At 45.2% G+C, this 60948-nt stretch overlaps 1 protein-coding gene across 2 annotated transcripts; it reads right to left on the bottom strand.

Annotated features, from left to right (window-relative positions):
• Window positions 1–786: 786 nt before the first annotated feature.
• VSNL1 (visinin like 1) lies at window positions 787–56507 on the bottom strand. 2 transcript variants are annotated; one of them, XM_063078658.1, is made up of 3 exons: window positions 56346–56507; window positions 9258–9473; window positions 787–1641 (listed from the first exon to the last, which is right to left on the bottom strand). In XM_063078658.1, exons 1-3 carry the CDS (start codon window positions 56505–56507, stop codon window positions 1444–1446), a joined length of 576 nt encoding a protein of 191 aa, XP_062934728.1. In that variant the 3' UTR covers window positions 787–1443. The 2 variants fall into 2 exon arrangements, with proteins under 2 accessions (XP_062934728.1, XP_062934730.1); XM_063078660.1 differs by lacking the exon at window positions 9258–9473.
• Between the last annotated feature and the right edge of the window lie 4441 nt (window positions 56508–60948).

Here is a 60948-nt window from a genome sequence, read left to right as displayed (position 1 = left end):
AACATACTTGAAATGCTCAGCAGCAACATGTAGCTAACATATAGGGCAGATATAGATGCTTCCATCATCAGAGAAAGTTCTATCGAACAGCACTGTATGAGTTTAAAGAAACTGAACTTGTCTAGGCAGATTCGGAAAATGCAAACCTGCTTTTAGGGCTATTGATGGAATCTTTTCTGCCTTCCGTCTTCAAAATCGAAAGGGTCAGAGTTTTGATCTATCATTAAAAATAACAGCTTTTGTTACTTTTGTATGCTCTTGATTTGGGAAGAGTTTAGTCTTCTTTCCTGCTGGCTTACTTTGGAGGGCACCTCTCAGCCTTCTGAATAAATGTGTCCTCTACATATTTGTATAGAGCGTATGCTGTCGGCACCAAAGTCACACTGGGATAAAATCTATTGACATATAATGAGCATTTTTTCAGTGAACAAGTCTTCTGTTTTACTTAAACTTTACATGCCATATTAATTGTCCCTTTTTGGGGGGGCCTGGATAAAAAGCTGGAAAGTTGCTTTGTCCCTCTTTTGTTGTCATTAACTCCTCAAACTCCAGTAAATTGTTGCTAGCTGACCCTTTACTATTATGAACATTTTTAAATTATAAAATAAGAATTAAGGGAAAAATCAAATGTTATAAATTTATTTGGGACATGTATTGCCACCACTTTGGAAGCCTTTGAAAATTCAAGCAGAAATCAACACACTTCCATCTTTTTTTTTTTTTTTTACTTTCAATAAATAATATCTTTGTGTATATGTATATATAGATAGATTTAATTAATGAGTCATTTAGCAGGGGTTTTAAGTTTTATACTGCATTCGTCCAACACAGCTCTTTCCAGATTGATAGTATGCAAATGAGGTAAGAATTAAGGCAAACCCAAAAGGCATGCAAATGTAGTACATCTATATTCACTGATAATACAAGCTCTTATATGTGGACAAACACAGGAGGCAAGGGCCCCTCTGAGTGTCTGTCCAGTACTATTTTACAGGAGAGTGATGACAAAGCTTACAATTAAATTACATTACTGTGGGGGTCTCAAGTGCTACTACCATTATGTAATCAAGGAGACATGAACATTAGCAAAACAAACAAGAAATCATATAACTCTTTGCAGCACATTTCTGCCCAGGCTTTGGAGGAGGATGGGTTTTTTTTTAATGAAATGATATTACATATATCACATTGTGGCAGGTTGTTCATTTTGTTTTATGACATATGCTGTTAAAATTCATTAGCAAATGACATTCTCATGCACACAAGTGTTTCAAACACAAGAAGCAAGTCCATTTAAAGGTAGTCCAAGCAATATTTGTGTGTGTGTGTGTGTGTGTGTGTGTGTGTGTGTGCGTGTGTGTGTGCATGCGTGTGTGTGTGTGAATAGCTGCAGACTGAATGGAACATTGAGACGTTTTTGCAGTCCATAGCATTGACATCAGCTCATTTCTGAATGTCGCACTGCAGAAGTAATACAATGGAAGGGTCGCTCTTTGCAGCTTCTTTGAATTCATCCAGTGTAATCTGGTCATCTTTGTTCTTATCCATCTTGCTGAAAATCTTGTCTACTCGCTGCTCGGGTGTGAGGCCATCCTCGTTCATTTTCATCATGATCACAGTGCCCACCATTTTGTAGATAGCCTTTGGGAAAAGAATATTACAGATGGTGTTACCAGAGACCCAGGAGAACAGAGAGCTCTTCCTGCCTGCATTTCACCTGACTGGACCCTGCCCACCCCCCATGCCTCAGCTTCCTTTTCCCCAGAGGCGTCTCATGCCTTGTGCTGCAAGTTCCCATGGCAACCCATACCCCCACCCCCATCAGAATACACCTAACACTTCACTTGAATAACTGTTTTGTCTTCCCCACCAGAGAGTACATTCTTTGAAGCTAAGAACCACGTGTTTTGCTCACTCTAGGGCTTGGTACAATGCCTGGCACATAGTAGGTTTTCAATAAATAGTGAGTGAATGAAAAAAAAACCCATTTAGTTTGCTGGAGCATAGGACGTGGGGTGGGGAGCAGTAGGAGGGAGGGACAAGTGAGGTGCTGGTGAAAGATGAAGCTGGAAACAGAGAAGCAAGAAGCAGACTATAAAGTTCTCTCAAGATATGATAATTTAAATTTATTTCAAATGACTCCTTAAATGGTATTCAGTAAGAGTGCTATAATCAAATACGTGTGAGTCTTGCGACCAATTGGATATAGAAGAATTTTGGATGACCCCCGGGTTTCTGGCTGGGGGAAGTGGGTAGAAAGGGTTGCTCGGTGGTGAGACCAGAAATCATGGATTAGGAACAGGTTCAGGGAGGAAAGTGATGGTGTTACCGTTTTAAGCGTTCTGAGCCTGAGGTGTGGCTGACAGTCAGCAGGCACTAGCCTCGGAGACTCAGGAGAAGATGAAATGTGGTCCCAGCTGATGAGGAGCCTAGAATCTATTGATGGCCAAGCAAGGCGTATTATTAAAACCAAGCTCTGAAAGAAGGTAGTTTAGGAAGAACTGTTGGTCAGGGACTCTGTTCTAAAGTTAAAAAATGGAGTGAGAAGATTCCAATTATCCAGGTCAATTAATTGTCAGCAATTAATTCTCAATATGGGAATTTCCTAGGTGGAAATAATTTCGTTTCTTAGAAACGTATCTTAGAAAATAAATGCCCATCTATAAAAACACTTGAATGGGAATGTTCATAGCAGCATTATTAATAATAGCCCCAACGTGGAAACAACACAAGTGCTCATCAACTGGTAAACACCAAGGTCAAGGGTTCCCTACACCAGCCAGCCTCCAAAAACAACACGAAACAACAAAACTGGTAAACAGATAAACAAAATATGGTATATCTGGAATACTATTTTAGCAACAAAAAGTAATGAAATACAAATAAATGCTACAACATGGATAAATCTCAAAAAAAAAAAAAAAAAAAAAAGAAAGAAGTCTGACACAAAAGGCCATATATTGTATGATTTCCTTTATGTGAAATGTCCAGAATGGAAGCCAAATCCATACAAACAAAGCAGAGTGCTGGTTGCCTAAGTCTTGGGGGAACAGGCAGGTGAGCATGAGTGATTTTATTGGGGGAATGAAAATGTTTTAAAATTAGATTATGGTGATGGCTTCACATCTCTGTAAGTTTACTAAAAATCACTAAATTGTACACTTAAAGTCAGTGAATTTATGATCTGTATATTATAACTCAACAAAGTTGTTTTTTAAAAAAAGGCCAATTAGAGTAAACCACTAGCAAGTGCTTCATTTTACAAGTTAAAATGTCCATTGAGATGAACTAATTTTTGTGTGTTCACTTTTGTAGCTAGATCGTGTGGATTTATGGTGGAAAATCTAAGAAATTTGCCTTTAAAAGAGGCAGACTATTGAAATTTCATTTTGTGGACAATTGGTAGACAGGCCCAGATGAGCCAGAAGCCTGAGTGGTGATGAGGGAAAAGAAGAGACTGTGCATTAGACCTGGGATTTAAAGAGACAAATGGGCCATCTATAGTGTAAGCCATTCTGACCCTGTCCTTTAAAAGGTGAAATCAAAAGACCTCACATGAGGCAATACATTGGAAGACAGTGAGCAAGACAAATGCTCTATTAATAAAGTCAAGGTAATTAAAAATGTTATCACGAGAGATCCCTCTGGGACCTCAGCTAGCGCCTGTGAAAATGGCAGGTTCTCATTAACCGCAAGCAGCTCTGCAATGTGGACCGTGACCACGACAACGAAGAAAGATCATTCCAGATGCAGATGCTTAAACAACCTCAACACAACTGAGGGCGTGCCAGACTCGGAACTAAATATGAACCTGGCCCTGATGAATCTATGGAATCCCTTTAGGCACATACACTTCAAGGGGCACTTCCCAGCATGTATGAAAAATGTTTAGCATGATCTCTGCCAACAGGATATGTTATCGCACGTGCTTTCCCAAGAAGAAATAATATCCTCTCATTCAAGCAGAACTTGTGGACCTGTTAGGCCTGTGCCCAACACGTCAAGTCAGACACGCTGTCTCTTGGGGGGGTTCCCTGGCCCTTTGCTGTTCTTTCTTCCTACTGACCCCTCCCCTGTTATCAGTACCTGCCTCACTGTATTGTCAGTGCCTGTTTACCTCTCTGGGCACCCACACATGGGTCAGTGGGCTCCTGTGTCCTTTCATGTCCATCTGTCAGCCACCTTGCAGGGAGGCCAGTGCCTAGAGAATGGCCGACACAGACTATGGCAGTTTAGAGGGGCTGGAGAACTCTGAGGTTAAGTGGGCCGGGAAGGCTCCTTGCATGGGGTGAGATAACCTAGACTCTGAAAGGGGAGAGGATTTGGATGAAGGACATTTCAGGTGAAAGGGGTGGTCTGAGCAAATGTGCCCAGTCAGGTGTGCAAGGGCGAGGAGCCAGAGATGGGCAGAGAGGCTGGAGCTGGTGAGAAACGGCACAAAGAGATCTGTGTGCCTGTGCCTGGGGGCATGTGGCACCGAGATGGAGAGAGTTTTGGTTGAATGAAGGAGAAGCTGCTGAAGCTCAGGAATGCCACAAGGAGACGAGGAACGAACATGGTGGCTGAGCAAAGGGGAACCTGGAGGCAGGGAAATATGCAATGGCACAGGTGATAAGGGCCAGAACCCTGGGAAATAGTAGTGATGGTGATGGGAAGCACACCAGGAGGGAGTGACACGGGGAAGGGCAAGGGTGGCAGCCGGGACACAGCTGACTGGCTGGAGCTGGGAGCGTGGTATTTCTGAGGGAGCAAGTCTAGGGAGAAAACAAAGCAGAAGCTTAAAGACAGTCTGCGGAAATAGCTTCCTCTTGTTGAGTGTTTGCCATGTGAGGGCACGTATGCCAGGTGCTCTGCAGGCAGTCTCACGTAACCATTCCCACATTCCCACGGACTTGCGGGAGGTTTTGCTTATCTTTATTTTCTCGTGAGAACGCTGGGACATTGCTGCTCAAAGTCCCACAGCCAGAAAGTGGCAGTGCCAGCATCTGACTCTTCAAGCTTCCTTCTTTGGTCTGAATATTTGTGTCCCCCCAAAATTCATATGTTGAAATCATTGCCCCCAATGTGAGGGCTTTAGGAGGTGGGGCCTTTGGGAGGTGAAGAGGTCATGAAAATGGAGCCCTCATGGGTGGGATCAGTGCCCTTGTAAAAGAGACACTCTACTCCCTTCTCACTGGGTCCTTGTGGGAAAAATAGAATAGTTTAGTCAGGCCCCCTCGCCTCAGGTCTGGTTGGGGGTGGTGCAGCACATTCTTGGTAAACAAGTTGTGTGTGGGTGGAGTTAGTGCGAATGCATGCCAGTGTATCTTTTTAGTTTGTTGCAATTTGTGTGTGTTCTTCAGAGTTTGTGAAGCAACAGCTGGATGGCAGAGCTCAAGTCTAAAAATAGAGCATGTTTACTTTGCTGGCAGCTGCTCAGTTTTTCTTTGGACTTTGCCAGTAGCAGTTGAGTTTCTGAGTTTCTCTTTGGACTGCCTACCTCTTAATGTGTGTGCTGAATGAAGACTATTCTTCCTTCAACCAAGACTCCAAGGACCTTTTTCCGGTTACCTAGCTCATAGACCTGCGTGTGAAGGGTGTGTGACCCAGTCTGGACAATGGGCTTGAGAGGTCTGTGAGCTCCAGACCCAGCCCTAGCTCTATAGTCATCATATGGTGGGGATGCGTGGCCCCTCCACCATGTGAAGACATTGCAAGAAGGCACCTCTGAGCACCAGAAAGCGGTCCTTCAACAGACACCAAAATTGCAGCACCTTGATTTTGGGCTTCCAGCCTTTAAAACTGTGAGAAGTGAATTTGTGCTGTATACACAGAACCAGCCTGTGGTGTCCTGTTAGAGCAGCCCGAATGAATTAAGACACCTCCCTGATTGCTGTCCTGAGCCAGGACAGACTAGGTGTACTGACTCGCCCTCCACTGTAAACAAGAAATCTGGACAAAAATAAAAGAACCATATGTTTCCAGACTTTACAGCTGGAAGTGCAGGACTGAGATTCCTAAGGGAAGGGAACAAAGTAGATGGGCCCTGTGATCTCCTTGGCTGCCTGCCCAGAGGCCTTTCTGGACCCAGGCCATGCAGGGTGGCCTCCCCCAACTGCAGAGACAAGAGGGCTGGAGGGGAAGGCCGAGTGAGCCACACCTGGGGGGCAGGGGACCTGAGAGGAGGGGGCTATACAGAGAGAGAGAGTGTGCACTCCAGAAACCTGCTTGGGGGTTTCCTTAATCTCCGTGCAGAGGGTGAAACTCCAGGGAGAAGTTTCTGAACAGTAAGCTGAACAACTCTTGGTGCTCACGCAAATCTACAGAACATTCTAGTTCTGACCAGCCAGAGTAAAGAGAGCTCACTGAATACCTGGGGCATTCAATAGGAGGGCTATTGCTCATTTCTCTTCTTTTTAAAGCAAAGCTCTCTGCAAGAGTTTTCTATACTCACTGTCTCTATTTCCTCTGCTGCCACTCTCTTGGGCTGCTGCATCCAGGATTTTGCTCCCAACTCCACTGAAACTATTCTCGACTAGTTCACCAGGGGCCTCCAGGTTTCCAACTCCGACTGTCAGTTATGACCACTGTTTCTACTCTCCTGTGAATAGCATTTGGCACAGTTGCACGTTGCTTTCCCCTTGAAACATTTTCTGTATTTCCCTTTCTGGACTCCCCACTTTATCTTTTTTACTTTGGCCTCACTGACGATTCATTCTCCACCTTCTTTACTGATGCTCCTCGTGCTCTTCACCTCTTAACATTAGAAGCCCCAGGGCTCAGTCCTCTGGGAATCTCTTTTCTACTTATACTCTCTGCCTGGGTGATCTTATACGCCTTCGTTCATTTAAATATCTGAGTAAATCCCATCATACACAGGGCTCATTCCCATCAGACGGGGTAGAGGGACCTCACTGAATACACAAGACAATCAGTAAGGACCCCAGAATGGTAATAGGGCTAAAGAATTCTAAAGAAAACCTGCTCCCAATCTGCCCTAACAAAGCTTAAAAATAAGTCTTAAAAAGGTCATATGAATCTACATGCTGCTTACCTGCCTGTCATAACAAATCTCAACACTCTTTTAAAGGAAGACAACAAAATACAGATCCTATAATGTAACATTCACAACATCTAGACACCAATCCAAGTTATTAGATGTGCCAAGAAGCAGGAAAATGTGACCCTTAACCAGGTGAGAAATCAGCCCATAAAAGCTTCCCATGAGAATGCCACATTTAAGAACTAGAAGTGATGGGAGAGATGGAGAAAAACTAGGATTTCCCTGGAGACTGAGAAAGCAAAGCAGCCACTGACAGCCAGGAGCTGGTCTGGTACTGTCCACTGGCTTTGGTGCTGCTGTGAGCTGACTTGGCCTTTGAACATGACCAGAACACCTGGGACCGTGATGGAGCAAGACAAAAACAGGACAGCTCCCTCATGTCTGAACACAGGCAAGACATTGTCTGAGCCACGAAAATACCCACTCCCTGCTGCAATACGAGTGACCACTGCTTCTTCACCAATTAGAGCTTCGCCTCAGTCCCGTCTGTCTTCCTTCTAGATGAGATTTGTTGAGTTACCCAATCATGGACGTGTCCCCACTCTCTGGCAGTACCCAACCCAGAGTGAAACCCTGCTTCCTTGGGCCCTTCCCAAATCACCCTACCAAAGTCCAGGTCCTAAAGTCCTTTCTAACACCTGCTTACTGAGCGGCCCCACGTTTCCCTCATTGCAAGGAGTAATAAACTCAGTGTGTGCAGCTGCAGGTGTGCTCCTGGTGGATTTGGCTAAGGGCATTGACAAGGATTAGGGAGGAGAGTTCTGGTGAGAAAGGGATTGGTCAACATTGGGGAAAAAATGGCAAGAAGTCAAAGAGGAGAACAAACTTGGAAAAAACTATTTTGTAGGAAGGTCATAAAGACCTTGGACAGAGCCAAGTGGAGCATAGACGATAAACACGAGATCAAAGAGGTAGAAAGACTAGAGCACGAAGCCACATGTTTAGAATGTGCGTGCTGTGTCTTTTCTGAGAACCTATTCAGAAGGATCTGCTTAATTGAATGAAGTGAGTACAGAGAACTAAGATTTAGGTTGCTTGGTATGTTTGAAGGGGAGTGGGCACTGAAGACAGAGGGGAAGGGGCAGGGAGGGTGTGCAAGCGACAGGGCTGGGGAGCCTGCTACACCGGGGAGGGCAGTGAGGGCAGCGTGGTGGACAGCAGGGCTTTTGGCTACTGTTTCTTGCAAATCATCCCCAGTTTTCATTTGGGGATCCAGCCCTCCGTGCAGCTCAGCCCTTGGGGTCTGGTTGGGGCTTCACCCCAGCTCTGGGATGGAGCACCTGGCTCTGGCCAGAGCAAGTAGGTCATACATTTCACTCCTTAGGTCATGGTGGTTGGTGCTGGGGTGGGTACACACGCCAAGACATTCAGTCAAAGAGAGTCATTTACCCCTCCATCAACCGCTGAGTGCCTGCCAGCTCTTGCAGGCACGGTTCTGGGTTCCAGGGAGAGGGCAGTGAGCGAGCAAGCAGAGCTGGCACTCTATTATAAATTCTATTACATAAGGTAACGTGGGGCAGTGGTTTCATGGTTTGGGGTGTGGGGGTGAGACGGGCACATTTAGATAGGGAGTGCGGGAAGGAAGACCTGGCTGAGAGGCGAGGTTCAAGAGAGGAGGCCCAGGAAGCCAGGGGAGGGCATTCAGGGCAGGGGGAGAGGAGTGGGAGGCCCCGAAGTGGGACCGAGCATTGGAGGGAAACCTAGAAGGCCGCACAGCCAGAGTGCAGCTGTGGGGAGGAGCGGGGAAGATCGAGGCCAGAGCCAGCGCAGAGGAACCTGGGATCACTGCGACCACGACTGAAAAAGGCGCCTGGTCTCTGTGGCATAAGGGAAGCTGGAGGCATGCCCCCCATGCCCACTGCGGAAGTCGGCGGGGACAGGAGGGCCACTCCCCAGCAGAGCTGAGCTCAGCCAAGGGCCCGAGAAACTGGCCCTGACAACTCCCTTTGCACAGAGTGAGGCTTATTTGTGTGGCAATCTCATTGTGAATGGGTGGCTGCTTAAAATGCCACCTGTCAGTGGGGGACAGAGACTGGAGAAGTCAAGGCTCGGTACAGGTGGCCTCTGTACAGATGGCCTTCTGTGCACCGCTCTGGAAAGTCTTCCTTTAGCAGCCATTGGGCCACCTTCCTCTCCTCGCAGGAGCCACCCAGGCAGTGCGGGAGGAGGCTGACTTGGGGTCTGCCCTCTGTGCCCGCTCCTTCCCCAAGCTCACCTCGATGATCTCCAGCATCTCCACCCGGGTGATCTTGCCGTCGCCGTCCAGGTCGTACATGTTGAAGGCCCAGTTCAGCTTCTGCTCGAAGCTGCCCCTGGAGGTGATGGACAGGGCGCAGATGAACTCTCGGAAGTCGATGGTGCCGTCCCCGTTCTTGTCGAAGGTTCGGAAGGCGTGCTGGGCGAACTTGGAGGCATCTCCATAGGGGAAGAACTGCAAAGCAGACACACAGAGCCGGGTGTCAGGAGGCGAAGGCATTGCAGTGCTAGGCTGCAAAGTGTAAGGCAGAGCGCCACAGGTTCCCACTGCAACAGCCCTCCTGTGCTGCTGGGGGAGGGGGTGACAGCCAGGGCAAGCGCGGGCACTGGGGGAGGCTTTCTCTCCATGTGTCCTCACAACCCAGGCACCCACTGTTTTCCTGCGGGTGAGGCTGGTGACCCGTGACCTTTGGGTTGAGGGTGCCTAGAATCAGTCAACAAGCATAACCCATGCTAGAGACCCTGGTCTGCATGGTCCCTCTCCCCTGAGCTCAGAAGGACCCAGAACAGGATGCACAGGAGATAGACTGATGGCTGCTAAATAGAGGACAAAGACTGAGGCAGGTAGCAAGCTTTTTCCCCACCTGGGGTGGTGCTACATGAACTTCCATGTTCCTAGCTCCACGGCCCCCTGGGGCCAGAGGGAGTTTGCCTGGCCCAGGCTTCTCCCATCCCCAGTTCACACTCACCTCCTCCCTGGCTGAGTTCCGCTTTCTGACTTCTTTTTACAGGGACTTTTCTTTTGCAGAACAGACATTTAAAACCCACTAAAAATAGAACATGACTGGGCTTATTTTCCAGAGACATAAAGAGGTTTTTTTTCACAGAGCCAACCAAGGGTGCGTGGGAGATAGAGAAGGGACACAAAGAGGACCCGGAAGCCGAGGAGGTAAGACCGTGAAGAGTCTGTTGACAGTGGCCTCAGTGCCCCTTGGACACAAGCCTAGGCCAGTCACACACAGCAGGTAGTTCTGATAATTAACAAGCAAACAAACCTCAAAACCCAAACAAAAGCAAACCATGTACTGTTTTAAAAGCAGAGAAGGTATGTATGTGTTTCTGGATGAATAAATCCGGTCACTACAAGGCCTACAGCAGATTTCTGAGGATGCTCACTGGTGGTCCTGTTCTTTCGTACGTTTGCCACTTGCTGGGCGAGACGGGCTGGCCAGCCTCCGTACAGATGGCCTCCTATGTGCCCACTCTTGGCAGCCTCCCTTTAGCAGCCCTGGGTCCATCTCCTGGGCATCCTGTTCTGGGTCCTTCTGACCTCTGCTGCCCACTCTTCCTACCCTAGATTGGAAAGTAGAAAATTTCCCCCCAGAAATAAAATATGCATTTCCACAGAAGGACTCAATATGTGGGGCCCAGAGAAAGGCCAAGCGTTCCAGGAAGAGAAGAGGCTGGCTTAGGCTTGTATGTTAGGAGAACCCGCTTCTAGACACCAAGATCTTCTCCAACAAATCACCCCAAGATTTTGTGGCTTAAAACAATAATCATCATTTTATTATCTCAGAAATAAAAATCTGAGGACAATGTCTTTTTCCACCAAACAACATACATTTTTGTGGCCGAGAAGGACAGTGTTCTCCTTTGTTCCCTCATTCCCTAAGTACATTTCATTGCTGCTATTCCTCGTTTTTCATTTTTAACAAAATCCACTGAGGCCTTTTTCATGCCAGGCTTGTCTTAGGAGCTGGGAATACAGAGATCAATACTTCGAAGTCCCTGCACTTTGGAACAGCACAGTTCATGGAACTCAGCTGGAAATTTACAATGGTCAAGTTACCCCACAAGAACTAGAACAGGGGAGTGGGCGAAGTATTCTGAAAGCTCAAAATGAGACGTTGGTTTCAAGGAGGGTTGCTGTGGAGAGAAAAGGCTTCCTTCCTCTTTGACCAGCTCAGCACGATTCTGTCCACCTCCCAACGCTACTTAGGGCTTGGTAGCTGAGGACAGGCTGCCAGGTGCTGAGTTTTGAACTGAGCAATTTTGAACTTGAAAATGTCTAAATAGGCAAGTTTGATCCTCATGTGCCTTGTGCGTGACTGATCTTCGTCCTTTTCTCAGTGGGTGCTATTTGCTGATGTGTTTATCTCCCTCGTGGTGGGGGATCTGGGTAGAGCTGGTACCTGCAAACCAGCCTCTGAGCAGAGTGGAGCAAGCGCCTGGGAGATTCCAAGTCCCTTAGCGTTGTTTGTTTGCCAGCCTCTCTATACCCAGGGACATGAGACCACTGGGTACTTTTTTCTTCAGTCATGTAGGTTTCTGGCAGTGTAAGGCTTTCACTAACTCATCTCTCACAGCATACTTTAAAATTAAGGTATATTTGACAGTCATCTAAAAATAGATGAGCACCTTAGGTCAGTATATTAAAAATTAATTCAGGTCTAAGAATCCTTGAGAGAAAAATCAACTGTAAAGTTTCAATTATGAAAAGTTACATTTGCCTTGCAGAAGGTCTATCCACTGACGATCACAGCCAGCATGTTTACTTCAGAACTGAGTGTGTACTCAAGAGCCCTCAAACATCTGGAGGGGTGTTTCCTTTAGAAAATTCATCCTATCATGTTATGAGTGTTTTGAGTTTTTCCAGTCAGGGAAATGATCCCTCTTTTGACGAAATGATTCAACTCTGGATGGATCATTGCAGAATGAACACTCCCCTCACTTCCTTTAGGAACAAATCAGGCTCTTGAATTCATTCACTTCTCTCAGAAGACAACAGGGCCTGAGAAACACAAGTTTTTTTTTTTTTTTTTTTTGCATACTATTCCTCAAAACTTGTTTTCTTTTGTTTTTAAAATTCAATGTATTTTGTTTCAACTCCTGTATTAAATATTGATATCAAGTAATTTTGGGTGGCAATGATAATCTAAAACTCTTTTAATATAATAGTGTAGATAAAAAAAGAACTTTTAGGTTGACTGTGTGTGTGTGTGTGTGTGTGTGTGTGTGTTCTTATTTAATCCTTATAACAAAAGCTGACATTGTAAATTCCATTTAGTAGACAAGGAAACTGAAATCTGAAAGATCAAGGCATCTGCCCAAGGTTCATGGCTGTCTGTGGCAGAGGCAGGATTTGAATGCAGATACTTTCTGCTACACCTTGAGATTTCCCATAATCGTGTATAAACTGAGTGAATAAACCTAAATCCGCATTTGATGAAGCAAACTCATGGCATTACATAATCCTTAGCTCTAAATTTGAAATTCTCTGCGGTGCTTTTCGCCACCTTCTGGCAGCCCGTGTGTACTGCAGGGAAATTGCTAAAATGCTGAGAGATTTTTTGACTCATTCATTCTTGAACTCAAGCATTTGCTGAGCAGCTACTATGTGTCAAGCAGTTTGTTTGGTGCTGGTAATAAAATAGAAAAAAAGACACAGGGAACAAAAAAATAGTGGGAGAAGTATATATTAGTCAACCACCACATAAATAAGTGTAAAATTACACTGTGGTAAATTACAAGTGTATAGAGCCACAAACAAAAGTAATGGGATGTATGGCGTTTCTGTTGCTTATAACAAAATACCTGAAACTGGATGATTTATTTAAAAAGTGAAATTTATTGCTTACAGTTTCTGAGGCTGTGAAGTCCAAAGTCCATCTGGTGGTGGTGACAGTGACCCAAGGGTCTCACATTGCAAGATGGTGGAAGCAGAGAGAGCGGAGAGAGACACTCTCTCCTCTCTCTCTCCTTTTAAAGCCCTCAAAACAACACCCCTGACCACCACCTTTAATCCATTCACCACAACACTGTCCTACAATCTAATCACCTCTTCAAAGCCCCACCTTTCAATTACCATAATAGGACTTTCCACCCTCGATAGTTACAGTGGGCAATAACCTTCTAAGATATGAAATTTGGGGGACAAAATTCAAGCTTCAATGAGTTTTGGGGGGACATAATTCAATCCAATACATGGGGATAATATCATGAACTTGAAATGTTAAAAAAAATTTGTGTGCAGCGCCTGCTCTCACCTTAACATACAAGCTGCTGACAATGCTTTATTGTTGATCATAGCTTAGAGTTTCAGAGTCTGAAACTTTCTGGAATCACACAAGTCTTGACCGCTCCCGACTGTACTCCACACCCTCACCCTGAGCAGAACAATGTGCAGAGATGAAAACCCCAGGAAATGCTTGAGATCTTTGTCTCTTCCCAGGCAGATGACAGGAGGGGTCCTGGCACGGATCTACCAGCTCCTTCTGAGGCCATGGCAGAAGCTTTTCCTACAGAGAGGGCCCACGCCCTGCATTTCTTTCTTTCCAGTAAACCATCCAGCTCTGCATATTAAAGGTTCCTTTCCTCTAAGAGGTGGTGAACGAGTGCAAAACACACCGTGCTGAACACGTGTTCTGTCGTTAGCCTCTGTACCTCCAGGACCCACCCTAGTGTGGGCAGGAAGGCTGTGTGATGGCTGAATGAAGAAACGGCCTCAAAACACTGTGTTTCTGTCCCCTGACGCAATCTCTCCTTAGCACTCCCCACCCCCACCCCAGCCCTCCTCTGCACCATCTTGCTGCTCAAAAAGCTCATCCTTCCAGAAGTTGTACTAAACGCAGGGGAAACATTGCAACATTTCCCACGAGAATGTCTCCCTCTCCGCAGATCACTAGTGCCTTGCCTCGATGTTCCCCAGAACATTCCCCAGCCCAGCCTTGTGGTGGGGGTGAGATTTGCATGAGCACGGCCTCGGCCCCAGTCCACTGTTGCAATGATGTGCTGTGTCAGGAGGGGGTGGCAACAAGGCCACTGCAGAGGATGGTCTCTCTCCAGGGCTCTACCAGGCAGCGCTTTGACCTCAGAACAGATTTCTGCCCATTAGTCTACCCGAAACAGAGCTCACGATGGGATCACAGAACAGAAGAGTATTCTTGGACTCAGTCTTGAACAGGTCAGCTATCCAATTCCTCCTAGGACACAGTCGCTATTAAAATGTCTTCACTCAAGTCAATTCTGTTTTCTTTTGTTCTCAAATGTCAAAGCCTACATTGTGTGGCCTATGACACATAAATACAATCGCCTCCCCACGGGTGGAGTCTTTATTGCACTCCTGGAATACGGTTGCTCTCCTTCTGAGGTCATCTTCCCTCTGCCTGCTGGAATTAGCCAGCAGCTTCTAGCCTCTACAGGTGACCTGGGCTCGTACCTGCCTCTTCAGGCCCCACTACTGATACAGAAGTTGTCATCTCACGAGTGACTCGCAAGGAGCAAGGCCCTGGGCAGGTCCTTTTTGTATGCTACCTCGGCTGATTCTTTCAACAAGTTTAGGACTTGGAGGAGGTTCATGATTCTGGGGTAACTGGCCTCAGGTCATATCACCAGTGGGGAGGGGTGAGATCAAACCCAGCTCTGTCTGCTGCACTGCCCACCACCCGAGGTCTCCCTCTCTTCCCACCAGCCCTGCAGACAGGTCCCCGGATGGACTCTCTCTTCTGGGGGCTCACGGTCATGTGGCCTCTGCTGTGCTGTTGCCTGCGTCTGAAATGCTCCTTTTCTGCCCCTGACCCAAGTAAGCCCTGTTCACTCTTCAGACCTTGGTTCAGTCTTCATTTTCTCAGGAAAGCCTTCTCCGAGCTGAGGTCAGGCCCCTGCCTCCCACATTACACACATGCAAGCCACCGGGTCTCCTCTTTGGTGACACTTATCACAATTGTGAAGAAATGTTCTCAGGATTGCTGATTTCTGCTTTTCTTCCTGGGTAGGCTGTCAACTGAATGGGGGTTGGGAATGGCCTGGTTCTGCCACCAATGTAACCCCTGGTGCCTGGTACAGGGCTGGGCATACAGTAGGTGCACAGTAAATATCTGTTGTATGAACAAGTGGCTCAGTGCAGTAGGTCTTTTTCAGGCTGCTGGGGACAGTGGCCCAGGTGCCCAATGACCAGTGAAAGGGTGGAAATGTGTTCTGAAGGTTGCCTGCCACCATTTGGCCTTAAGGCTCACTCCCATGCCACTTCAGCTGACGATTCGGAAGGGGATGGATCATACCCACAGCAATACACGCGTTGGGTCACGTGGCTGGGAAGAGGCGAGAGACATTTGCCTTAATTAGAAATGGAGAGTTTGGAAACTGTTTCCTGCCAGAGCATTCATTCAACAGATACTCTCAGAAGCCCTGTGGTGCCAGGCTCTCTGCTGAGCCCTGTGTGGGCAGAAGGAGAGTGGGAAGACATGACAAGAAGAAGACTACGGAGGAGCTGGCCCCTGCCCTCCAGCAGATGTCACACACCAGAGGCAAATACAGCCCAAAGCATGGCTGCCTTCCACATGAGGACTCTCTGGGAGTGGGCTGAGGACACACTCGCCCACAGAGGTCACTTCTCAGAGCTGCCCCTTCACCTGGCCTCTGGGGAACAACGTGCATTTTCTATAATCACCGCTCCTTTAGCATTCTAGTCTTTATTACAAGGCAACCACGATGAGCTCATGGTTCTTGTATAATTACACCTTTTTGAGAAGATTAGTCTTAAACTGAATTTCTAGGGAAGGGGCTTTTGCCTCTTGGGGTAGGATAAACAGTTTTCATCTGTGTCCTGGACCAGGTCTCTTGACATCCTTTCACTGCCCCAAGAAGGAAATGAATGCCCAGGGAAGTTCTTTTGCCTTTTTATAGAAAACAAGACACAAGTAGTAGAAATCTGGACTTCTCACTAATTTCCAGACCTCCTTCACTTTAGAATTCTCACCATGGGAAAAGCCAAAATCACCTGTTCATTAAGGGGAGTATTACGCTTTGTTCTTTACTGTATCCTCACTGCTCTCAGATTAGGATCTGGTATACTGTAGATGCTTTATAAATGATTATTGTATTCAGACGGATAAAGAAAGCAACTTGTTGCACAGGAAGATGTGCTTGATTGAGTGATGGCATGTGGGTGTGACCAAGTTCAAGCCGTCTAGTCCCTCAGGACTTCCATTTCCCTGGATGTTAAATGAAGAATACATCAAAATTAATCTTAATTAATAAGCTTCAAAATTTCTTTTAGTTATAATGTTTTATTTAGTTTTTCTGATTTTGGAAGTAAAATCTAAAAAAAAAGAAAAGAAAAAATAAAATAATGGATTGGACAAATGGATGGGACTTTCTTGATTTTGGATTTGTCATTGACCAAAGTAACTACTGCTCCCTTATGTCTAACGCCCTAATTATAGGTTCAAACTCTGAAGGGTGAAGATCTGTATTAGTCCGTTTTGTCTTGCTCTAACAGAATACCTGGAACTGGGTTATTTATAAAGAACAGTGGTTTATTTGGCTTACAATTCTGGGACAGCTGCATCTGGCATGGGCCTCAGGCTGCTTCTATTCATGGCGGAAAGCAGCAGGCAGCTGGTGGGCACAAGCAGATCACATGGCGAGAGGAAACGAGAGAGAGAGAGAGAGAGAGAGAGAGAGAGAGAGAGAGGAGGTGCCAGGGTCTTTTAAACAACCAGCTCTTGTGGGAACTAATAGAGCGAGAACCCACTCACTATCCCCCTCCCCCAGGGAGAGCATTAATCCATTCATGAGGGATCTGCTCCCATGACTCAAACAGCTCCCAACACTGCCACATTGGGGATCAGATTTCCACATGAGTTCTGGGAGGACAATACATCCGAACTCCATCAACATCCAGCTATCTATCTACCTCATCTCTCTCTCTCTCTCTCCTTTCTTTCTCTCTCTCTCTCTCTCCTTTCTTTCTCTCTCTCTCCTTTCTTTCTCTCTCTCTCTCTCTCTCTTGTCTTTCTCTCTCTATCTCTATCTCTATTGGAAGTGTCTCAGATCCTAAAGGATATTGTTTTGATTACTTAGATCTTAAAATCAAATTAACTCTCTTCTTCTGTATAATACACAATGTGCACTACAAATTGGGTCAACACCATCTTGACTTTGGGCAGGGGATTCCCCCATGTTGGGAAAATACAGGAAAATGGTCAGGGCCCCTCAGATGTTCAGAATCTTGCTGAGCATTTGACATAAATATGCACATGAGCCCAGGTGTTCCTTCGCTATTGACTAATGTAATTGCGTATATGCACCCAGGTGTCCTGGGTTATGGACTTAAGTATAAAGGATGAGTGGCTCTGATCCACAGGGCTCCCCCGCCCCCGGGATGCCCCTAGAGGGGTCACAGGGGGGCTGCTATGGCTGCTGGAGGTTGTTGCTGCCAGGGCCCCCAAGAGGCCAATGCCGCTGCTGCTGAGGGGGCTGCAGACTGAGCTCATGTCATCTGCCAACAGCTCCCGGGACCTTTCCCAATTACCTAGTGTGGACCTGTGTGTGAGGGGTCTATGACCCAGCCTGGCCTGTGAGGGTTTGTGAACCCTAAGCCCTAGCCATACAATTGGTGTAGCTATTGCTGTAAGCCATGCAAGTAGCATAGTTGTGTAGCCTTACAATGTAGGACTTTAGGAAAAAGTTTAAAATCTTTCTCAAAGCCTTAGTTTTTCATAGAAAAAATGGGTCAGGGTGAGGGAGAATTAGCTGTTGGACTGGGCTATCCCAGGTTTAATGGGGAGGACACTGGAATGGAGTCAGACTGCCTGGGATTGGGTACCAGCTTGTCCACTAGAGAAGAGGTGGGTAACTAGAGGCAGTGGGCGCTCTTTCTGTGGATGGACCTGGTAACGACGCGTGAGGATTAAGATGACATGTGCAATGACTACTGCACAGTGCTTGGCTCATCATAGGTGCTCAGCAAATGAAAGATGCTACTTGTATTATCGTTATTATTGTCTTATGTTTCAGCAAGGCTATACTCTATACGTGCCAAGAACATTAAAACTGAGGAAAATTACAAATAGAGAAAATAATTTTCTTTCATTCTTTTTTAGAAAAAAATATATTTAGTGATCAGTAATCATCCCCAGTGAGGACCATGTGTGCCAAGTACTGTGCTGGGAGATTTGCAGAAAGACATGCACTGTGGCCCAGGATCTCGGGGTGTCAGGCAGGCTCAGAGGCAGGCCCAAAGCTAACGAGCAACACCAGGCCAGCCAAGGGGGTGCACAACCAGTGAAGGGAGAGCCGGATTTCGCACACCCTGGAGGATGTGTAGCATGCTTTCTCATATATCTATACCTCCTTTTCATTATCTTCACGTCCATGTAGAACCCAGGTTAACCAGCATACAAATTTGCTCAGAACTAGTAATCCAGTTGAGGCAATGAATTTTGCAACATGAGAAATTCTGAGGGGTTAAAGGCCTCCCTCTCTCCTGCAGGGCAGCCAGGGCAATAAACACCCCCATCCCCACTGACCCCTTAGTAAAAGAATGGAAAGACCAGAGACAACCCCAGCAGCTCCCTGTGGAAAACTCCCGGCTCTCTATTTTCAGATCTTGCTAGGACGCAGAGGCCTGATTCCAGGAGGAAGTCCTGTTTGCCACAGCCTAGAATCTAGGGCCTGCTGAGGAAGGACAAGGGCTTACTTGGGAAAAGCCTAGAGAGGCGACAAGTCAGAACTCATGGGCACAAAGGGCAGGAACATAAACCCCACACAAAAGGGCGTCCGAGCTAGGCCATCAGAGACCTCACCGTGTCCTATGCTCTCCGCGGCGCCTCTGACAGGGAACTGAGTGAGCTGTCCAGATGCTTCCCTGGGAAGCAGCCCTCCTGTGCTCCTCTCCCCTCCCAAACCCCAACTCCTGGATTTTCCCTTTCCCTGGGGAGTGAACCCAGAAAATGGAATCTGACTCTTGACTCAGTGGCCTAGAAGGACCATTTTAGAGGTTAGATTTCAGGGTGAGGGGAAGTCTCTGCAGAGCTTGTAGTAGGGTCCATGGCCAGGCTCTCCCCACCCTAATGAGGAGCAAGGGCAAGTGCTCACACCTGGGTGGGCAACCTGGACTGCAGCATCGGAACTGCAGCTTCCTCTACCTTCTTTCTAATCGTGTCCTGCAGGGCGTGGTGGTGAGGAACACGCGGAGTGGACGGGTGCCAACTGTGCCACTTGTTGGCTATAGATGCTGGAAGAGGGACCTAGCAATCTGGGCCTGTTTCTTGTGTACAATGAGAGAGCTGGCTGTTTATGAGCCTTAGGGGTTCCACTAACTCCTATAATTCTAAATCTTCACAATTCTCAACATTACACTTGTCAAAGACACTGATTCAGTTAAACTTTGTAACACTATGTGCCAGGACTATTTAAGCACATTACCAGTATTTCAACACGTGATCCTCCAGCAACCCTGTGAGGTAAGTACCACTGCCATCCCCATGACAGCAGTGAGTGAACAGAAGCACAAGGATATTCTGTAACTTGCCCAAAGTCACATGCCTAGGTAGTGGCAGAATTTGAACTCAGGCAGTTTGGCCCTGGGCTATCCTCTACATGCCTCTCATCTAACTAAATAGGAGTGCAGACACCAAAAACTGCAAAATCTCAGTTCTGCCTCTAGCAGACCATCTGCTCCATTCTAGTGAGTCAGAGGCAGCAGAGAAACTGAGTGGGTGGGGTCAGCAGTTTTTCAAAAGCTCCCATTGGCCAAGTCACTCAGAGATTGCCTAGGGGTGATGGGCTTTGGCCAGAGCCAAGGGTTCTTGGCTTAACTGCTTGGTATTATCCAGGGCAGTTGGGGATGGGGGTGGGGGTGGTGAGGGAAAGTGCTGGGAAGGTCCTTAAAGCCTCAATAAAGATCTGTGGTTAGTGTACCTGTGGTTAGCGTACCTACCATGAGCCCAGCACTGTGCCAGGCACTGCAGTGGGTACAGAAGCCTGGACACAGAGCCCTGCCCTCACAGCTGTGAGCCAGAGCTGGGCTTCTCAAACTTCCATGTGTAAGTGAGTCTCCTGGGAATCAATGAAGATGCTGATTCTCTTTCAGCAGGTTTGGGATGGGGGCCTGGGTTTTGCGTATCTAACACACTCTCTCAAGACGCAGAAGCTGCCGTCTGCAGACCACACTTCAAGGAGCAAGAGTGTGGCCAGCAGCCATTTGGTATTTGAAGGTGGGAGTCCAGGCAGGCTGGAGAGGTCAGCAGCAGCATCCTGGGGCAGGGGGTGGGAGGTGGGGTAGGGTAAGCAGGTACCTGTGTGGTGTGGGGATTGGGGACAGCACACAGGAGGTGCTGTGGGAAACAGAACCAAAGCCTAGCCCCAGAGAGGCCAGGTGGATCAGCTGAGCCTCCCTGTGGGGAGCAAGGGATGGGGGCTACAGATGGGGGCTGGGGAGAACCAGCTGGCTGCAACCCCATGGAGCCGCCTCCCCCTCCGTGTTGTTTATGCATGAGATGCACAGGCAGCCCTGACTCCTGACAGGGAAGCTGTCCTCTCACATTTCCATATTTATCTCAGTCTGCAGGGAAAGCAGAGAGCAGCCTCCTGACAGGATCCCAGGGCTCCCCTTGCCAGGCTCATAAATAAAGATGCCTCCCCTTGGAGAGTCCTCCTGGCCTTCCCGAGGGAAGGGGAGGGGAGAGTGCAGACAAGGGCAGGGCAAGAGGTGCTGGAAGGGACAGGCCGCCAGCTGGGGGCGGGGAGGGCTTCGGTGGGGCGGGGCGGGCTATGCATGACACCTGGAGTGGCAGATCACTTCTCAATGCCTCAGTTTCTCTGCCTGTAAATCAGGAGACTGAACAAAATAGCTTAAAGGTCCTCATTCTAGGTCTGACTTTCTGTGATTCTACCAGACAAAAAGGCAAATACATTATGATTGCTGAAGCACTCCCCGAATGCAAGGCCTGCTGCTACAGACACCTTTGAGAGCATCCCGTCCAATAAAAGGACATTGTGAGCCACTAACATGAGACACTAACAGTGCAGTTAGAACTTTTCTAATAGCCACGTCTAAAAGGTGAAAAACAGATACAAACGAAATAAATCTTAATAAAAGTTAATCTTAATAATATATTTCATTTAACCCACTATATTCAAAACACATTGAAATCACATCATTCAACTTGCAGTCAATATTAACATTATTAATGAGGTTTTTATGGTTTTTTGGACTAAGTCTTTGAAGCAGGTGTGCATGTCATCCTCATAGTACATCTTAGTCTCAGTTGATACCAGCCACGTCCTAGTGCTCCATAGCCATGTGTGGACAAGCTACCCTGTATTCTTCACCTGGCAGCTCTTGACAGTACAATGTAAAACAATGTGTTTGAATTACTCCAATTCTAGAAATATAGGCTATTCCTATAAAACAACTCCTGCAATAGGAACATGTCAAGTACAAGCACCCACTGGTCAGGAAAGAAAGAATTTCCGCGTTCACCAAGAAAGCGGTGAGCCTCTGAGACAGGTGCAGCCTCTCAGGCCGACAGCAGTTTCTCCTCCTGCCCTTGGACCCACCAGTCTTCGAGGCCAGTGAGTGGCCAGACAGGGTGGCCTCCTGCTTATGTTTGGAGCTTGATGGAATCCATGGTTCCACTCCAAATCCAGGTGTCTAATGCTTTCGTACCTTGGTAACATTTCCATTTCCTTCAAACCCTGGCTAATAACTCCCCATCTCAGGTACCATGCACTGGGGAGTGCTATAGTCATTACTCTGGCTTTATATCACATTCCTAAAATGTTCCCCTGGGAGGAACTCTCTCCAGCAAATACTGACCACCTCCTCTCCCTGCTTAAATAAATCAGTATTTTTTTCCCTTCTCTGAGAAACAGTTTGGTTTAAGGAATGAGTGTGGGCTACAGAGCCACAGTGATCAGGTCAAACCCTGGCTCCTCTCCTGAATTGTGGCCTTGAGCAGGGCACATTTTGTTTCCAAGCCTCAGTTTCCATGGGTGTGAAAAGACTAACCCCATGGGTGGTTGGCAGAGTTGATGCAATAGCTTATGTAAAGCATTTTGTACAGAGCCAGACACATGGAAGACACTCAAAAAAAAAAAAAAAAATAAAGAGAAAGAAAGAAAAAAAGGTGGCTTGCTTCTCTTCCTCCTCATCCAGCATCATGCATGTCTGCTTTGGATTCTCCATTGCAATACGTGCCATCTCTGACAACAAAGTACCTTTATCCCACAGAAGTGAAGTGGATCACCCATTGGTTGACACCGCTGTGCTAGACATTGTTTTAAGTCCTTTTACCTATTTTAACTTAATTTGCACAACAGCCCTCTGAGGTAGGGCTAATAGATGAGGAAACTATGATATGAGAGGTCAAGTAACTTTCTCAAGGTCACGCAGAAAATGGCAGAGCTGAGATGTGAACCTAGGAAAGCCAGCTGCAGAGCCTGCGGGCGACGCTCTCCACCTCCATGCTGTACTAGAGGTAGGACTCCTAGAGGAGGGGGCTTTTGACCTTAAGCTCCAAAAGCAAGAACCAAAAACCAGGAGGGAAGATTTAGGGTGGCCATAATGATGACCTGAACCTAAATCTTGCTAAGGCAAATCTCATCAGCAGATATTTACCAATTTTTACATTCTGCCTGCCACCTCTTACCAGCTCTCCCTGCGGCTTCCTCGATGCCCACGGCTTTCTGTAGGGTTTCTATTTTCTGGAGCATCACTCCCAGCAGGCCTCTGAGATTCCTGGCACAGCACCAGAGCTTGACTGTACTGTCTCCAAGTGTCCTTGAGGTCGCACACTCCTGCCCTTCAGCCCAAGTCACTTCCCAGGACCCTTCCCCTCCCATGGGGCACCTGTGGTTGCAGCAACCAGAGAGATATTTAATTCCCAATCCTCCCAAAAGCTTGTTGCTAAGCAGCTGGTGCAAGCTGAGATGTGTGGAAGGAAACCCTGATGGTGACAAAAACAAACCCTCATGTGCCCAGAGCTGAGAGGGAGGGAGAGAGAGAGAGAGAGAGAGAGAGAGAGAGAGAGAGAGAGAGTGTGTGTGTGTGTGTTTAAAGGAGCTGGAGGCTGAGCTTTCACTCTGGCCCATCTTCGAGCCAGAGCCCTACCACAGGGCAGAGCTAAGCAGCAGCAGCGCCCCCCTGCAGCAGGACCTGTGGGGAGGTGGGGCAAGGCATGGGGCCAGGGTTTGAGGGTTTGAGGACAATGTTGAAGCAGCACTGGAGCACACAGGAGGTGGGACGAAGCTATATGACTACAGTAGCGAGGTAACCATTTTCTCCCAGCAAAACAAAAACACCTGTCTTCCTCCTCTCCTCGGTCCTACCTGAGAACCTCATTCTTGCTTGGGCTGCTCCCAGAGGAGAGATGAGGGTGTCAGGGGATGGGGAGGGACACAGGGAGTCTTTGCCTTGGCTTCACCTGCACCATTTAGCATTGCAGGGCATCCTCTCTGCCCTGGACAATGTCACATGTTGCCATTTGATTTATCACTTCTTCCCTGGAATGGGGAGAGGGAGAAGCCCCTACAGCCCACCCTCCTGGTCAACTGCAACACGAGGTCTGTCTCTAGTCTTGCCAGGACAACTTACATAATTTGCAGGGCTCAGGGCAAAATGAAAATGTGGAGCCCCTTGCTCAAAAATTAAGAATTTCAAGAAGGCAACAGCAGAGCATTAAACAAAGTGTGGGGTCCTTCTGAGCAGGGGCCCTGAGCATGGCTGCGTGCCCACGAAGCCAGCCCTGCGTCTCGCTTGCACGCTGCAGTCAGAATGAGCAAGTGCATCTGCAAATCTAATCCTTTCACGTCCCCACTGCAAGCTCCCTGGTGCCCTCCCCACACTCCTCTCCCACTTTCCAGGATGACAGCCACTGTGCTTAGTCCAGTCACACAGGCCCTTCTGGACTTGGCTCCCACAAGCCTCTCCCGCTTCACTTCTCCACGCCCCCTTGGGCAGTCCAAGCGGTAAGGATCTACAGGAGACTCCTTCCAAAGTGCTCTTCCTGCTTTGCCCACACTGTCCTCTCAGCTGGCATTCCCTTCCCCTCACTCTCAGACTGCTCTTTCCTTTTAACCCCATAGCCCCAACTCTGCCACACGATGACAGCACCCTGCGTCACTTGCCACCAGTCATGGCAATGATCTCTTTATGCCCATGCAACTCGGCTACAACATGCTTCAGGGAAGGGTCATGTCTGACTTATTTATGTTTCCCTAGTGCCTGGAATATGGTGGGTACTCAATAAATTTATGTCCTAACTTGACAGGTGAAGGTGGTCTCTAGCAGATCCATCACACACAGTTCTTTTTTTTTTAGTACTGAATGAACCAAGAAGTATTTTTAATGCTGATTTCTGCATTTCATAATTCTTCTCCAAAGGGTGATCTAGTCAATGTATAACTAAAGGAGAATCATTGTTTATACATTTTTTAAAAAAACACTTCTATTTTCATTTAATAAAAATAACAATTTTTTTCTGACTATAAAGATAAAACACATTTATGAAAAAAAAATTTTAAACACAGCAATTAAGGAACAATTAGCCAAAAGTCTACCACTCAGAGAGAGCTATTATTAACAGTGAACATTGTTCTAAGAGTTCATTCATTGATTCAATGAGTATTTATGGAACATTGACAAAGTTTCATTCATTGGGGACCATCAGTGAATCATACTAGCAAAAAGCCTTACCTTTACTCTAGTCACTTTTTATAGATGTGCCCATGTATGGTTCTGCATGTTCACACACACACACACGTATAATTATAACTTCTAATCAGATTTATTCATTTAGTAATATGTCATGAAAACCTTTTTATGTCACTAGCTTTAAATGTATAACCCTCTTTTTAATGACTGATTAATATTCCACTGTATGCCTATTCCATCATTTATTTAGCCAAAGTTTAATTCTCCAGGAATGGTTTAAAACATCTACACTGTTATCAAAACCTTAATAATTTTTTTTACTTCTAAAATCGATCTGGTTATCTCCTAAACATGAATTGCTGATGAAGGAATACACAAATTTTACTTTTGACCCATATTGCCGAAGGACTGTCTGATAGTTAATCAGAGTGCTGACTTGTCCTGCATCCTCAACTGCATTGATCAGAGTGCTGACTTGGCCTGCATCCTTGACTGCATCGATGAGTGCTGACTTGTCCTGCATCCTCAACTGCACTGATCAGAGTGCTGACTTGTCCTGCATCTTCTACTGCATTGATCAGAGTGCTGACTTGTCCTGCATCCTCAACTGCACTGATCAGAGTGCTGACTTGTCCTGCATCTTTTACTGCATTGATCAGAGTGCCGACTTGTCCTGCATCTTCTACTACATTGATCAGAGTGCTGACTTGTCCTGCATCCTCAACTGCATTGATCAGAGTGCTGACTTGGCCTGCATCCTTGACTATGTTGGTTGTTGGCATTCTCTCTAATCTCTCCTCCTCTGATACAAGAAAAATGATCCCACATTATTATCCAAGCATTTTTGCATTTCTCTGAGTTCTAGAGAGATTGAATATCTTTTGTATTTTGTTTTGGAAAACCATAAGCAAACTTGCTTATTTTCCTGTTTGTTTTTTTCTGTACAAATTTTAGATTTTTACATAGTCAGACACATCAGTATTTTCCTAAATGGCTTCTGGTTTTGGTGCTGTGCTTTGAGAGGCCTTCCTCACACCGAGATTCACAATATTCCCTGATATTTTCATCTTATACCTCTCTCTCTCTTTCTTTCTCTCATTTACCTTTGAATATTCGTATTTATTTTGTGAGTATAATGGCTAGACATCTGTTATATGATTTGATGAAGAGTCCATTTTTTTCCTTACTGGTTTGAAATGCCACTTTACCCAGTACACTCAGGCCTATGTTTGAACTAGTTATTATCTTTCTTTCACTGTCAGTCTATTCCTCTGTCAACAGTATGGTATCTTAATTATTGCAAGCTTATAATATATTTTAATACATGGAAGGTGTCCCGTTCCCTCTTCTTTTTGTTTTAATTATTACTAAAAATATATTCTTCCAGAGGAACTTCAAAATAATTAGGTCAACTGGCAAAGCTACCAAACAAAGCAAAACCCAATGAGATTTTGATTAAGATTTCTTTGAGCTGCTACATTCACTTAGGGAGAGCTGGCATCTTTGCTGTGATGAGTCTTTCTATCCAAGAACAAGAACATCTTTCATTTAGGAAGAACTGGAATCTATGAAACACTGAGTCTTCCTGTCCAAGGATGAGGAGCATGCATTTGCATATGTATGTCTGCCCAATTGGTCAGGCTCCTGGAGAGTGAACAGGCATCTCCCTTTCTCACAGAGCTGCAAGCCTTGGAACTTTGGAGCAGAGCCATTGAGCCCTCAGAGTGACCCAAGAGGGCACTCTGGGTTAGAATCCAGTGGTAGTTGTAGCCCACTGCCAGGTAAGTCAACTCTACTATACTCAGAAGGGGCATACACAGAGAAGGGATTTAGGAAAATTCTACCACAGGAATAAACATATCTTTCTCTAGAGAAATTGCTAGAGCCTAGATCTCAGTAGGAGTGGCCAAAAAAGACCTTTCCTGAGCAAAGTGAATGGTTGCTGATTTGGGTGCACCTCTCAAGGCTGGTGTTTTATGGAAGCATCTCACCTGCCTCTTCTCACCAACCCTGAGAGGTGGCTAGTGTTGCCCCATGTAACAGGGAAAGGGCCAAGGTTTGGTGGCCTGCCCAAGGTCTTGCAGCCAATGCTGTGGGATTCAACCCTAGATCCATCTGCATTCACGACTTTGGACTTAACCACCTTGAGTATTAAGGGACCTACTAACAGCCCTGAAAACTCAGTCTGGGGGTGGTTGGAGACTGAGGCTGGGGCTGCCTCACTGAAGGGAAGAGGCAGCTTTGGAGCCCCAGGCTGGGTTCCCAGAAGAGGGGCCAGGTGGGGCGCCCATGGAAGATACAGAGAAAGGTGATTTGAGCTTTGGCTGGTCTTCAGAAGCTCACCTGGCTCTGAGCCCTGCCTTGGAGGAAGACATTCTCTTTGTCCAGCTGGTGTGAGGAGTTTTAAAGTGCAGACAAGTCAGTGTGAGGCTCAGTGACTGCTGGGTAGGCAGAGATCAGAGCAGGGAGAATGAAGACACCAAAAGAAGAGCGGTGTTCTCAGCATGTGAAAGCAGACAGCACAGAGAGCCAGCTCCCGAGCCCTGGCTCCCCAGTGATCTCAGCAGGGGCTGCAGCGCAGGCAGGAGGCTGAGTTCCAAGTCCAGGTTGGGATCCAGCCTGCCTAAATGCAGTGCCTTCCCAGGCTGACCCTTATAAATTCAAGAACACTACATGTGCAGAGTACGACCTCCGTTGCACCCCAGAAATGGGCAGCCCCTGCCCAAGGGGCTGCAGGACTCCGAATTTCTCTAACCCCATTTTGAAAGGAGGTTTTTGAATAACTGAAACCCACATCTGAACACTCTGATGACCTCAGTCCTCCCAAATTTCTTCTCTCCCTGGGACAAAACCACTCACCCACAATTTCTGCCTTCGACAACCATCCAGGGCTCTGATGGGGACTTTTCTAAAACACAAATTTCACAACGTCACTCATTGCTTTAACATCTTTCCTGCTCCTCTTCACATAAAGGAAACAGTGTAGACTCCTTGGCTTGGCATCTAAGGACCCTCAAAATCGGGTACTAATCTCTTATCACACACTCCCTCCTCCCTATGCTATACACCAGGCATACCGAATTATTGATTTTACTCAAATTTCCCCATACTCCATGCCTCCAGTGCTAGGTTAACTGAACGACTGTTAGATGTCCAACGTGTGCTCGACCCGGATGAACACCAAGAGAGAGAAGACGCGGCCACCACCCTCAGTAACTCACACTCTATTATGCCTTCCCTCACTCAGACTAGAATCTCTGCTCCAGATTTATGCTTTCTTCACCTTCTATTTCTGCTTCTCATAGGATGCTCATCCTATTCTGTTTTATTTTATGGCTGTCTGTGTCTGCCTTGCCAGATAGGGTAAAATACCAAGGTGAAAAAGCCCTCTCTTATCTATTTCTATATACCTCAAAGCATGGAGCAGGGCATAAGATTGGGCTTCACTGAAAGGATGAATAAGTGGGTCCCTAGAAGTAATGACACATTTGTCTGCATGTGAATATGCCCTGAGCGTTCGAGGTGTCCACTGAGGCACCACACATCAACAATGTGGAGGAAGGGGAGCATTTGGGGTCTGGTCGGCCTGGGTTTGTGGTCTGGCCCTAAGATGGTTTAGATGCAGTGTTGAAATGAGCATAGAGCTGATGGGATGGCCCAGGAACAGTAGGCCTTGGGCAAAATAGTCCTTTATTGCTTTTATTACTGCTAAAGTACCTTCTCGGGGCTTACCCCATCCAGAATCTCTGCAGCAGGCGTGTTGGACCCAGCAGGCCCTGGCAATGGCCAGACCAAGTTGGAAGCTGGGCTGGCATCTGAGTGTTGTAATTCTTCATCGTGTGAATGAATACACGGATCTCCCCAGTGCCTCTTCTGAGAATCCTAGTAAGGTCTCTAGCCAGTGACAGAGAGATTTTTCCTTTGTCCTAAAATTGTGGCCAATGCAAAAAACTGAAACTAAAGGTGCTAAGAATGTCTCATTCTAACTCCAGCTGGGGTCAGCCATATGCTGATGGGGTCCATTAGAAGGTGCTAATTCAAGAATCAGTCTTGCATCAGGTTGCTCACAGGTCAGCTTTGAAAGCCTGTTCTCTTTGCTCCATCAGGCAAGGGGGTGGGACAGGTGGGTGAGTGTTTCCCCTGGTGGTTCTGAGAGAGCTACTAGAAAAAACTGGCCTTTTGTTCCCTGGTTGGATGTTGCTTAGGCAGTCATATGGTGGCCCCTGTGCTTCTGAATGTGGAAAAGAGAATCGGAGAGACACGATGTGGTGGAGGACGACTAGACTGGATGCTCTCTGTTCCAGTCACCGTTCCCAGGCCCCAGTTCCTGAGAGGCTGGGACAATGGATTCTGCATGTTCCCACTGGCCTGAGCAGTGACCCAGGCAGTCGCTGAGGGGAGCACGTGAGTCGTCACAGCAACGCAGCGTGAAATCCGCTAGCTGAGGCCAGACTCCCACATTGTGGCCAATGTTCGGGGGTGCTGCCTTGGCAGTCTCCCCACGCTTGCTGGTGTAGCATATTGGAGTTGTAGCCAGCCCCCTCCAGGAGTCCAGAGACAATGATCTAGATTAGGAGATCAGCCAAGGAGAGGCCTATAACCCTGCCTAGTTCAGGGAGGAACTTACTGAACTCCTCTTTTCTCTGTTTCCTCCCTGCCCCAATACACGGAGAAAGGAGGAGCAGGTGCCAAGAGCCAACACTGACAAGTCTCACCCCATCCCCTGCCTCCGAACTGCAGCCACAGGCAAGTCAGCCTCTGCTGGAAAGGGAAGGTGAGCTCCGAACTGAGTTGGAGATGAAATGTTTTTAATGAATAGGACTGAGTCTTCAACTCCTTAAATGAGTCTGTTCTGATAACCAATAACTGAAAGTGACTGCAAAAACTTAGGGAATCTTGCCAAGATGCTGTCACGGCAACTATCACCCAGGACAGATTAATAGTTCACTGTAGCATGATTGCTATGTGAGTTGAAAGGAAAAAGAAGTATTTCATGTTTATATGTCAAGGAGTCAAGACTCTTCAGGAAACCTGGTTACCAGTATTGAGTCCGTTTCAGCTGCTGCTGTTCCGGTAACAGGGTACTTTTAATGAGCACCACAGTGGCATTCACACAGGTGCTCTCATTTCATAAGTTTCATTATACATTTGAGTGTTATTTGTTGTATTAGTTTCCTATTGATGCTCAAACTTGTTGGCTTAAAGCAACACAATTTTTTTATCTTACAGTTCTGGAGGTCAGAAACCTGACAGGGATCTCACCAGGCTAAAATCAGTGTGTTGGCTGGGCTGCATTCTCTTCTGCAGGCTCTGGGGGAGAACCCATTTCCTTGCCTTCTCTTGCTTCTAGAGGCTGCCCTGCTCACATTCCTTGGCTTGTAGTCCCTTCCTCGATCTTCAAAGCAGTAATGGCAGGTGGAGTCTTCCTTACATTGACACCCTCGACCTTCTGTTCTGCCTCCCTCGACCTTCTGTTCTGCCTCCCTCGACCTTCTGTTCTGCCTCCCTTGACCTTCTATTCTGCCTCCCTCTTCTACTTTTCAGTACTTGTGATTAAATTGGACCCAACCTAATAATCCAGAATTATCTTCTTATTTTAAGGTCAGCTAATTAGTAACATTCATTCCTTTATACCTTAAATCCCCTTTGCCAGGTAACGTAACATATTCATAAACTCTAGGGAGCAGGATGTGGATAGCTTTGGGGGAGATTATTCTGCCTACCACATTTGTTATTTTCCACAATTTACTCACGAGGCAAAAAGCACAGAGAGGTGAAGTGACTCATCCAAGGTCACCCGGCGCCGAAGCTGCAGACCTGGAGATAATCACACATTGGCCCGTCTGTCCACAAACAGCTTTTGTTCCCTGAAAGCCCTGAGTCTGACATTTATCAGCCAACATTGACCCCAGTATTAACCCAGTAACAAGTGTGGGAGACTTCTCCTCTTCCTTCAGACATCGGTGTTCCTATGAACTCGTTTAATCTCTGTGATAATTCATTCACTGCAACGTGTTTCTACAGCAGAATTCTAGCTGGTTTGGGGCATTTCTGGACCGACGCTATCTTTAATTTGTACGCACTTACACTATGAATCTAACAGAAGTTTCTCATTACTATTACTTTTAGAAATCACCTCATCCATGGAATCAGTTAGCAGTCGCTTTTATTTCCTTAGAGTTTCCTTATTATTTAATTTAAACAATCAATTCTTTCATCTATCTAAGCTTTATTTGGTGTCTTGTGGAAGGAGAGGATCTGCATTTGTTTTCTACTCTCTCTCCACAAAAATTCAACCAGATGTCCCACAGTCATTAGTCTAGGACAGCAATTGATCACATAGTACATTCTTATATATGCTCGGGGTTGCTTCTGACCTAACTGTTCATGCCATTTTTCTGTTGCGGCACCTCCACTGTACTAATTACCAAAGTTATAAACCATGTTTTCATATATGACAGAACAAGTATTCCACTTACTTAAAAGTCAGCTGGTCTCAGCTATTTATTCTTCCAAGTGGACCTTAGAATAACTTTAGATTGATATTTAATTACATCTAAAACTAACTAGAGAATAATTGACATCTTTCTAATATTTGATTTTGTTGTCTATGAACATTATTATTTCTCTCCATTTACTTAAGTCTTCTTTATGTCCCTCAATAAGGTTATCTTCATATAAGTCCCATACTTGATTACTGAAGATTGCTTCTAGGTATTTTATTTTATTGCTACTATAAGTGTTATCTTTTTCTATTGTTTTCTGATTAATCATTGATGGCATATAAGAAAGGGAATGACCTTTATATTTTTAACTTCAGTCATTTAAGATTAATAATTATTACTTTATTTTTTTCTTTTGAATCTCATGATATTTTGATTTTAAAATATAACCGTACATATTTTGGGGGTACAGTGTGTTGTTTCAATACATGCATATATTGTACAATGATTCACTTAGGGAAGGTAACATTTACCTTTTCTTTGTGGTGATCATGCTCGACAATTCTCATAAATTTTTGAGGGGTACATGTTCTCTCAATAATGACAAATGTAGCTCTTAATTTCTTATATTAATGCTAATTTCTTATCTTACTTGATGGGGAGAATTTCCATAAGCAAATCAAATAACAGTGGTCAAGGATGAAGACTGTCCCTTCCTCAGTCTGTTGTTAAGAACAAAGATGCCGATGTAGGTTTAAGATAGCAAACCTTCCTCAAATTAAAGAGTTTCTCTCAATTATTAGATATTCCAATTTTTTTTCTCTTTGAGATGCTGTTTTTAAAGGCATTTATTCAAATGACTGCTTTTTCTTAATATATTGATATAATTATAAAGTATTTATAGCTTTTCTAATGCTAAACCATCCTTAAACTCCTGACAAAGAAAAAAAAAAGCTGACTTGATTGTGGTGAATGATTGTTTTAATATGCATTAAATATGGATTATATTCATTCATCGAAGATTGGTGAGATGAGCTGGAGGAACTCAGACTGCTTTGGGACGCCTCTGGGTTTGACATCTGTGACGGATGGGAAAAAGGGGAGTCGGACAAAGTCACCCAGAAGGACTGAGGAGAATGAATGAGGATGTGGGGCAAACTTCACTATTCAGATTAGCCTCTCTCATTATGACTCAACAGGGTCTTGCCAGCTACCCAGAAGAATCCAATCTAAAAATCAGTCGCCTCCCAGAAACTGCAGATTTTAATAAGACTGCCTGGTAAGTGAGATTCCTGTTAAGTGAGATGCTGGGTATTGTTTTAAGATAGCTGCCTTTCATCAGGTTCATTCCTGTATATAAAAATGACCAGACTGCTCATGACTCACCATTATGTAACATAAACCTGTTAGAATTTTCCTATTAACTTGCCTTATTCCCCTCATTAGCATTTGATTACACAGATATTCTCTTAAGGTTTTATTATGCTTTGATGTGAGAGGATTAAACTTGCATGCCTTAGAAACAATGTAAAATTCAAATTAGCCTTCCCCAGTGAGTTTAAATTGAGAGATTTCACTCTGCTTTTTTTCTGAATTTATAAGGGGTTACTCGCTGTACTTTTTCACACACACAAATGCCAATGGTATGATCTTTGCTATTATTTTATTATAGACCATCTTTGATTTCTAAGGCTTAGACTCTTCTCGCAATGCCACTAGATAAAAGACAATAGTGGGTGTGAAATTTTTTTTTTTTTCTCAAAAGATAATATCATGAATAGCACATTGCTCACCTACCCACCCACTTTCCCAGGGGAGGAGAAATGATTGCATTCTTCTGTGGCCCTCGGCTTTTAATGTGAGGCTTGATCTGTGGGTGAGGGATGCTTGGCTGGAGCCAGGGAGAGTTCTTCATGCTGAAAACCTGCAGCTGATCTTCTCTGAGGGAGAGGTGTCTGCGTATCCCCCCCCCCCCCCCCCCCAGTTTCCTACGTCCTACTGTTCTTCCTGCTTCTAACCTGCCCCTCTCATTTTGCCCATCCACCATCCACATTGCTGCCAGGATAAACTACTTACAAAGGAAAATTCCAGAGAGCTGTCTTACTTAAAACCCTTCACTGGTTTTTTTTATCACTTTCTGGAGTGTTGAACCTTTATGAGAGGGGCCCTGCTCACCTCTCCAGGGTCCATCCCATTCATACAGGGGCATCTTCCTGCCTGATGGACACTTTCTGCTCGAGCAAGATGAACTTCTGTGCTTTCCAGTGTAACCTCCGGAGTATGGCAGTAGTTTCCCACCTCCATGCTTCCCCATTGCATGGAAAGCTGCCCTCTAACTCCTTCCTATCTGTAGGAAATGTGGGCGTTTTCCTACACGCCCTCTAGGACTCAGCTCATATAGCAAGTTTGAATTCAAAACTAAGTTGAATGCCCTCTGCCTATGTCCTCTTAACAGCCTGAACAGGACTCCAGCTTGGCCTCGCACATGCTATTGTAATGACTTAGAATAGTCCTGTAACGTCCCTGTTTCCTTGAGAGTAGGGACTGCATCCAATTTTTTTTAAGACAAACTAATTCATCATTGAATTATTTCTGGTGTCTCATTCAGTTCCTGATCATAGTAGGCGCCCACTGAATCTTTATTCAGTGAATGAATATTATTTTGCAGGTGGAGAAATACACAACCAGGGAGGCAGTGATGACTGAAAGGAGCCCTGGATGGGGGCTCAGGACGGGGTGTTCTAATATCGGGGTTATGCTATTTCCCTATCTAGAAGCTGCCTTTCCTAAAAAGGCAAATATGAAAAGTCTACTTGACTGAGCATGCTGAGGTTTAATACCTAAACTTTTTCACTAACATACCCTTAAGAGTAGAAAATACCTGAGGCCTTGGCAAGCTGTATCTGAGGCCTTGGCAAGCTAGGGGGCTGCTGAGTTTGAAGTTTCACATTTTAGTTAATGTTGGTGTGAAATTTGTGTTATACTCCCTGAAATGTCCCCTTTTAAAAATTGAAACATGTTTACAATACCTTCTAGTTAGTTAACTTGTTCAGCCACCCCTCAATCTCCAAGCAAAATTAGCATTCCAAGAAGATGGACCACGGCTCCCTTCTGCCTGTGCCTGGCTCACTACATGTAGGTAACTCGGTTAGAGATGGATAAAAGAAGAGGAAAGAACGCTGATTCTGGATTCACAGAGGACTGGATCCAATTCCAGTTCTATTTATTAGCTGTGTGGCTTCAAGCAAGTTGCTTAACTGCTTTGGGAATCGGTGGTCTCCTCTATAAAACTAGGGTGATGGCGACCCCCGGGTTCTCGTGAGGAGTCACTGAAGCTGCCTGGGAGAGTCCCCCACATGGTGCACACAGAGGGTGTCAGTATTAGTTTTCTTCCTTCACACTGACTATCAGGTTCTCTTTACAAACGTCTCCCATCCAACATGGATCCCCAACTCATTTAGTCACGAGAGGATTACAAGCAGTAGTTGGGCTGAAGTGCTGGAAGAATTTTGGGGTGACATAATGAAGAAAACATTTGCATATACCTGAAGCCATTGCTGCCTCTGCCTCCCTAACCTAAACCCATGGGGCCAATTCATTTACTGTCTCCTGCCCAATTTCCTCTTATATGTAAATTAGGGTTACTATACCATCCTTGTATTGCTTTGATGAGGATTAAATCAGCTAATGTGTCAAAATCTAGCAGTGTTTATCACATACTAGGTACTCAATATGTGGGAAATATTATTATTACCTATACAGTAATGCATTATGAGGGCCCACAGCCACAGACACTGGGTATAGTAGGTAGAATAATGCTCCCCCCAAAGATGTCAACATTCTAATCCCTGAAATCTGTGAATAGGTTGCTTTACATGGAAAAAGGGACTTTTTGTAAATGTGATTAAGTTAAGGATCTGGAAATGGGGAAATTATTTCTGGATTATCCAGATGGATCCAATGTAATCACGAGGGTTCTTAAAACAGTGTGAGAAGGGGCCGTGACAGCGTAAGCAAAAACAGGCAGTCTTGAAGATGCTGCGCTGCTGGATTTGAATGTGGAGGAGGGCCCTGAGCCTGGGAATGAGGTCAGCCTCTCAAAAGTGGAAAAGGCAAGAGGATGGGTTTTCCCCCTAGAACCTCCAGAAGAAACACAACCCTGCCAGCACCCTGATTTTAGCCCAGTGAAACCCATTGTGGCCTTCTGACCTTCAGAGCTGTAAGAGAATAAATTTGTGTTGATTTAAGCCACTAAGTTTGAAGTCATTTGTTACAGCAGCAACAGAAAACTGATACACCAGGTGACAACATCCCTGAGCACAGACAGCAAAAATGACCACCAAACCCTTCCTCTCATTGCCAGGCACCATGACAACAGCGGGCCCCCCTCACATCCCCACACCTCCTGTCCCCATATTTCTTCTCCAGATTCCTGCTGCTTTCTAGAACTGGGAAGGTGCTGCCATGCCTGAAATGTGCCACTGGGGACCACACTTATTCTTCCTGGGGCAAAGGTAGAGGAAAAAGGTATAGGGAAATGTGTGTGTGTGTGTGTGTCTAGATGAAAGCACCTCAAAATTTAAAAAAATACCACATGATGGGGCAATAATTCAGCCCTGCTCAATTCCAGAATGCCCAACCTGGCAAGCTGAGGATAAACGGCAGTTGCTATGGAAACAGCATCCCTTGTTTCTGTTGCGGCCTCCTTAGCAGCACCACTCAGCACTTGGCAGCACTGCACCATGAGGAGGTCCTGCATACCAGAGCCCGGAGCACTTCTTCTGTTTTACCTCTTTCCAAACTAACTGCATGGACTCCAGAAACCAGGAAATAGTTTTGAGAACAAAGGGTGAGAAGAGGCAAGGTGCAGTGGACTCCAGATCTCTGTTTAAAGTCCTCCCCCTCCTCTGAGCTCCAGTTTCCTCTTTTGCATGATGAACAGGGGATTGGCTAGAATGACCCCAGAGAGCCCCTCTAACAGCCGTGAGATTAAGTTCACAGGGTGATCATGAACTTAGACTAAGGAGTACAGTAGAGTCAAAGAACGGTCAGGCCGATGGCTATTTCTCAGTGTTCCTGAAGAGCAAGCTGCAAGGGACAGTGGGTGTCAAAGGAGGCTGTTCTCTCTTATTCACAGTCCGCATCTTTATTAGAAGAGTGTCCCATCCTGAAGTGAATGAATTAGGAGAATGGGTGGGGAGCCCACCTCAAGGCCTGTCCATCAGAGGACTCACTGCTGTTGAGTTCTGAGGGCCTTGCTTCCTTTACTATTCCTCAGGGACCCTATTATAGCTCTTAAGCTCTGCTACTGGGTGGCATAGACTCTGGGGCCCAGACAGCACAAAGCAGAAGAAAATCTGCAAACCAATTTATTAACCTGTTAACTTTTCTAAGAATGCTCAACTAATACTTGACCTCCAGGAAGTCGAGACATGCACATAAGTAACTGCAATCTGGATTCTACATTGAGCTCACCTTGGTCAAGCTTGACTGTTTAGAAAAATAAACCCACTTCCTCCATCAGCTCACACTACCTGCCGCCGCACCACCAGTCTGCAAATACACTCTGTCCTTCCCCTTTTTTGTAGGACTCATCACACTTCCGCAGAGAGGGGCTAGGGAGCTAGTAGTGTTGATGGTGTAGGCTACACTGTGCCATTTCGTAACACTTCATGATAAATAAAGTCACCGATCGGAGTTCATCAATTAAATATGAGAGCCCAACAGGAGACACAGAGCTGACTGCAGGGCCACCCAGATTCAAGAAGCAGTGCAGAGCTTGCTGGGCTTCTCTCTTGTGATGATGTTCACAGTGTGTGAAGGCCTTGTTCCCTCTGCCACAACATCCTAAGGGAGAATGTCATAGGCCAAGAGCACAGCTTGAGTACTGGGCTGGAGGTGGAATGCTGAAGAGGGTCTGGAGACTGTCAGCGGCCCATGGTAGCTAGTGCAGTGAGGAAGAAAGGTCCTGGGTCCTTTGGCAGATGGTTGAAATCATCTTGCTACTCTACCTTCCCAGTTTTCCTTACTGTGTTTTGTCTCTCCCCAGGAAATAGATGATTGCACTAAAAGTAATCATGACAATCCTGTTTCTTGCTTTTTAATATATTTTCTGTCCCTGTGATACAGTTTAGGCCAGACAGACAAAAGAGGAAATCTGCTGAAGGTAGGTAGGTAGGAGGCACTTCTTTTGATTTCGTGTTAAAAAGGAATGATGCAGTTGAATCTTTCCCTTTCTCTGGCAAATGTGAAAGGTGATGTGATGTCTGGAACTGCAGCAATCACCTTGTATCCCTGAGGGGAAGGCCAAGAGACTCTCAGAGACGTTCAGAAGTCATGAGCCAATGCTAAACAGGTGTCCATCTCCCAACTTCTTTTTATGTGAGAAAAATAAACTCCTGTCTATTGAAGCCACTGTTTGTTGGGTTTTCAATTACTCATGGCCAAGTAACTCAGACAGGCCCAGTGTAAGGAACTGGAATTTATACTTTTTCCAGTAGGCAAAGGGAGCCATAAAAGGGTTTTGTCATTATTGTTTAGGATTCTTTGAAAGTAAAAAGTGATACAACATGTGTGTTTGAGAACTTTAAGTGATAAAGAGGTATATAAGTAAGAGGCGAAGGCCCCTCACGCTCACCAATCCCACTTCTTGGAAATAGACAGTATAAAGGAGGAGGGGGGTGGGGAGAGAAGTGTGCATATTTTGCAAAAATAGGATCATGCTCTGCATGTCTCTTCATAGTGTTCTGCAATTGGCTTTTTTCATTTAATGATATATCATAGACATAGGAGGTTTTTGAGCAGAAGTAGGATATCACGGGAGCTGTACGTAAGGAAGACAAAGTTGACCTTTGTCCAGTTATCTATAAACTGGGCATAATCTACGTTAGACAAAGGCTCCTCTTCCATTGGGGGAAAAAAAAGGGAAACAGAGGTATTCATAACTTTCTAAGTGCAAGCACTATGCTAGGCATTTTTGTTTAATTCCAACTCTGCTGTGAGGTTATTCTCATTTTACAATGAGGAAACAGGCTCACTCAAAACTGGAACCCAGTTCACTCTCTCCCCCGTCTGTCCAGCTGTTTCACCAGCAAGCAGGTTTGCATTCTTCTGTGGGTGGCCCATCATAAAGGCCTGCATTCTCATGCTGTTGAATGCAAATGTTTGAATTCCCCTAGGCAACCACAGTGCAAAGTGAATGCTCAGAGAGGCCCTTCCTGGTGGGCCCTGTGGAGAAGACAAAACAAGACAAAACGCTCTGGGCCTGACCCTGAGGGATAAAAAGCCACCTGTGGGGCCTGCCAGAGCTGAGTGAGCAAGGCAGGGACAAACTGGCACGGGCTTGGAAGAAAAGGGGGACAGGACAGGAAAGCCAACTGCTGTGGAAGCCCAGCGGCTGTTAGGCAAAGGCAGAGGCATCTTCAAAGCTCTTGGGAAAATGACAACTGGCAAAACTCATGCCGAGGGTAATGATGCTGTCAGAGACACTCCCTGGTGCTAAGGGCTAGGAAGATCTGCCAGCAAGATTCATTGTGAACATGTAATTTGCTGAATGTTCTTAAGCCAATGTTTTCCCCAACTGGGAAGTCTCACAACAGGGAAGTAGATTTCAATGCCCCCTCCTAAGGGCCCCAAGAATCTGTTGCCACAAAAGCTATGGTGGTGAGAGAGGCCACCAAGTCTTCTCATGGCCTCAGCTCTACCCCGGAGGGCTTTGTCCACATAGAAGGACCTCTTGGTTGTCTAATTCCCTCCCCCTCCCAAATCTTTCTACTGGAATTCTACCCGAGTTCAGAGCCCAGCTCTACTAAGGTTGCTTCCAGAAAGCCTTTTCAGACTAGCCACCTCCATTCACATGCATATTTCCAGCTCTTACTCCTCTTCCCCAACCTTCCGAGACTTCACTTCAAAGAGAACTGAGTACAGTTTGCCTAATAAACTGTTTATCTCTCTTCTCCTGGACTTGGGAGCTCTTTTGGGGCAAGATCATGTCTGGTTGATTTCTAATTCTTGTTTGCCCTACATGCAACCATTTAAATGGCAGGAACTCCACATGTTTCTGTTGGGTGAATGAATGAGTTACTGGTAGGGGAGAGATGTGTGCTTTGCTTATGAGCAACCAGCTGAAAAGTGACAACATGAAGGAAACATTGGATTGATTGTCCCAAGAAGAGTCCTTACAGCTTATTTAGTCCTGACATCATTTGTGATAAGGAAACAGGCCCAGGAAAGAGAAATGTCTGGTCTGAAGTCTCATGGGGGCCAGTTGAGGGGCTGGAACTAGAACCTCATTTGCTGGTATCCAACCCGGAGCTCACTCACTCGGCTGCCAGGGAGCAAGGTTTACCATCTCATGGCCTTCGCCAACGACCTCAGGGATGTAGACACATGTATAATTCATCAAATGTTTCCCAAGAACTTCACTGCACGTTTCAACTGATTTCTTTAATTGTTTTCTACAATTCCTGTTTTCTACCTCAGTTAATATTTTCTGTGTACTCTAAATAACTCCTGCTGAAGATTCAGGAAGTCACTCCTGCAGCTGGTAGCTGCACACAGTCACACCGTCTCTTTCCACTTAAATTAGCCTTCCTGGCTCCCTGGAGGACTGATGGATCATAGGGGAAAGGTACTTAGTGTGAAGTCTGAGCTCCTGAGAGAGAGAGGAGAGGGGGAGAAGGGAACAGTGAGGTGGTGGGCTTGGGCATGGGGACAAAGAAGGAGGGGTGGCCTAGGAGGTAAAGGGAATGAAGTGGGGAGATGGATGAGGAGGGGTAGGAAAGAAAAGTCGGCCTCACGGGACTGAGAGCACCTTGGGGCAGGGTTGGGAGTGTTAGTCATTTGTGTGTCCCCTAAACTGAGGACTGACCCCCAGGCCTGGCTCAGAGAAGGGCAATGGGAACTCTTTATTGAGTGAATGAATGAATCATAGAATGAGCGAATTCACCTTCTGGGAAATGAAACAATTGCTGTCACCCAGAGCTGCCTGGCCCCCTTCAGCAACATATTAAAGCCCAGTGACAGCTTGGGATGCATTTCAGAGTCATCATGGAGCATTTTCAAAGTGCAGATGTATGTCTCACCTTCATACTAAATCAGAAGGAGGAGGGGTGGGCCCCATCAGGCATTTGTGAATCAAAAACTCAAATTTCTGCAATTAGGAACTAATCTTGTAGGCTCTTCCTGCTTCCCTGGCATCTTCTAGAGATGACTTGCATTAGCTGTAGGATTATCTCTTTGTCATTTGTGGGGTGATCCATTCAGGAAGGTTTGGTGGGGCTGAATGTCTACGTGGATTTTTCCAACCACAGAAACCATTACCCTGTGTCTCACCCACACCCTACCTCCCTCTGATGAAAGACTGACTGACCAGATGCTCCTGGGGGGGCTGGGGACTGTGGAGCACTGTGAAGGGGAGCTCCTTGCCCAGCAGCTTGGCTAGTCAGTCCATCTCTCTCCCCACTTCAACACCACGTGCACACGCGCGCACACACACACACACACACACTCATACACACACACACATACAGAGTGAAGAACATGGCTTGTCAAATCCCCACCCCTGATGACTGACAAAGTCTTGCCTTGTGTTGCCCACCTGTGTGATGTGAATTTCAGAACATAAAGTTCCCCTCACAGGCCCTAAAATCTCCCATTATTACTTTGGCTTTCCTGATAAACTGCAAATCCCTTAGAAGGATGTACACATTAAATCTAACCAGTCATTGCTATTAGCATAAAGAAATGGTTAGAAACATTTGGGGGGCAGGTTTGGTAAGGGCAGGGCAAGTGTGGAGTGGGCAGGCCTGGGGTGGGGAGTTAGGCAGCAGAGAACACGCACAGAAAAGTGGAAGTGGGGCTGCTGGAGGCAGAGCTGGCTCATGTCACACTCTGAGCCACCACTTGTCCTCTTTGGAGAGCTCTGCAGTCGACCCCACTCCAGAAGGGTTTGGGATAATTCTCCAAACCTGTTGCTAGCCTGGAAGAAATCCACCTTCTGGCCAAGTTCAAGCCCCATTTCTTGGACGAAGCCTGCCACCAGCCATACGTGAGCACGTTACCCCATATTTAGTGGTATGGCATGATCAAATGACCCACCATTTGATCCCATGCAAGCTTGGTCTCTCAGCATAATAACTGAGAACCTCACAACAGAGCTGTATGTGAGGCATTCCCATCTCCATCATTTAGATGAAGAATCTGAGGCTCAAAGATCTTATGTAATTTACCCAAGGTCCCACAGTAAGAATCAGAGCTGGGAAATCAAAGCAAGAGCCTGTGAGCTGCTCAGCTCTTCACTAGTTGTGTGACCTTAGAAACGTTACTTTCTCTCTGTGTGCTTCCATGCCTCAACTGTAAAATGGAGATAGTAATGTCACCTGGTGCAGAAGGCTGTTGTATGAGATGAATAATGACCACACAGATGTACCTAGAATAGTGCCTGGCGCACAGAACACGCTACATGAGTGGTTGCTAGTATTACTGTTCTTGTCTTGTATTGTTCAATACTGCTTCTAGGGGATCCTACCTTCTTCTTTGTTTCTCTCATAGCATCTACTGACACATAGTAGGAGCTCAGTGAACATTAAATCCCTTCCCTATCTCTCTCCTTTGTCTTTCTAAAAACTTCCATCAGGACCAGAACAAAGTCTTAACTGCTTGCTTTATTGAGCAAAGATTTTCATCTTCTTTGGGAAAAGGAGCCAACCCTGGCACTACTGGATCAAAGCAAGCAGAGTTCAGGGCCTCAAGCTATGGCTCCTGCTTGGCTGGAGTTCAGAGGAAGGTTCCTTGGAAACATGTAGTGGAAATGGAGAGCCAAGCCCCTGTCATCTGGATGCTTCCAGCCCCATATCACTGACACGTTGAGATCCAACGTCATGTTCTCCGTCCTCGATAGGGCTGTGCTGATAAAGGCTGACTAATGGGCAGGAAGCAGAATGTCTTGCCAACGTGCTTGTTTCCATTAGATGTGGTTATATTTTTAGAGTGGCTGAGAAATTTTTAGGATCTTGCCTTGCAAGATGATTTTGTGGACTAGCACTAGGAAGAAATAACTCTTAGCAAGGAAAAAAAAAAAAAAAAAAAAAGATTGCAAATGCTTCCTGCTGCCCAAGTCCCTTCTTTTTATCGCCACCTGGTTCACTGTGTTAAGATGTGGCTTGAGTATTACTTCCTCTCGAAAGCCTTTCTAGAGCCTCTTCCCAGCACTACCCATTTTTTCACAGCATCTCGGGCAATATTTATATCACTGTATTATCATTGCCAGTTTACTCAATGGTCTCCCTCATTGATTGAGCTCCTTGAGTGCAGGGACCAGGGCTGTTGGTTCATTTCAGTATCCCCACCTCTTAAGTTGGGGCTTTTATAGAGTAGATGCTCAATAGTGTTCAACGAATACGTGAAAGGATAAATGAAATACAAGGATCAGTCATTACGTATCAGTAGGTCTTACTGTGACTGCATATCCAAGCCCCTCCATCTCAGCATCTCTCACCCATTGCTGATTGTTTGTCACTTATCCCCAGGTGCCTTTGTCTAATGCCACCATGGGTCTGCTCTTTATGTGACATTCCAGTCATGCTGGTAAGTAAATGCCTCTGCCGCCAAACTGACACAGGACAGAAACAAAAGCACTAATCACAGCGTACCAGTCGAGTGCACCCCCTGCAGAGCTCCCTTGTGGGGATGAAGGCCAGGGAGTGGGTTCAGAAAGAGGGCAGAGGTGACAGGGGGGTCTTACGCTATCAAGTTATGGATAACAGTTTCTTGTGTTTAAAATAAACCGCATTGCCTGCAGCATATGAAGCGTCCAATAGATGGGACCTCGATGGTCACAGTAGAACTCTATTTGGATGAAGTTTCCATCAGTCCTCAGTGCCTCCGACAGAGCAAAGCCCTAGGGAGGTTGTCAGGTCTGGTCCAGACAGCAGAACAAGGTATTTTAGCACCAACCACTCTTGGTAAAGCAGAAGCACACACAGAGTGAGCCCATTCCTGCTTGTCAGGGCCTCAGTACCACCCATGGGGAAGCTCAGATAGGGGTATGTCTTGTACTTGACCTTCAGAAGAAAGGCTGAGGACAGACAGGAGCCCTTCAAAAATGTACCCACTGGGCAGGGACTGCCAGCTACTCCCCATCATCTAGTCTTCAGTCCTTCCATAGTAACTGACTTTTTAACTAGGCATATGGCCACCCAATTAAGGCTGCTTTCCCAGCATCTTTGCAGTTAGGTGTTGCCATGAGATCAGTTCTGGATATAGGCTGAGGTGGGGTATGACTTTTCTGGGTCTTGACCCTAAAGGGAAGGACATACCTGCTTTGCCTTCTCCTTTCCACTAGCTGGACTGTGACATGGTGGTGAGCCATTGAGGCCATATGAATCAGAGCAACACCCTAGAAGGGGCACTAAGAGAGGACTTGATGACTTGTGAGCAGAGCTGGAAGACCAGCTTGGACTTTCTGTGAGAGAATAATCTTCAGTCATGTCAAAACCATGTGAATCTCTGTCACACTTAGTTGAGCTTTGATCCTAACTAAGGCACCCAAATAAAAGAACTGAATATATATGTGTGTGTGCACGTGTGCATGTGTATATACCTATGTATAAAACCACACACGCATACACCCCCACCACACAGTCAGCAAGTTCTTCATATCTCCTCCACTGAAAGTTATACATTCAGTTGAATCTTGGTCCTTCAACGGAGTCATTCATCCATTTGAATGATGAAAACACATTAACATGTGTCCTTCACACAAAATAACAGGAAATGTACAACATCTTTGAAATCTTAAAACTAAATGGTGAGACTGATTTTTAGGAAAATGGTCACCCTTGCCAGATATATATTACTATAATTCTCTATTAACCAGAACCCTCAAGTTACCCAGAGCTTTTTTTCATCTGTCTGGCTATAAGGTTTTTGTATTCAGATGGCTGATCTAGGTGTTTAATGTTACCCACTTCCAAATGTCACCACTCTGTCTTTATACTGAAAGTGGAACAGACAATGGCCCCAACCCCTTTCACCCCCACTATACCCCTTGACACTTCTCAGTCAGTCCTGCCTTACGCAATCTCTACCAAAGCCGGATAGAGCCTCATCCAGCGAGTTACCCTGGCAACCCAGCTGTGTCATCTTGAAGATGTCTCCGGGCACCAGCACCAGCTTGGGAGTCTGCAAGAGATTTGACTGGGGCTGAACCATGAAGCCACAACATATTAGCTCCAACACAGTGTCATCATTTATCTTGCTCCTGGTAGACATGTTACAGTTTTTAAAAGAACATGGATAAAAATAAGTTTTACCTTGACTATGCAGTGAGATTTACTTAGAAAGCAGACACAGCTATCTATTTTCAGAAATCATCTATGTCTTTCATGGTCTCCTTTGCACTTCTACTTGAAGTAAATCCTTTCAGTTTTTGCTTCTCTGAAAATCTCGTTACAAATTCAAACATAAGCAGCCTAATTTTCAAGTCATCAGATAGCCTTTACCTATTGGGCATCTTGAATTTTACATTTTACCCTTTCATTTTCTCTTTGGGTAAACAGTATTTAACGAAGTTCATTGACTACTCTCTTTTGCTGGTAAGTGTCTCATGTATTCATCAGAAAATTAGCTAGCCACTTGACTTTGACAATGGGATGGTTATGTTATTCTGTTATGCTATGTTGCAATCTACTTTTTTAAGCATTCTGTATTGAAAGGGATCACTGTGAATCTCTGCAGTTTATTATTCTGGATAACACACTACAAAATGTTTTATTTCTTTCATTTATTCTTTGAATTGAATTTCAGTTAAGCTATCAGACAGGGTCCTTTATTCATTTATTAACTTATTCTATCAACCAACTCATCTTTGTTATTGCATGCTGGTGATAAGAGATGAACAAGACACAGTCCCTGTCATTGTGAGTAGTTGGACAAAGAAATAACCACAATGTCAAGTGACCTGTGCTGCAGGGACAAACATCATCTAGCAGAGAGCTAGTGGCAGCTCCACTTGGTTTCCATAATATTGGCATTGGAAGGGAACTTAAGAGGTCATATGGTTCAACTCCCTCACTTGACAAAGTAAGAGACTAAGGCCATGCCTACTTTTCCTACTTATCTTCCACCACTCTTCCACTCGTACCCTCTTCTCAGTCATACTGAACTTCTTTCTGTCCCTTGAATACATGTTCACTCCCATCTCTGCCTTTATACCATACTGTATTCATCTCTATAGCTCCAGAACAAAGTAGGAGGTGGAAACCAACAAATGTTTCATGTGGTCTCACAAATACTCCTTGAAGGAGGTAAGGCAGGGATTTCCAACCCCTTTCAGTAACTGAGACCCTATAACCCAGAGAGGTTTGTAACTGGCCTGGAATCATACAACTTGTTTGCAGCAAAGACCTGACCTCCTGCTCTGAACCCCATTCTCCTTTGTATTAAGTAAGATGCTTTCTCCTGCAAGGAACAGAAGACCCAATTAAGGGTGGCCTCGACTACAAAGGGTTAATTATCCCACACAACATGGGGCCCAGGTATTATCTCATGACTAATTCTGCAGCTCAGGAATACCATCAGGGCCCAGGTCCTTTCCCCTTTCCACTGTGACATGTTCAGCTTGGAAGCCACACTTCCCCTCACCATTGAAAGTGAGCAGTGACAATTCCAGGCATCGTGTGCAGATACCACAAATCCAGCATGCTTGTCTTTCTATATGGAGGAAAACCTTTTCCAGAACCCTCTCCTCCCCCACCCGACCTTTTCTGAGGTCCCTTTTGAACAGGATTCGGTAACATGCCCATGTGCTAGATGCAAGGCAGCCCAGAAAAGCACGTACCTGGATTTGTAGCCTCTGCAGTGAGAGGTAGGCCTTGGCCAAAGAGGAAGGGATGGGAGGGGGGCTGGCCATTCGGTAGGTAACCAGCAGTGTCTGCCATCTCATGTAATCAAGTCTCCCCTCTGCAGTTCCTCAGTGCCAGGCATTAGGGAGCATGATCCCTTAATTTGTGGTCATTAAGTCTGCTTGAGAAGGAAGCTGCAATTCCTCATGGTAGGTGGGCTTTGCCAACCTTGTAGACATAGTCAGCCCCCCCTGGTTTTCCACTGACCCAACTTGTCACACTAGAAATGTAGAACTGTCAGATCCTCTGCCTCACTGGCCCTCACGACTACTCTGGGAAGCAGGTAACGTGGGTCATTCCATTTGTCTGATGAGAAAACTCAGACTTGGAGAGTGAAGGACTTGCCTACAGTCAGGACAGTGGCAGAGGCAGGGTGGACTCCAGGCCCCTCACTCCTCCACCTCTCTGCACCCCATCCTAGACATCACTTGGAACCACACTGTGTGAATGTTTTTAATCTGAAGACTATAGGAAAGAAAACCACACAAACCACTCTTATTAGTACGGATCAGGATCGCCTGTGATTTCTACCAAGGCTTTATCTACCTATAAAGAGGATTGGCAATGGAGCCCAACAGCTTGGGTTTAAATGCTGTATGACCTTGGGAAAGTTACTTAACAACTTATAGTTTTCTTATTTGCAACACAGGACAAATAATAATACCTATGTCATATACCCTTATGAGGGTTAAATGACAATATATGCAGAGTGCTTGGCACAGTGCCTGACACAACATAAGCATTTAATTAATGTTGGCCAGTATTATCTATCCATTAATTGTCTATCCATCTAGTCAGCCTTTGATTTGTTCTAGAAAGCACCTAAGGTGCCTGGTTTTCTATGATATTTTATGTTGTAAAGCCCTTTCCCTCTGTATGCCCAGGGCATGACAGTCCCCCTGGAGCAGAGAGTCAACTTGATGATTGCACAGGGATAATACACACCTTTCCTGCCACCTCACCCCAATATCTAGGGCTCAGGTGCTTTGTCTCAAATAGGATCCTGTCCCTCTGGGTCAGCCCTCAGAGGGGGCTCTTCACATGCCCCAAACACCCACCTAGGTGTTGCGCTGAAGGAAAGTTGTTCTCTCACGAGCCTTTCTCGCATCAGTGTAACACCTTTGAGGCTGTTACCAGCTGCTGCAGGGGAGCTCAGGGCAGGGAGGTTTCCTCCTGTACTGGCTCACCTCCCCAGTCACAGGGAGCATTCCCTGGCACTTGCACCTGGGACAGCCTTCTCCCATCCTCCTTTTCACACAGAAGCAGTGGAGGCTGGGCCAGTATGGACAGGGTGCTGGGGAAAGCTGGTACACAAGGACTGATAGCCAAGCCAGCCTCCCCTACACCCTGCCAAGGAGAGCCAGTCTGCTGGGGCAGATGTATGTAACTTGAGGCTGCCCAGAGAGGAATGGACCCAGAAGGACCTCTACTGCACAAGTGCATAGGAAGCCAGTCTCCCTGGCCCCAGTTGTAATGAGCGTGACCTTTACCATTTATTGAGCACTTGAATGGCAGGCATTTATAAAGTAGGTAGGAAGAGCATTTGACAGCTGTGGAACCCTAAGATACGGGAGGTGAAAGACCCTGCCTGAGAACTCACAGCTCCTAAGGGCAGAGCCTGGATTCAAACGGGCATCTCACTCCTGCACTGTTCTTTTCACCAAAGCAGTTGTCTTTCCAGCTGTTCCTTCACATGGGTTCTAAGCCGCTCTGACAGAGAGATCCAAGCTCAGAGTGATAACATACACAATGCCACCTCACATCCTTGTGTCAATTATTAACAAAAAATATATGCAGAAAAACGAACACAAGACAGCATCCGTCTTGCACTAACCCCTGAAAACATTGTGAACCGCACTGATAAAACAACACATTTGCCTTTGCTTTCAAACAAAAAATGAGCTGAATTTGCTTCTTCATTGTGGAGAGAAGCGATCTCATCACAGGGAAGACAGACGTGGGGTCTGAGTGCACGCACGCGGCCTGTAGCAGCCAGGCCCGCTGCTCTTCATGGGAACACATGCCTTAGTGTTCTTCCCTGGAAAGTTGATAAATCCACTTCTTTCTCAGCAAGTCGCCACCTGCTCCTCTCTGAGGAAAGCAGCAAAAACAAAGGCCCAGGACAGGCCTGGTCCTTGAACAAGCAAAGGGCTCAGCAGGCAGCTCTGGCTGGAAACTGAACCAGGATGACCCTGTGGGCTGGGGTCAGTCTCCACTGCTATGGTCTGGCTGGGCAGACAGAGTGTGTGAGGGGAATTTCCAAGGTGTCCTGAGCAGGGTCCCAGCCATTCTAAGACCAGGGCCGTGGCCACCATCAGCTCCCACTGCTCATTACCTGCTTGTGCACAGTGTGTTTCACCCTCTCTAAGTCCTTCCTGGATCCCAGCACCAGCTCACGCATCACCTCCTCTGCCCAGGAAGCCTTGCCAAATGCTCCCTGGCCCTCTCTCTCTCTTCCCCTCCTCTGAGCTCCCAACTGCATGACTCACCTACAGCCTCACTTAGCTTTTGGTTTTTAACTGCACTAGCCAGTTTTGAAGGTTTTGTCTCCCCAGGTGGCATGGGGCATCCACAGATGTCCCACCCATTCACCCCCCGTGTGGAGTCTAGAGTTGCACACACAAAGTGCAGACCATAATCACCTGATGAACACTGAGTCAACTTGTCTCTGTCATTTGCTTGAGGGCTCACTGTGAGCTGAGTCACTGGAACAATGATGAGGGAAAATGAAAAGTAAATTCTCTTTCCTGGTACTGTTTGGGATATTGTTTTAAAAGGACAACCCCAGGCCACCAGAGTTTCTGTGGCCATCTAATACTCCCTGGCAAGACTTGCGTGTTAGACATCTAGGCAGAAAACCATCTGGTTGCCTTGTGGACAACATTTGGGACTTTAGAACTTTTCCAGCATTTGATGCCATTTGTGACCTGACTCCACTCATCTCCAGCCTCAATTTTACCCTGACCTCTTGGTTATCTGACATTTCAGCCAACAGAACCACATGCTTTTCCCCACTACATCCCCCTGTCTTCCTGCCTGCTGTGGTCTGAATGTTTGTGTCCTCCTAAAATTCATATGTTGAAATCCTAACCCCCGAGGTCATGGTATTAGGAGGTGGGGTCCTTGGGAGGTGATTAGGTCATGAGGGTGGAGCCCTCATGAATGGGATTAGTGCCCTTATGAAAGATGCCCTAGAGAGCTCACTGGCCCATTTCACCATGTGAGGACACAGAAAGGCACTGTTTATGAACCAGAAAGTGGGCCCTCACCAGACACGAAATCCACCTTGATCTTAGACTTGCCAGCCTCATGAACTGTGAGAAATAATTTTCTGCTGTTTATGGTATTTTGTTACAGTAGTTCAAACGTACTAAGAAGACCCTGCCCTTGTGTCCTTTCTTTGGTTGTCTCCCCTGTTAGGAATGTCATTCTTTTCAGCTACAAATCCTCCCTCAATTTCAAAGTCTCTTGAAATCTTCAGTGAAGATATTTATACAGAAGTTTCCTAAGTGACAATATCTGACCTGTCTTGGAGGAAACTTCACTTTCTATCTTCTATTTGAGCTCTTTACACAGATTGTCACATTTTCTCCTGGGCTGCAAGTCCTTGTGAGGAGTGTGGGAGTCCCACTGTAACTCCACGTCTCTCTGGCTCTTGGCTACAGGCTTGTCTGAGGCTGCTCAGCAGTTGTTTGCAGGAGGAGGATGACAGCTGATAGCTTCTCTGGATTACTACAGACAAAGGGGTACAGCTAAGATAGGGCTAATGAGGCCCTTGGACGCTTCAGACGGGACGCTTACTTCCCGTCTCTACCCCATCGCTCCCCCAGTTATGACAGGACTGCATTTCATCTGTGAGGGAGAAGCTGACTTAGAGTTCAGTGCAGTTCTGATTCACAGCACTGTCAGGGCAGTCATGAGGATGGGATCACAAGCTCCATTGTGACTTTTGGAGAGAAACTGTCAGCAGTCTGAGAACCAGTCCAAGAACCACTCCAAGTGGAGACAAGAAAGCGAATAATCAATAAGACGGAGAGCTTTCTTCTAGCAGGTGCTCCATGGGCCACAAGAGAGGAAGGGAGACCTGATTCCCACCTAGGTGAGTCAGTCAGTCCCATTTACAGACCCCAGGTAGGTTAGTGATAACCAGATTCAAGTCCATTTCTACACTTCAAAGGGTCGGAAAAATCCAATAACGTAAAACAGCTTTTCCCTGAGAGATCCAGACAAGATTTTGCATGTTCAAGTACAACCCTGTAATGGAAATGGTCTGTTTCTTCCTCTCTGGCTCTATTTCCAATTAGAAATAGGTTGTCTTTGAACAACCGGCTGCAGAGAATAACTAGAGAGCAGGTCCTTCTGGCTTTGAACCCCCAGAATCAGGCTGGAGTTGAGACACACACTTTTGGGTGTTAATTGGAGCAATTAAGAAGTGAATCTACCTTGGACCACCCCTCCCCCCTCCCAAGGGTTTCAGTTTTCTTATTTGTAAAATGGGGGAGGGGGTGAGCTGAGAGACTTCTAAAGGGCTCTTTGCAACCTTATTCTGAGGACAGAGAAGTTGAAGTATCATTTAAGAGCATTCCTTCAGGATGTCATAGCTGCAATGACCATTGATATCCCTCTAACAGACATCTGCCCTATCATGGGAAAGCAAAATCTCAAGGTGTGGAAGCCATCCAAAATAATTTCACACCCTTGAGACAGGGGAAGGTTATCACTTCGACTCCTCTGGGACAAGTGCTGTCTCTAATGCAAACCATAAGTGCTGTCTCTACTGCAGACCATGATGGTAGCTAACTATTCCCTGAGACAATCTCGCCATAATAAAATACCATTGGAGCATCATGTGCAACCCTGTTTTCCCAGAACTCTAACTTTATTGTTGTCTCTTCCTTGAGATTTCAGACCCCAGCTCTTGTTTTGCACATTAATTCAAGTTGAAACACAGCCTCGATCATGTTGGCAAACATTCCAAATGGAAATGAATTCCCAGGTTCTCACTAAAATTGCAACATCCTCACCAGCCCAATCTGGATGACATTATGTGTTTTATGCAATGTCAATTTCTCTAAGGAGTTAAAACGCTTCTATATATAGCTCTCCTCAACAAACTTTTAATAAGGTCTACTCCTAATTACCTCTTATTAACAAGCACAATATGAATCCCTGAAAACTGATCATCCAAAAATATTTTTTCAGCCAAGAGTTTTATTTTAAAAACTGATTGGAATCAGATGTTGAAAAGAGATAATAGTCATCTCTGTCACATTTTCTTTTGATAAAATGTCTGATGGGGGAGCAAACTCGTGATGCCATCACCCCAGAAACTGAGCTGTTCGGCATCTGAAAGTCCTCTAGTGCCCAGGCACCTGCCACCAAGCCACCACTCAGCCTCACCTGGGAAGGATGATGTGCTGTTCCAGAGCACTTTCACTCTCCCTACCATCTTTTCAACACCAGCTTACAAAATAAGCAGGGCTCAGTGTTCTCCCCATTTGACTGATGAGAAACTGAGGGTCATGGTTTGTTGATTTATTTAATGAACTTTTGAGCATAAAGGACTTTCCCGAGTTTACACAACTAGTGTATCATAGAGTCAGGTACACATTAGCCCTCTGATAAATCACACTGCTTTTACCCATATTTGGGCAAAACACCCACAGCAGTGCTAGGCTCTGGGAGTAGGGAAGGGCTCTTCCTAGTGGGAAGGTGAGAAAGTCTTGCACAGTTGTGTTGCAAAACCAGAATGTTTTTGCTAAAAATTGGGGTAGGTGCAAACCCAAGTCATGGGAACATAAAGGGGAAAGAGACTCTTTTGGCTTTGGGAATTGGGGCAATCAAGGAAGGAGTCCCTGGGGACAAGCTTTTGAGCTGGTTCTGGAAAGAAGGCTAGGATGGAGCAACACGAGATGCATTCTGCTTCACAGCAAAGTAGACTGGAGCTCCTGAATGTGGCCCAGAGGACAGAGGAAGCCTGGAAAGGTGGCAAGAAGGCTGGGCTGCAAGATGGCCGAGGTGTTTATGTCTGCTTGCCACCCTGTAACCTCAGGCAAGTCTCCTGACTTTCCAATCCCTGTGGCTTAAAGTGGGGGGGAATGTGGCCTCCAAATTCTGCTTCATAGTCCACAGAGAGAATCAAGTGAGCTGTTGGTCAGACTGAAGCAGGCTAGCATGGTGAGAATGGAAGGGAGCAAGGAGACAGGGAGAGACACGAGAGGGAAAGTGGGGGATGAGACAAGGAGGAGACCTGCGGCAGAAGCCCTGATACGTGCATGCTTTTCTGCGATGGGTTGTTTTCTGGATTATCTCAGCAGGAATACCAAGAGGTTTTTGTTTGTTTTTTGTATTTTTGTCTCAACCTGTATGTGCTCAGTCTGGTGGGTCTCCTGCCCACACCTAACACAGGGGCTCTAAAACACAATAGTCAAACTTGATAAAAGTTTGAAGTAAAAACATATTTTTCTATTATCTGTAGAAACTTCTGCTACAACTTCTGTGACCAGAGACACAGAAATCCCTGTGTGTATGGAGAATGCCAGAAATTCCTGACAGAGGTGACTTTTTACCAGATACAGAGAGCTCAGTGTTTACACGCATCAACAGAGAAGGAACAGGGACCGTCGTAGTTTGCTCAGGCTACTGCAGCAAAGTACTACTGGCTGGTGGCTTAAATGATAGAAATTTATTTTCTCACAATTCTGAAGGCTGGAAATCCAAGACAAGGTGTCAATAGAGTTGGTTTCTTTTGAGAAAGAAAGCCCTCTTGGCTTATAGATGGTCATCTTCTTCCTGTGTTTTCTTCCCTACGTGTGTCTCTGTGTCCAAATTTCCTCTTATAAGGACATCAGTCATAGTGGATTAGGTCCCACTGTAATGACTTCATTTTAACTTAATTACCTCTTTAAAGACCTCGTCTCTAAATACAGTCACATTTGGAGATGTTGGAGGTTAGGACTTTCACATATGAATTTTTGGTGGATACAATTCAGCTGATAACAGGTACCAAGCTAGAAAAAGGTAAAAATTATCTACTAGGGGACACTCTGTCTCCTAAAAAGCTAAGAGAAAAGTCCTCCTCCCATCACTGCATTAATTAATTTCTTGTTTTAATATTCCATGTTGAAATTAACCTCTCTTCTTTCCACACTTGCCCACCACCAAGCATTTATGTCATCCTGTCTTGCACTGTGGTTAACTGTGACTTCCTGCTAGCCCATGAGATCCTGGAGGGGCAGCAGGATTGTCCTTTAGACATGTTTATATGCCTCCAGCACAAGGCTTCCTGAGAAGGAGGCACACAGAGGCACTTACTGTATTCCATCCACAAACGCTCACTGACGCTTGCTCGGTGACAGGCTCTGTGCTAGCCACTGGGTCCTCTGCTGATTGACATGTGGTGACTGCACTCTGCATGACTAAAGAATAAAACCTGCACCAAACTGGATGGACCATGCCCTGATGTGTATTCCACAAAGTTTCCTCAGCAGCTGTATGGTGGAGGGGCTGCCTTGGGAATCCAGTGGAGAGGGGGACAGTGTCAGCATCCCCATCTTTAATGTCCATCCTGCCTTCATTGCCTGGGATGTTGGGTAAATCACCTCATTTTTCTAAACCTCAGTTTAAAATGTTTAAAAATATAGATCTAGTGAAGGAGTTCTTTCCCATTTGGGATGCAAAGGCTTTTAAAGTTGGGTATTTGTGGCTCCTGGCCTTGCAGAGGGGCCTCTCCCATTGTCCTGCTCCTCCCTAAACCCTCCTCATCAGAATCAGTTCTACAGCAGCCGGGGTGACTTCCCAGAAGCCTGAAATGGGTCAGGCAGCAAGAGTAAATATGCCAGGCTGACTGCACACCAGACAGAAGGAACCACCGGGAAGAGAAGTGCCTGTTCACCACAATAATGACTGTGTCTTGCTGAATATTTGCATTTTTCAGAAGGACTAAAGGACATTTTTCTTCATTAGCCCCTCTCCTGCACCTATTACATACGCCACATCTTTCTCTGTGCCTCTCCCTTCTAGCTTATCAGAGCTGCCTTTCTTTTTTCTGTCTGGGTGGCATATTGTTTCTGTGATTCTCCCTTGATTTCTGTCCTTGGACAACTCTGGAAGGAGAAAAAGACTTTGCCTACTTTCTGATTATTTGTTAAAAGAGCAAAGGCCGAATTTAAATATAGTTGTTAAGAGGCTGAAATAAGAGGTTGCCAATAATATAAAACAAGTTTAGAAGGTCATATATGCTCTTCCTGGAACAAAAACTCCCAGTCTAGGGGTGAGGTGGGGGAGGTGATTTCGGCACATACCTCAGTTTTACCGTAAAATACTGAGGCATGCTTAATGTTTCCATGACTCCTCATCTTGAGGCTGGTGCTTTTCAGTCCTGAGTACTTCTAGTATATAAATGAAATACCTCATTTCCTGCACCTCATCTATTTCTTCAAAGGCAAACCACCTCTCATTTTAAACAAATAGAGAGGGACATGACACATAGAACTCTTAATCACAGGGTGACAGCTTGTATGACCTTTAGTGATATGAAAGTGACTTTGACAAATCTCGTTTGTGTGTACTTTCCATGGAGCTGAGCGTGAAGGCAGTTCTGAGGCGCAGGCTAACTCCTAGGTAGTCAAATGGTAGAAGATGTGACTTCGAGAACTATGAAGAGTGGTGTAATGATCTAGGTCTCCTTCTCTGCAAAATCTATTTATATCAATTGGATAATAGATCTATTTCTCAGCACTTCTACATAAATCATCTCTATGTGCAAATAATTAATTACTCAAATCCTAGAAATGTCACAGTGATTTTATAACATGCACACATGCCACGAGATGTGTGCCTTTCTGCACGCATTTCAGGATATAGTTTTGTGCACACCTGTGAAGGGCCTCAGGATTAATTGCAATTCTGGGTTCCTGACACTCATCAGTGATCCATGCAAGGCCTGATTATTTACTTACTTATTTAGTTGGTTGGTGAGCTTTTAATAATGCAATAAATACCTGCAAACCCACCATCCAAAACAACAGCTATGACTTAGACTCAATTTATATGTAACCACATGGTCAAACTCCAACCCATTTCTTGCTTCTTTCCTTTAGTAGTAACCATCAGTCTGAATCCTGTGTTTATTATCACTCCTTTGCTTTCCTTTTTATATGACTTTATTACATTTGTTCGTAGTCTCATAAGGTATATTTTGATTTTGTTTCTGTTCAGTTTAGAACCTTTTGAGACTTACTTTTTGCACTTAATGTTTTAGCATTGCTAGTGTTCAACAGTTTTGACTGCCGTATAACATTTTACTGTGTGAATATACCACAGTTTATTTTCCACTTTCCCTGTGATGGGCATTTGGCTTGTTTCCCAGTTTTGCCATTGTGAACAATGCGGCTATGAGCATTCTTATACATGCCCCTTCTTGTACATTTATAGAGTGGAATTTCTGGATCACAGGCTATAAGAAATGTTCAGCTTCCGGAGATAATGACAATGTTTAATATTTTAAACCATCATGTCACAAAATCATATATACATCTGGATTATTCATATGGCTCAACTTGATATTTGCTACAATTAAATGATAAAAACAATATTTTCTGTCTGCTACTTTAGTCGGAAAAAGTTAAAAGAAAAACAATGTATTTTTTCCACAGGTATAATATTACAGAAGTGTATACAGAATGGAATGTCTTAGATCATACAAGTCTAGAATCATACACGTCATCAACTCAGACAAACCAAAACAATAGCACTGCAGTAGAAATTATACATTTTATGGGACAGTTCTGCCTAATGTCCAGGGAAAAATTAACTACTAAACAGTATAAATTGTTCGTTTAAATTCCATGTTGAAGACATTGAGGCCCAGATATACTTTACACACCACCCCCTTGATGTAGGAATCTGGGTTTTTCATATAGAGAGTTTATATGAGAGGTCTGCTTTCTCTTTAACTGAGAGAGGTACACAGACCTATCACGAGCTGAACAATGTTGTAATTAGAAGATTGTCAATAACCATCAGTAAACACTATTATCTGAGATTTTTCTGTGATTCTTTCACCAGATGCTGTCATCCTCTGAACTCTATTCAGTGTTTTGATTTAACAATTAACTCTCTTGTTCATAAATTGCTTGACTGATCTCTGGAACAACAGATATACATTGCATTTTTAAAAACACCCATTTTTCTTCATGGACGGAAAACCATCAGAGTTGAAACCTGGCTACTTAGAGCTGTAATTCCATGTGAAGCTACATTTCATGAAGACAATATTTTTTCATCTAAAGGAAACAAAAAGAGGTTGAAAAACTTCTTACCTTCACATAGAGCTGCTGAAATTCCTCAAGATTCAGCCTCCCACTTGGACAGTCCTTGAGAAATCCTTTGTACCACTGCTTGAGCTCGTGCTCATTGAATTCTGTGCTCTTCACCAGGTCCTCCATCACTTCAGGGGCCAGTTTGCTATTCTGTTTCCCCATTCTGCCTAAAGAAAAGTAAATTAATGCAATTAGCACTGTGGCTGTGATCATTCCAAACTTGAATAGGAGCCAAGCTAGGGCTCTGAGCAGTCCCTCAGTTGAAACTCCCTCCACTGGGCTGATTCAAACCTCCCCAAGTCTGCCTCCTCCTACTTGGTGTTCCAGAAAAGATATGAGCAAAATAGGTGCTCTGACAGTTCCAGGGGCTGTGGAGCTCACCACCTCCTCACCTTGCCATCTTCCACATGGCATGGACTCTGAATGGAAAGGCCACCGCCCTGTCTTATGCCATTCAGATAACGTATAGGGAAGCTGTTTTACTCTTCCTTCTATGGATTACAATTCATTAGCACTTGCTGCCCAGGTGTCTAATTCTACCTTTAGTTTACAGGGATGTTAAATAGAATTATTGACAAGAATAATAGGAAGACTTTATAACCAGATGATCAAAAAGTGGCTTGGAAAATCTAACCAGCAGCCATAGGGAGCATCAGTTGATCTATTTCTAAAAGTTGCAGCTTTTTCTGAATGAAAATGGCTCATTTTTATTAGTTACATTAATTCTCTATTTCTCCCCTCATCGTTAGACACTTCCTACAACATGGTCATCAGAGTTGACAAATTCCAGGTGGCTTTTTCTAGACATTGGTTGGTGAGTTTTAGTTGATATAATTCCAGACTGCTATTATTACTGATAATAAGCCAAAAAAAAAAAAAAAAGTGCATAAATTAATGTTACCTGTATCGACTATGTGCCTGGTTGTGTGGCCAAAATCACAGTATAATGGAGGGAACACAGCAGGTTTGGACTCCTTTCCGGAATTTTACTCATGATTTGGCCCTTGCTATAGGTGTGTTACTTAGGGCAATATTAATTAGCCACTTTATGTTTAGTTTCTTTATTAATAAAGCAGACATAATAATAAAACTCTTTCAGATTTACTGTGATGGCTAATTAAGAAATAAGTAGGTAAAGATAAAAAAACTACTCCAAAATTAAAATATTTGTTGTAAACCACAATTATTTGAAGTTGATACGACAAGCAAACAGAAAGGACATTGTTGGGGGTGAGGGGGGGAGGGAGAAGGGAGGGAGGTCTTGGTGATGGGGAGCAATAATCAGCTACAATGTATATCGACAAAATAAAATTAAAAAAATAAAATAAAATAAAATAAAATATTTGTTGTATTAGTGCAGAGAAATTAGGGATAATTTATAAAATGTTTCCCTTTAACATTGTTGTTTTATAATAATAATAATAAAACAATTAAAACATAATAAATTAACCATATATTGATTTTTAAAAAGTCAAGTTAAACTTGAAAATTTGCAGGACCACCAGAATAAGTTTCTGAAGATGTTTAAAGTCCAGTTAGAGGAAACTGAGTTAGGTTTTGAAGAATTTCCCCAAATGAACCCAGTCCTTCAACGTGCTTGAGATAAATTCTCTAACAGGCTCTAGACAGGTCTATACCTGCAATATCCCAGAAGGGTAATCTCATCACATACTTCATTGTTACTATTTTTTAAAAATTTTCTCCTGAAACAGATTCCACACCCATTGTCTGTAACCAGCCCTGACATTGAACAATTCTTTCATTGTCATGCAACCAAACCACTCTTGCTACTTCCAGGGAAAGCATGCACCTTGGCACTCTCCCAGCAGCACACAACACAGTTGGATGATACCATTAAGATCGCCATTTATCTCCCAGGCTCTTCTGTTTGAGAAAAGGACCTGGGGATCAGCAACTACGTCCTCTGTTATGGAGTTTCTCTACTTAGTTTTGCTCTTAATTTCAAGTTCCAAGTCTCTTATTAGCAACTGTCTCTTAATTATAAGTTACTGTGGGATTCCACAGCTGGATATGGAAATCAAGTGGGTACTCAGGTGTCAGGTTTAATTAATGTGGATAAGAAAACTGTAATTCATGGTTACCCTGATAATCAAAAGACCTGTTGCCAAACCTTTCAGTACCTCACGTTGTTCTTTTCAGTAGAGGTGGGGAGCCGAGTAATATCTTTTCATTATTAAACTAGAATCTCACCTAATCATAATTGCTACTGAATACTGAGTGCTGGCGCTGGAGAACCTGAAGGACTTCGCACACCTCATCTCTAACTGTGAAAACTATGCAATGAGGATTAGGGCAGCTTCTTGATGCTCAGAATGCTTTGGTAGCTTGTATGAGATCATACAACTAATGCATGGCAGAGCTAGAATTTGAACCCGGATCTACAAGGCTCCAATGCACAATCACAGGCAGACAGGTAGATGGAAGGCATTTCAGAGGAAGGAGCAGGGGGAATAAAAGCCAAAAGGTTGGGGAGAGCTGAATCGGTGCCTAAAAGGGATGAGAGAAAGATCAATCGCTTTCCCAGGCTTGCTGCCTTGTTTGGATAAGACTGTTAGATTTACCAAAACCACAAGCAAAGAAGTGACTTTGTATTAATGATAGCAAAATGGACTAAAGATTATTTAATTTAATCCTCCCCCAAGTACCTTTAGAACTTCAACAACATATCAGCTTCCCTGTTGGGCAAGGAAGTTTGGATCTCCCTGGATCATTTGTGATGCCTTACACTGTTCCAGATGACTGGGGAGAGGGTGGTCTCTTACACACACAGGGAGCATTGTCAGGACTGTGAATTTCAGATGTGGAGACTCAAATGCATAACTTCATGCTTCTTGGTTACAGGTCATGGTCAGTGCCATCACTCAGGTCTGCCCAGCAATGGGTGAATCATGCATAAAATCAAGTTCTGGCCTGTCTCAGAGTGCCACTGCCTCATCAGGCCTCATCAGGTCTTGCCTGGATTAACGAGTGGCCTCCTCACTGGGCTCCCAGACTCCAGCCCATCCTCCATAAGGCTGCCTGAGTGAATGTCTGAAATGCAAACCTCGCCATCTAATCTGCTCCCTAAAAGTCTTGACACTTCTCCTTTGCTAGAATGACTTCCTCTTCTGTCTGCTCAGCAGACTTCTTCCCCTTGCTGAAGTCATCTTAGCTCACCTGCCACCTCCTCTGTGAAACTGTCCTGGACTTTCCATGGCAGACTTAGGAACCCTTTCTACTGAGCAACTCCCTTCCCTTGTAAAAGCTTCCATGATCATTCTTTATTTCTGTACTGGATGGTTCATTTCTTGAGAGAGAGGACTGTCATTAATTATCTATCTTTGCATACCTGGTAACTCATATGAGGTGCTCAACAAATATTTTTTAAGCAAATGAATAAATGAGGGGGACTGAGATATTTGGTATGTTTCTTCCTGGGAAAATCAGTCTCATAATCTATATATGAGGAGAGTCAATGAAATCATAAATAAATTATAAAATGCAGTCCGCAGATAGGAGAAAGGTTTCATTTAACTGTTTGGAACATAGCCAAAATAGCCAACCTCCTGGAGATTATCTGTCTTCACCATTAAATTTTGAACACCTTGAAGGTGGGGCCCATGTCTTTTATCTCAGAGTCTTCAGTTATTGGTATAAAGGCGGTGCTTGGTAATGTTTAGTAATTGAATAAAAGCATGGATGGGTTAATGCTCCCCACTTATACTCATTTTGTTCTGGGCTGCAGTGATGAGGGCCAAGTAGTATCTTTCATTAAGGAACCAGGATGACAGAAAGGGTAAAAATGGTGGGAAAGCTTATAACATTCCAATAAAGAGAACCCATGACATAATTGAGGGATGCATGCCAGTTTTGTCTTTCAGATACTCTGTGATCTTGGGCAAGAGCCTTTCCTTCCCTGTTACTTATTTTCCCCATTTAAAAAAAAATGATCAGTTCAGCCAGATGATCTTTAAGGCCCTTTCAACTCTACCATTCACTGATTTGCCACATGAGTTTTGTAAATATGAAAATATGAGTCACAGACTTCAAATTGGCTTGTCTCAGCACAGGTTGGCTCAGTGGATTCTTTACCTGAAAACCTGTCAGCACTTGAGTTTTGTTACCCAAGAAGGGAGGGGACAGAAACCAGAGTGCATTACTTTTAAGCTGGGGTTCCAAGCTATGATATAAAAACCAGCTTAGCCCCAAACCAGAAGAATTTCTCAGTGCTCAAGTTGCAACAGCGAGAAACTCAGTGCTAGGCACAACACAGGACTGGCGGAGGGGCTCTGATGAGCAAGAGAGCTCTCCAAGAACACAGCCCTTGGGGAGGAAAGCCCAGCACCACTTAATTGCAAATGACACCCAGAAAAGATGACATTTTTGTACACTATTTTAGCTTACAAGAGTAAACATTTCTGCAACATTTGCCCATGTAACAATGATGTAAGAAAGTATTATTATCCCCTTTTTACTGATGAGAACGTTGAAAATCAGAGAGATTAGTAATTTACCCCAGCTTAACTAGTTAGTAAAGGCTTGGTGAGAAATGAATGAGCTTCTCTCACACCCTGTTGCTTTCCCATTACAGGCCATCACCTCC

Source organism: Cynocephalus volans, chromosome 14, assembly GCF_027409185.1.
Source record: "Cynocephalus volans isolate mCynVol1 chromosome 14, mCynVol1.pri, whole genome shotgun sequence".
Classification (NCBI taxonomy): domain Eukaryota; kingdom Metazoa; phylum Chordata; class Mammalia; order Dermoptera; family Cynocephalidae; genus Cynocephalus; species Cynocephalus volans.
Note: the sequence above shows the minus strand (reverse complement) of the source record. Positions and strands in the feature narration are given on the sequence as shown.

Excerpts from the sequence above, each read along its gene's own strand:
- VSNL1 (XM_063078658.1), bottom strand. The coding sequence starts at position 56,507 with ATGGGGAAACAGAATAGCAAACTGGCCCCTGAAGTGATGGAGGACCTG. Across the intron at positions 9,474-56,345 it reads TTCAGCAGCTCTATGTGAAG|TTCTTCCCCTATGGAGATGC; the intron begins GTAAGAAGTTTT and ends TCTGCTTTGCAG. Across the intron at positions 1,642-9,257 it reads AGATGCTGGAGATCATCGAG|GCTATCTACAAAATGGTGGG; the intron begins GTGAGCTTGGGG and ends CTTTTCCCAAAG.